This window comes from Cupressus sempervirens, chromosome 10, assembly GCF_028749045.1.
Source record: "Cupressus sempervirens isolate cs-2001-9-10 chromosome 10, ASM2874904v1, whole genome shotgun sequence".
Classification (NCBI taxonomy): Eukaryota; Viridiplantae; Streptophyta; class Pinopsida; order Cupressales; family Cupressaceae; genus Cupressus; species Cupressus sempervirens.
Genome location: NC_143127.1, coordinates 514,190,547 through 514,262,635, shown reverse-complemented (window position 1 = coordinate 514,262,635; position 72,089 = coordinate 514,190,547). Strand labels below are relative to the sequence as shown.

Below are 72,089 nucleotides of genomic sequence, written 5' to 3'. Positions count from 1 at the left end.
TTAAAAAATATATAAATAATAAATAAAGAATGATAAATTTATATTAGGAATCTTAGAAGATGGCTCTACGCGGCATTCTGGTCTTTCGCGAGGCTAGGGCCTGCGTGCCCTAAGCCTACTACGCCCAAGCATCTTTTGCCGGAGCTGAAGCTGCTTTTTTAGTTTTCGCCTGCATGTTGGAGGAGAGTTCTGCTTTGGAGGTGTGGAGAACTACAAGGTAAACGTTGAAGGTTTTTGCGCAGACGAGGCCGACCTAAGTTTGGCACTCTACGGGTGCCTTTTTTCCTGAGTGGCGTGGGAAGCTCTATTGACTTCTGGTTGGTCTATTTTTAGAGGTTCAGCCTGGAGATTTTGCATTTAAGTTTGAGCATGGGGCAATCGGATGCCCCTGGGGCTTAGATTTCGACTGAGGATCTTGAAATGGCTGATACATATTTTCAAATGCGAGGAGGAGCTAATGGCCAGATGGACAACATCTCGTCTAGAGAGAACGGGGCTTCATCAAATGGTTCTATCCGGATTAAGAAGATGAACGGGTGTTTGGAGAGATCTGGTGATCGACTAGTGTTGGTTATTCAACCAGAGCAAGTTTCAGAAGATGTGGAATATTGGGGCAAGCATGCACTCGTATGCAAGTTTTTGGGTCTCCGACTCCCTATACCTGTGCTAGAATCATGGGCGCATCGCACTTGGAATCCAGAAGGGGATATGGAAATTCTACTGGCAGCTAACAATTATTTTATAGTTATTTTCTCATGCATGTCAGATAGGAACAAAGTATTCGAAGGCGGCCCATACTTCTTTAACCAAGTTGGGCTATTCATCAAACCCTAGCACACTGGATTCAATTTCGCTGAGGAGATCTTGTCTCGAGTTCCTGTGTGGATTTAGCTTCCACGTTTGCCACTGGAATTTTGGAGAGAGGATATTCTTCATTCGATATCTCTTTGGCTTGGAAAACCTATTGGGGCAGCCACCCAAATACAGGATCGAAAGGTAATTTCATATGCACAACTATGTGTGGAGATTGATCTTACTAATCTACTTCCTAATTCTATAGAAATTTGCTTAGGTCATTATTCATGGATTCAGTAGTTGGACTATGAGACTCTACCCTTCAGATGTAGAATTTGTCATGAGTATGGGCACCTACAATGCAAATGCCCCCAAAATAAATTTTCTCAATCATCAACAACCATGATGCTGAACCCTAAGGAGGACAAGGGTAAAACCCCTATGCCAGCTGGTCCCTCTGGGGATAAGGAGGGTTTTATCCCAGTGAAGCCATGTAATAAAGGAAAGGGGTAGAAGAGAACTTGGACAAATAGACAAGGTGATAACACCTTCAATAGGTTTAATGTGCTAGAGACCTTGATACAGGAGGAAGGTTTACCTATTGTGACACCTCTTGGTGATGGCTCTCTTTTGGAACCCCTGCCAGAGGAAGTTGAGAATATAGTCCAGATTCTTGAGGAAATACAAGGCCAGCCAGTTGGTGCAGATGAATTGGTCTAGGAGTTATGCTATGATAATCCTGGTGCCTCACATCCCCGTGACGGTCCAAATACCGTAGCCTCTACCCATCCTGGCAAGAAAGGAGTGACCAACAACACAAAAGGCTCTAAAGCTACATCCATTTTGGGATTACAACAAAAGCCCTTTAAAAAAGGGACCTCAGAGAAATCTGCCAAGAGTGGAAGGAAAACGGATCAAGAGAAAGTTAAGATGATGGGTGAGATGTTGGTTGAAGTAGGGTTTGTGAAGCCCATTGACTCCCACTTCGCACAATCTTCTAAATGATTGTTATTTAATGGAATGTTAGGGGGTTGAACAGTATCCCTAGAAAAAAGGTTGTTCGTAGATTGATTGATTCTCACTCTCCAGATGTTCTTTTCATTCAGGAAACTAAACTTTCAATTGACGAATTGAATAGTTGTGGGCCAAAGTTATGGCCCCATGGTAGCTAGCAGGCAGTAGGTGCTCAAGGGAGCTCAGGCGGTCTTGCTTGTCTCTAGAATCCTAAAAAGGTGACTCCCCTGTGGTGGATTGCGAGTAGATGCTCCATCTCTTTTATGGCTTCTCACTTTGAGACTGGTGAAAGGTGCTTGTTTTCCAACATTTATGCTCCTATTGATTTAGTTGGAAAATCTCTTATGTGGTCACATATTATATTTTTTCATTCCTTAGACCCTTTGCTTCCTTGGATTCTTGCTGGAGATTTTAATGCAGTTATTAATCTTGAGGAAAAGAGGGGCGGGATTTCTTGATTGGGTCCTTCGTCTAGTATGCTTAGAGACAATATTAGTTCTTTGAACCTTATTGATGTTAAACCTGCTTCTAGTATGTTCACCTAGAATAATAGAAGAAGTGGGATGGAGGCTATCTTTGAAAGGCTTGATAGGTTCCTGGTATCTTGTTTTTGGATAAATTTTAGATGGAACACCAGTTTAGAAATTCTTGATTGGAGAGGCTCTGACCACTGGCCTATCAGGCTCTCTGTCTCTCCTTTCAATACTTCTAAGAATCCCTCTTTCAAATTTCAGTTGATGTGGTTGAGGGATCCTTCTCTTCAGAACCTCATGATAGCCTGGTGGTATGAAGGTAGGGCCCCTCATGGTAATTTCATGTAGACCTTTGAGAAGAGACTTCAGCATGTGAAATTCAGGCTGAAATAGTGGAATAAATAGTGTTTTGGGAACCTTCAAGAGCAGCTAAGGGAAGCCCAGGCCAAGTTAGACAATGTAACTCGCTAGATCAGGGACCATGGAATGACTCCTGATTTAATGTTTGAAGAATCCTTAGCTCTGAAGGAAGTTGAAGAATGGGAGCTTCATGAGGAAATATTCTGGAAACAAAAATCTCAGGTGGATTGGTTGCAGGAGGGAGATAGAAACACTACCTTCTTCCACAACACTGTCAAAGCTCGTAGGTTTGGAAATTCCATTACTTCTCTTATTTCTTCTTCTGGAGATCATCTCTCTTCTAGGGAGGCAATTTCTTTAGAGGCCACTAATTATTTCTCTCAGCTCTTTTCTAAGGAGGAACCTGTTTCTTTGGGGGAGACAAGGGCTATTTTAGATTGCATTCCTCATCTTGTGTCTGGCAGTATGAACATAGATTTGTTAAAACTTGTTATGCTTGAAGAACTGGAGAAGGTGGTATTTGGTATGAAGAAAGGTAAAGCCCTGGGCCCAGATGGATTTCCCATTGAATTTTTCCAGGAGTTTTGGGAGATTATTAAATTTGATCTTCTAGATGTTGTTCGGGAATCATATCAAAATAAAGAAATGCTGAAATCCTTGAATGCTACTTTCTTGACTCTCATCCCCAAGATTGATGGAGCTAACAGGTTGGATCAATTCAGACCTATTGCTTTATGTAATGTCACGTACAAAATTATCACAAAATTAATTGCTAAAAGGCTTAAGCCTTTTCTTGCCTCTTTGATTTTCAAGGAACAAGGAGGTTATGTTGGTGGTAGACAGATTCTCGATGGAGTGGTTGTTGCTTCGGAAGCTATTCATTCTATGGCCGCATCCAAGGAAAAAGCTATGTTTATTAAACTAGATTTGGCTAAAGCTTACGACTGAGTTAGCTGGGAGTTCCTTGGTCTAGTGCTTCTTGCATTTGGATTTGATATGGAGTGGGTGGATTAGGTTCTCAGCTGTGTGAGTTCTAGATCCCTTTCAGTCCTTATTAATGGAAAACCTACTGATCTATTCTTTGCTTCTCGAGGGCTTCGGCAAGGGGATCCCATCTCTCCATATCTTTTTATCATTAGGGTTGAGGCTCTAGGCATATTTATAAAATCTCAAGTAGAAAAGGGACTTGTTCATGGTTGGAAGTGGCACAATGATATGCCAGCATACACGCACCTCTAGTTCGTGGATGATACTGGATTGATGGGCTTGGCTATCATGAATGAAGCAAGGAACTTCAAAGCAATTTTGGATACTTATTTGAGAGCTTTTGGATAGAAGATTAATGAAGGTAAATCATCTATTTATTTCTTTAATACTCCTTAGTCGATTCAGGTCAAGATTGTTGGAATTCTCAAGTTTCAAGTTGCCTCCCTTCCTTTGATTTATCTTGGAATTCCACTTGCTCTGGGGACTCAACTGAAAGATTATTGGCAAGGTCTATTGGACAAATTTCGTAGCAAAGTGAGTCACTGGACTCATAGATGGCTCTCCTCGGCTAGAAGAGTCACCCTCCTCAAGACTGTGATTCAGGCTCTTCCCATTTATAGGTGTCTGGTGCAAACTCCTCCCATTAGAGTTATGAAAGATTTTGATGCTTTGTCGCGACAATTCTTTTGGTCAGGCAATCTCCTCTCTCCTAGATGGAGCTTGGTCAAGTGGGACACTATTTGCCTACCTAAGTTTGCAGGGGGATTAGGCCTTAAATGTATGGCTCTTGTTGTCAAGGCTCTTGCAGCTAAGTTATATTGGAGATGGTGCAAGAATCAAGATCGTGGTTGGGCTAAAAATCTAGCCCACAAGTATTTCCTAGGAGGTGATCTTTAGGATATTCCTAGACTGGAGCTGGCTGGTAAGGGATCCTTTATTTGGGACACTCTTAAAAGAGGTGCTCCTCTCATCAAGGATGGCCTCTTCTGGATATGTAATGAGGGATCGAGTATGTTATTCTGGTAGGACTCTTGGGATGGCTATCCTCCAATTCTCTCCAGCCATCCACATCTTCAGCCTCTATATATGATTTTTTCAGCTGCAGGATGGACCAAAGTTGTTCACTTCAAAGCTAGGAAGAGATGTGGTTCGATGATTGTTACTGGTTGGAAGGATCCTCAGGACTGGCCCCCAGGGGACTCTTCGAAGATTCGGGCTGAGCTAGCCAATCTTCTCTCTCTTAGGTTGTGCAGTTCTTCTAAGGACAAAGATATCCTAGCTTGGGGTTCCAGTCCTAAAGGTATTTACAGTGTGGCCCAGGGGTATGCTCGACTGGATAGTCAGTATAATGAAGTCCAGGAAATTCCCTGGTGGCAGAAGGTTTGGAATAGATTCTCATGTCCTAAATGTAATTTTTTTCTTTGGCTAGTTGCTCAAAAAAAGTGTCTTACTTGGGATAACCTCAAGAGAAGAGGTTTTCAGGGTCCTTTGCTCTGTCCCCTCTGTAAGTTGCATGGAGAAGATGTTTCTCACTTATTTTTCTCATGGCCTCTCTCTAGAGAAATCTAGCATAAGTGGTGGGAGGCATGGTGTCATGGATGCATTCATGCTAAATCTCTTATTGAGTTTTGGGATAGCCTGGGTAGGCCCCCTACGAAAACTTCATTTGTCCAGGTGGCCTGGGCTGTTGGACCTTCTTTCATCCTTTGGAATCTTTGGCTGGAGCGTAATCATCGGATCTTCTGTAACTCCAGCCTGGGGGTCACTAAATTATGGCAGGTGATCTTGAGTAGGCTTCAAGAAACTATCTTTGCTAAATGTGATGCGACAGAGCCAGTAGATCCTAATGACCTCAAGACTATTAGGAATTTGGGACTGGTGAGCATAGGGTTGGGTAGCAGAAATGATGGGGACACAACCCAACAACAGAATAGACGCAATAGAAAGGGGGAATTATATTAACTGGGAAAATATGCTAGTACAAACAGTGCAGAGAAAATAAACTTCAAAACAGGCCCTACAGGCTTACAATAGCATAAATCTGGAGAATATTTCTCCTTTTTGCACCTCCTCTCAAGCTCCAATTCGAACTGCCTTTTACAATGCCAAAATCTCCTTAAATAGACCCCGGAGGGTTAAGGACTAGAAGTACATTCTAGAAAGTGCTAGTAGGCATCCACCGACAAAATAGAAGGTTCCAGAAGCCGCGTTAGAAGTCGGTGCAAATCTAGAAGAATCCAGAAACGGTAGCCGAACTTTCGGGAGGCATAACTTTTAAACCATGGGGCCTTTTGACCTGATTATTTTTTTGGAATGCTCTAAATCTCAATTACATTCATCTGGCCAAGTCACACCTTCTAGGTCCCCAAAATGATGGTCAAATTGCATGCTCCTATTTTTTCGGGATTTTCAAATGTACTGATAGTTGAACTATGAGAGTTGGAACCTTTATTTGAGCCAAATGGGTATCCAAAAATGTAAAGACATAAAACAGAAACTAAGTCTAAGTACATTTTTTTTGGGTGACACAGGATTGCCCTTATACCTTTGGATGCTCCTGCATCAAGAAATAGTAAGAGATCTCAACCTCTAAAAAGGAAAGAGTGTATAATAGGGAAATGGAGACCCCCACCAGATGGTTTCCTAAAGATTAACACTGATGGCTCCTCCCGTGGGAATCCTGGACAAGCTGGTGTTGGAGGGATTGGGAGAGACGCGGATGGAAAGGTTTGTTTCATTTTCTCTATTCACAAAGGAGTTCATTCCAATAACATGATGGAGGCCTTAGCCATTAAGGTTGCTATAGAGCGCGCTTGCTCTCTTGGGTGGAGCATAATAGTATGTGAATCAGACTCTCAGATTATTGTGGACATGATAAGGAACCAGAGAATAGAGGACTGTAACTGGCATATTGCCTCTCTTGTTAGAGAGATTATTCACTTGAGTAGCTTTGTGGATGAGATCTCATTTTGTCATATTCCCAGGGAATGGAATGGGGTGGCTGATGTCTTGGCTAAATGGGCTTCGGAGAAAGGAGTTGGTTCGGATATTTCTGATAGGGATGGCCTTCCTGCTGATTATGTGGGGATTTTCGAGCATTTAGTGGAAAGAGATAGAACTTAAAGGCTTTTGGGAAATGGTTTGATGAATTGGGCCTGAGGCCTTTGTAATTTGGCTTTTTCTGAATAAATTTTTACCCCTTTTTTCCAAGATAAATTTATATTAGTGCATTAAATTTATATATATTTAATTAAGTTTAAGATAATATATGATTTGTTAAATTTGATTAATTTAGTTTTAAATAAAGTATTATTATATTATTTTTATTTTAATAGTGTTTAATTTAATTTTAATTACTATTTAATTTTTGGGAAATTAAGTATAATTTTTTTATAATATAATTAAATTTAAAAAGTAAATAGTATTCAAATAGGTGCTTTGCATTTTTTAAAGTTCTCTTGGTTTAAGGGGTGTGTTTTTTAACTGAAAATTTGGAATCCTCATTCAACTGGGATACATTCAAAAATAGAAACTTGAAAATTTTACTCCAAAATGATTTGATTAGGAGATTATATTGAAAAAATTTAATGGTTAAATAATTACACTATTTTTAGTTACTAGAATGAGATGTTTTGTGGTATTTCATGTTGGAGTTTGGGTAAACGTAGTTATGACTAGTTAGAAATGTATACCAAAGGCTTGGGAGGTGATTGGTTTATGATGTTGTTATGTATGTTATTTGGTCATGATCTTTTATTCCCAATCATGGTGATCTATTCATGTATTTCTGAGATGAGTTTTTTTTTATCAATTTTTTTCTAGTGCTTTCTAGTTGCTTGTATAGGACTAAGGTGAATAGTGTGACTTTTGTTGGTGTAACCTATGAGGTTTCAATCAATTATCTTTGGTATTTTCTAGTTGCTTGTGTAGGACTCGGGTGAATATTTTGATTTTATGAGTTATTATTTTTATGACCTTAGGGTAGGTTATCTATGTGTATGTTGGGAAGTGGCTTGCAATGGAGGTTGGAGCCCTAAAGAGGTTTCCTGGGTAACCCATTAAGTTTTATCAATAAGTTATAATATTTCATTAAATGGGTTAAAAAATGAATTAATAAGAGTTAGTGTTTTACCTCACCCATGCCTCAAGTGCTACTACTGGCTAGGATGGGAGTAAAGAGGATGCTTGGTTACAACCTTGCCTCGTTGGTATGCCTTGTATGTGCAAAAGGATACTGATGTTGCATAGAACCACTAGGGGGGCAAAGTCTAGAGAGGTTGCCAGGGTAACCTTAGAGTTGACTCATGCCATGACACCTTTCCACTTACATAGTAGATTTCCTACATGTCTTTGTTTCCTCTAGGTTTAGATGTTACTTGTGTCTTGGTACCTTTTAGAGAGATTGCTATTAGGTTTTCCTTAACCTAGATGTTGGTTATGACTTTTGGATTGATATATGTATGAGACTTGAGATTATCTCCTTAGCATGGTGGGAGTGGTCCATTTAGGTTCCATGAGGTCGAGTGGTAGTGTTTCTTATACCATTGAGATTTGACAGCTAGATGTACTTATGCAATTGTTCCTTTCATTGTGATCTTGTGTTTATGTTCGATGGTTATATTCTGTTGTATTGTACTTGTTTATCAGAGATCTTATGAGATGATGTATTTATTCATGACGTATAATCTTTGAGCTTTTCATACCCTGTGACTTGTACAAGGATGATTATGCATTCTAGTTATGCCACGAGGAATCTTTTGTAATTGTATATTATTTCATTGGATTCATATTTATAATTATTCTATTATGTGGATTTAATTATGTATCAGATTTAATCTTAATCAAACTTATTTATGTGATTCAATGTAATGGAACCCTTAAGAGATGTAATCTATTTATGGATTGTTTGTATGTATGTGAGTTATTGCTTCCGCTATGTTATCTCTTGTTGTTTTAATCTTTCAAAAAAAATGTTTGGAAAAATTAGTGACACTTTAGATTAATTTCTTTTGGGTTCCCTAGTGAGGCATTACATCTGGTATCAGAGCCCAAGTTTCTACATTGGGAGCTCTGGGTATATTGGAACGACACTAGATGATAACTAGTTAACTATAATGAAACTTAAATAGCTTATGTATGTATTTCACCTTGAACACTTTGAACTTTAGACTTGATTACTTGAACATAGGAAAAAGGAAAAACTTGAATAACTCTTGAGTTGGATTTCAAACACATTTTATTATGATTGTGTTTTAAGGTGGTATGCCTTTGTTGACTTTGTGAGTGTTTTTTGTTCTTTCATGGGTGTTGTAAAAGGGTGGTATCTAAGACTAGATCTATTGTTAGAGGTCATAGTGTAGGCTGAGGTAGAGTTCATGGGAGAGGTGGACATGATAGTCCTCCTCTAACTCATAGAGAGAGTCCTGTTCAGGAGGAAAATAGAGAGGAGAGCCATAGATAAGAGAATGTTGACTCAAAGGAGGCTAAATTGAGATAGATAATGAGGACAATCTTAGAGCGCCTACCTCCTCCAAGGGGTGATGATAAGGAGGAATCACATCGTGTTGGGAATGAGGAGAGGTGAAGATCCAAGAGTCCTCAAAGAGAACTCCACAGTGATAGACAGAGGCTGGCTAAGGTCACTCAAATGAGGGACATACAGAGGACCAAGATCAAACCTTTCAATGAGGTTGGTATAGGATGTGGCAGAGCAATGGTTAATTGCCTTAGACAAATGTTTTATGATGCAAGAATTTGACTCTAATGCCAAAGTAAGTTATGTCATCACATGCCTAGAACTCTTTGGGGATACATGGTGGAACACTGAAGAAAAGAAACTAGGTGTGAATATGAACATTATTACTTGGGATTTATTCCTTGAAAACTTATGTGATCACTTCCTACCAAAGAAGTGGCACCAGTAGAGGCCAGATGAATTTCATAAGTTGAGGTAGTATACCATGACCATGATAGAGTCCAAGCGAAAAATCTATGAGCCCATGCCTTATGCAAGGAACAATGATAGTTCACAACTGATAGTTCAACACTTCATTTAGGGTCTGAATAACTATTTCATTAGGTGTGTAAAGGTATTCCAACCTAAAACCCTCAAGGATGTGGTACATCAAGTTATTCTTGTGGATAAAAATGTCATTTCAGGACATGGTGGTTTTGTAGGTGCACCTTCTAGTGGACATGCACCATCTGGTTCCAAGGGTGCACAAACCAAGGGAACAAGTAGTAATAGGAAGCCTCCTTCTTTAGGAGGAATTTAGCAGTAGCAGCAATGAGGAGGATCTTATCCTCTAGCACGGAGTGGTGGCAGTGGTTTTCACTCTAGGGATTCTTAATACTCTCAACACAATAGGCGCAATCAGTATGACTAGCTAGTGCAGAGTACTCATTCTTTTGCTAGTGAGGGTAGTTTTCAATAGTCTAGTGCACCTAGAGTGCAAGGGAGTTTTAATGGAGAACGTTTTTCATGCAGACAATGCAGGCATAAGTCATCCCATTGTCCTCAACAAAAACCACAGTTTTTGGATTAGAGACCTATAGTTTTAGAACCTATGGTTGGAGATATGGGTAGATCTAAGAGACTATTTTCAATGGAGTCGTATCCTCCTATTGGGGGAAAGGGTACAATGGGACCCACACATTGAGCACTTGAGTTTTATCTTTCTTGTAGGCTTCCAAGAGTAAGCCTAATTCTAGTATGGTGGATGTAATGCCTACCCCTAGTTTATTTTTCATGTCATATTGCCAAAATCTTTTAGGCCATCTTTATGGTTATAATTTATGATTTAGTGGTACTCAGTTTATATATTTGATGAGTTAATGGATACTTGGTTATTTCAGATGTTTATGTTTATTCTTTCGATGATGATGCTTCGTATGTTCATAGAGTAATTTCAGTAATTTCATTATTATAGTTAGATGGATGATTTATATGTAGTATTCTATGGTTAATTGCCCCATACTTTCATGTCTATGGTGTACGTGTATGTTTTACTTTATGTTTGACATTTTTGATATGGTTGAGGGAGGGAGTCGTAGTCACCTGCTACTCGAGATCTATACAATGCACCACTCCCCACCATTGCTTGTTTAGTTTGGATATATATATATATATATATGTACATGCTCGACTTTTATGCAAATTGCAGGTATCGAGTATGGACTTCCCTAAATTGTCAAGATGAGTGTGCCATGTCGCAGTATCTCAATGTTAAAGAGAAGAGATAGTTCTTGAGTCCAAGTCCTAACCCTAAGCCAATTGTCCTAGACAACAGGACAAGTATATGAGTTATTTACCCTTTTGAATTCATCAAGTGACAAGAATTCAAGATTTTGACCATTGAGTTTGATTTAGTACTTTGTCTTTTAAATGGGTTTTCATATTCAATTTTTTGGGTCTGTTGTGATTTTCATCAAGTTAAGAGAATATTAAATGATTTAATTTAACAAAATAGTTTATAAAGGAAAATCAACTTTTAATTATATAATTAAGAAATTAATTAATTAGAAGAATTAAATTTAAAATATTTATTTAAAGTTCTAATTTTGGGGTAATTATATTTATTTTATTTAATAATAATTAATTTAGGAGTTTCATTTTAATTAATGAACTCTAAATATTATTATTATTTAAATTAATAAATATATTATTAAATATGTCTTGAGATTTAATAAAAGAGAAAGTGAATAAATTAAATAAAGATTATTTTAATCAAAACACAAAAAGTTTGTACCTGAAATTAAAATAATAAAGAAAAAAAAAATTGTGTTTGTCAAACCAAAACCCTAAATGGAGAAACCTCTTTATTAAGAAATCAGAGCTCATTTCTCCACACATAGGTATGGATGAGAAAATTTTGAGAAAAAAGATTTTCGAGAAGACATGAATTATTGAAACTTCTGAGCATTTATCTAGTTAGCATCAGATCGAGGTAGGATCTTTATTGAGATTATCACAGTAATTTCTTTTTGAATTCCTTTGTCTTCTCTGTGTTTATTTATGGATCTATATTCAGAAATTGTTCTAGTTGAAACCCTTGTTGATAAATTTATTGTTCTTCGTTATTGAAACATCTAGGAATGAAACCAAATTTGAAACCCTTGTTTGAGAAATTGTTATTGGAAAATTGGATTGATTTAAAAAATTATGAATCAGGGTAGGGTTTGGAAAAGAAAACCAAATTTTACTTATTAATTTTGATTATTTCATTTATGTTGTCCTATCATATCTATATTGAAATAAATATATATACCACAATAAAATATTATTACTATGGTAATAATATTGAATAAAAAAATGTTTAATGCACATTTTTTTGGAAAAAGAATCTATTTTATATAATAAAAAAATAAAAAATATATATATATAGGGTGGGCATGGGTCACCACCCCCCTTCTCCTTTCCTTCCATCGTACTTAGTTGTGATGGTAGCCAAGGTTGTCATGTAGTCTGTAGTGCCTGCCCCTAGTTTACATTCAGTTATTATTGTTGAACTCTTTTAGGCTAGTTTATGCTTGATGATTAGTAACATTATTTTTTAGATTATTGGATATTGATTTCATAATCAGTTGATTTTATGATGAGACTACTTTGTGTAATAGTTACTTCATGTATGCATGAGTATATCTTAATGATGATTATTTACAATGATTTTGGTTATTTGATGATGTTATTTAGATGGATTATTTATACATGTTTTCTTATAGATACTTACCTCGTACTGCATGTGTATGGTGTGTGTGTATGTTTTCTTTATGTATGACATTTTTGATGTGGTTAAGAAAGGGAGTCATAGTCACCTTGTAGTTGGGATCTACATTATGCACCACTTCTTGCCATTGTCTGTTTAGTTTAGAATATATGTGTTTGTATATGTGTGGATTTTATGCAAATTGTAGGTACCTGGTATTAGCTTCTCTAAATTCTCAGGATTAGCGTACCCTATCACAATATCTCAATGGTAAAAGAGGGAAGATAAATTCTTGAGTCCAAATCCTAACCTTTAAACCAATTGTCCTAGAAAATTAAGACATGTATCTATAATGATTACCCTTCCAAATTTGTCGTATGATGTAAATTTGTGATTATAACCCTTGACTTTGATCTTGTATATGGTATTTTATGATGGGTTTTCATATTTCTTCTTATAGGTCTTTGGTGATTTTTCTATTAATTAAGTCAAATTAAAAGATTAATTAATTATTTAATTTAATGGGAAATTATTATGATATTTTCAATATTTAATTATATTTAATTAATTGAGAAATTAATTAAATAAAAATAACTAAATTTAAAGAAAAATTTATGGTATAATTTTAGAGCATAATAATATTTATTTAATTTAATAATAATATATTTAGGACATCATTTTTAAATAAATGATAAATATTATTATTACTTAAGTTAATAAATATTTTATCAAAAAATGCTTCGAAAATAAATTAAAGAGTAAAAGAGAAATTAATTTAATAGAAACATTTTAATTTGCATAAAGTGTGCATGAATTTTTGAAAAAGTAAATAAGGAGTTCAAAGATTTTGATCAACAAGTTCCCTTGCGTAATCACATAATCAGTGCCCTAATTTTAGGGGAGAACTCCATATCAGAGATTGGGAGTTCATTTTGCAGGGACAAGGATTTTTGGAGAAGGGATTTTTCAGAGAAAAGGTTTTGAGAGAAGAGAATTCTCTCACATTCTTTGAGTGATTGCATATTAGCATCAGAATCAGTTAGAGCCTTGTGTTTTGTTTACCTAGCGAATCATGTAATTTAATATTCATGTCTTCATCATGATTATTGAATTGTTTTCCGAATTCTGTTGTGATGAACCTTTCAATCTTTCATTTGAATGTATTGGTATTCATATCAATTTATTCTATATATGTGAGGATTAAAAATTGGTAAAACCCTCGTTCTATAGATTTAAAAGTTGTTAATTAAATCGAGAAGGGTTTTCAAAGAAATGAAAATTTTAGAATATAAATTTGGCTAGTTTGTCGTATTTTTCCTATTAAAGTATTGATAGAACATATATATATATATATAAAAGATGATTTGAGAGAGGCTTGTTAATGGGAAAACATTTTATATTAAAATATATATATATATATATATATATAAAATTTAAAAACATAATAATTTGGAGGAGGCGGGGCCACCAAATCCCTTCTTTAGGGTGTTGGTCAGAATGGAGCACACCACGCAGGATATGAGCATAGAGCTAGGTCTAGGAGCCCTCGGCGGGACTGACAAAGATCAATTGTAGCTACTCAAATGAAGGACTTTAGAGGTCCAAGGTCAAACCCTATAATGGGATGGGTTCAGGTTATGTAGCCGAGCAGTGGCTTATTGCTCTTGATAGTGTTTTTACTATTCAAGACTTTGATTCTAATGTCAAAGAAAGGTTTTCTATTACCAACCTGGAACTCTTTGGAGCCACTTGGTGGACTATCGAAGAGAAGAAACTAGGTATAAACATGAACAATGTCACATGGGAGTTATTCCTGGAAAACTTATGTGAGTAATTCTTATCAAAGGAATGGAACTAGCAGAGAGCAGATGAATTCCACAACCTAAGATAGTTTACTATGACCGTTGCAAAGTACGAGTGCAAATTCTATGAGCTCATACCCTATGCAGGAATTAGTGGTAATGCAGCATAGTTAGCACAATATTTTGTCAGAGGCTTAAACAACAATCTAGTTAGGGGTGTTAAGGTATTTGAACCTAAAATCCTCAAAGATGTAGTACATCGAACCATACTTGTAGAAAAGAGTGTTAACCTAGGACATGGGGGTTTTGTGAAAGCACCTACAGTATTAGGATCTAAGGGTAACCACAACTCAGGTGGGAATAGTTAACATCCTTTTCCTAAGGGGAATCAAAACCAACAACAACAACAACAACTAAAGGGATCATACCCTCAGGTACAAAGTGGTGGCGGTGGTTCTAACTCTAAGAACTATGGCAATGCACAATGCAATAGGCAAAATTAGAACACTTAGCCTACGTAGAGAAACCAGTCTTTTGCTAGTAGGGATAGCCACCAGTAGTTGAATGCACCTCCAGTAGGGAGGGGATCTCGCAAAGGCACAAGATGTTATTCTTGTGGGTAGTTTGGACACATTGGAGCCCATTACCCACATCATGCATCTCAGTATTCAGGTTCTAGGCCAACAGCATTTGAGCCCACAGTCGGAGATGCAGGTAGAGCTCATAGGGTATTTGCGGCAATGGATCACCGTCAAACAGACCTTCAGGGGACCATGGTTGAGACTATAGGAGCTATCCAAGCTACACCTCTCTCTGTATTGTTTGATTCAGGTGTCACAAACTCTTTTATTTCACCATCATTAGTTGCTAAATGTAAGCTAGAAGAAGTTAAGTAAGATTTGGGTTGGCAAGTGGAATGAGCCTCAAGTGTTAGGGTTTCCACAGATTCTGTAGTAAAGAAGTGTGAACTAAGCTTACAAGAGTTTGTGATGTCAACTGACCTTCGAGCAATCCTTCTTGACTCTTATGATGTGGTCTTAGATATGGATTGGCTTGGCTCTCATAGAGCTAGTATAGACTGCATAAAGAAGACCATTGTGTATTAGGATGATCAAGGGAAGGATGCAGAGAATGTGGGTATTTGGAGGCCTATACCTCTATAGATGATATTCGCTATACAATTAAAGTTGAGCTTTCATAAGGGATATTAGGTATTTGCTATTATGGTAAGCGAGCTGGAAGAAGAAGACCCTATAGGAAAGACTATAGACCACCCTATTTTTTGGGAATATGCAGATGTCTTTCCTAGTAAGATTCTAAGTATGCCCTCAAAGAGAGATATTGATTTGAACATTGATCTCATTCTAGGAGCAGAGCCTATTTCTAGAGCTCCTTACCATATGACCACTCAGGAATGGAGTGAGTTGCGCTTATAGCTTGAGGACCTTCTAACCAAGGGTAGTATTTGACCAAGTGTATCACCATGGGGAGCTCTAGTGCTCTTTTTCGTGAAGAAGAAGGATGGTTCATTTCTCCTATGTATTGATTATGGATAGCTGAACAAGGTGAGAATAAAGAACATTTATCCTTTACCAAGGATTGACAATTTATTTGATCAAATTAAGGGAGCTACAGTGTTCTCCAAAATCGATCTTAAGTCTGGATATCATTAGCTTTGCATTTGGGATGCTAATATTCATAAGACCACCTTTCAAACTTGCTATGGGCACTATAAGTTCATAGTAGTCCCCTTTTGGCTGACAAACGATCCATTAGTTTTCATGTGTTTGATGAATGGAGTGTTCATTCCTAGCTTGACATATTTGCACTTATGTTCCTAGATGATATATTGATATATTCTAGATCCCAGAAGGAGCATGAAGTACATTTGTGTTTGGTTTTGCAATCTTGAGAGATAATCAACTTTATGCCAACTTGACCAAGTGTTATTTCTTTCAATTAGAGATACAGTATTTAGGGCATATCATATCAGGTGAAGGTATCTCTGTAGACACTGCTAAGATTCAGGCAATGGTAGATTGGGCCACACCTAGTATTGTGTTAGAAATTTGTAGCTTCATGGGTCTAGCTGGTTATTATTGTAGGTTCATCCAAAACTTCTCCAAAATAGCACATCCTATCACTTTCCTTCAGAGGAAAGGAAAGAAGTTTTTATGGATGGAGAAATGTGAAGAAGCATATCAAAAGCTCAAGGAGCTTTTGACCAATGCACCTATTTTATTAGTACCTGATCCAATAGGTGACTTCATGGTGTGTACAGATGCTTCCCTTGAGGGTATTGGAGTAGTATTGATGTAGGATGGATAGGTGATTGCATATGAATCATGCAAACTCAAGGATCATGATTTGAATTATTCCTATGCATGATCTTGAGTTAGCTGTAGTAGTTCATGCCCTAGTGAGATGGAGACACTTCTTACTAGGACATAGATTTGAACTTCATAATGATCATAGCAATCTACAGTACATATTCACATAGCCTAATCTGAATGCTAGGCAAAGGCATTGGATGGAGTTTTTTTGTGAGTATGACTTGAAGGTGAAGTATATTCAGGGAAAGGAGAACGTGGCAGCTGACGCTTTGAGTTATAGGAGATATGTGACACTATCTTTGACTCTTAGTGTGAATTTGAGGAGCTATATACTTTAGGCACTTCTTACTCATATCTAGTATCAAGAAGTGAGTAGAGAGATAGATTTAGGGAGACCATTGGAGGGCAGGTTCTTAGGTTATGTTTTTGAGTCAAATGGCCTTTTGTGACATTCAGGAAGGATCTATGTACCACTACTGGATGAGCTTCATACATTGATCCTATCAGAGGCTCATCGTGCACCTTACTCGGCACATCCAAGTGTCGAGAAGATGCATGCAGACTTGCAACGTCTATACTATTGGACAGGGATGAAGTGTGATATTGCTGATTTTGTGGCTAGGTGTCTTGAGTGTTAGAGAGTCAAAGCAAAGCACTAGCATCTAGCAAGGCTTCTACAGCCAAATCTCATTCCTTCATGGAAGTGGGATATCATCTCTATGGATTTCATCATAGGATTTCCTATGACTACTCATCAACATGACACTATCATGGTCACCGTTGATTGGTTGACTAAGGTGGCACATTTTTCACCGATGAGGTCATCCTACACTGCAGCTTCTGTAGCTAATGTCTTCATGCGTGATGTCATGAGATTACATGGTATTCCCCAAAAGATCATTTTAGATAGGGATCATGTATTCACTTCCACATTTTGAACATCACCAAGCATGATCTTGGAGCGCAGTTGAACTTCAACTCATCTTATCATCCAGAGACAGAAGGTCAAATCGAGAGAGTGAATCAGGTTTTGGAGGACATGTTGAGGATGTATGTGATGGACAGACAGATTCTTTGGGAGGATTACCTTTACCTTGTGGAGTTTTCTTATAACAACAGATATCATAGTTCTATTGGGATGACACCTTTTTAGGCTTTGTATGGTCATCCTTGTTGTACACCTTTGAGTTGGGACAGTCTTGAGGATCGTATCATGTTGGGTCCTAAGATGCTTTGAGATATGGAGCAATAGGTAATGCACATCCATGAGCACATGTCTACGGCACATGATAGACAGAAGAAGTATGGCAATGCTCATAGGATGGATAAGAAGTTTGTAGTGGGAGAGAAAGTTTTCTTGACAGTGCATCTGCAAAAGAGTCTAATTTGTTATGGAAAGGGTTCAAAGCTAGCACCTCGCTTTGTGGGACCATTCAAGATTCTTGAGAGGATAGGACTAGTTGCCTACTATCTTGCATTTCTGCCCAACCTAGCTCGTGTTCATGATTTTTTCCATGTTTCTCTACTTAGATAGTATATTCCTAATGTGATACATGTTCTTGATTGGAATGCATTATAGGTAGAGGATAGACGATTGGCTTTGGAACCGATCTGCATTCTATAGCAACAGGAGTTGACCCTCAAGGGTCAAACCATAGAGCTAGTAAGGGTCCAATGGACCCTACTGATGAGTCATCAGCTACATGGGAGGATGCATCTAGTTTATGGTATTTATATCCCTACTTATTAATAGTCTTCTAGGAGTAAACCTAAGTCTGGGGGGTGGATGTAGTGCTTGCCCCTAGTTTACATTCAATTATTATTGCCGAACTCTTTTAGGCCAGTTTATGCTTGATGATTAGTAGCATTATTTTCTAAATTATTGGATATTGGTTTCACACTCAGTTGATTTTATGATGAGACTACTTTGGTGCTAGTTACTTCATGTATGCATGAGTATACATTAATGATTATTATTTCCAGTGATTTCAGTTATTTGATGATGTTAGTTAGATTGATTATTTATACGTGTTTTCTTATAGATACTTACCCCATACTACATGTGTATGGTGTGCTGTATGTTTTCTTTATGTATGACATTTTTGGTGTGGTTAAGAAAGGGAGTCATAGTCACCTACTAGTCAGCATCTACATAATGCACCACTTCCTACCATTGCTTGTTTAGTTTAGAATATATTTGTTTGTACATGCATGAATTTTATGCAAATTGCAGGTACTAGGTATCAACTTCCTTGAATTGCCAGGATGAGCGTACCCTATCGCAATATCTCAATGGTAAGAGAGGGGAGATAAATTCTGGAGTCCAAATCCTAACCTTTAAACCAATTGTCCTAAAAAATTAGGACAAGTATTTGTAATGATTACCCTTCCAAATTCGTCGTATGACATAAATTTGTGATTATAACCCTTGAGTTTGATCTTATTTGTGGTATTTTATGATGGGTTTTCATATTTCATCTTTAGGTCTTTGGTGATTTTTTTGTTAATTAAGTCAAATTAAAAGATTAATTAATGATTTAATGTAATGAAAAATTATTATGATATTTTCAATATTTAATTATAGTTAATTAATTGGAAATTTAATTAAATAAAAATAATTATATTTAAAGAGAAATATATGGTATAATTTTAGAGCATAATAATATTTATTTAATTCAATAATAATATATTTAAGAGATCATTTTTAAATAAATGCTATATTTTTTATTTTTTTTGAATTGATAAATGACCGAAGCCTAGCTTAATTATTTTTATTTGTTGTAATTAATTATATTTATGCGTTAAGTGAATTCAAACCCAAAACCTCCCACATGAGAGGTTCACAAGTTGCCGTTGTGTTGTAGGCTCTTTGCCTAATAAATGCTAAATATTATTATTACTTAATAAATATTTTATCAAAAAACACTTCAAAAATAAATTAAAGAGTGAAAGAGAAATTAATTTATTAAAGATATTTTAATTTGCATAAAGTGTGCATGAATATTTGAAAAAGTAAATAAGGAATTAAAAGATTGTGATCAATGGGTTCCTTTGCGTGATCGCACAATCAACACCCCGATTTTAGGGGAGAACTCCATATCAGAGATTGGGAGTTCATTTCGTAGGGATAGGGATTTTTGGAGAAGGGATTTTTCAAAGAGAAGGTTTTGAAAGAAGAGAATTCTCTCACAATCTTTAAGTGATTGTGTATTAGCATCAGAACTAGGTAGAGCCTTGTGTTTTGTTCACCCAGTGAATTATGTAATTTGATATTCCTATCTTCGTCGTGATTGTTGAATTGTTTTCCAAATTTTGTTGTGATGAACCTTTCGATCTTTCATTTGAATTTACTAGTATTCATATCAATTTCTTCTGTATATGTGAGAATTAAAAATTGGTAAAACCCTTGTTCTGTAGATTTAAAAGTTGTTAATTAAACTGGGAAGGGATTTGAAAGAAATAAAATTTTTACAATATAAATTTGGCTAGTTTATCATACTTTTCCTATCAAAGTATTGATAGAATGTGTGTGTGTGTGTGTGTGTGTGTGTGTGTGTGATGATGATGATGATGATGATTTGGGAGGGGCTTATTTTTGGGAAAACATTTTATATTAAAAAATATATAATAATTTGGAGGAGGCGGGGCCACCAAATCCCCGCCTCCCTTTTTACTTTCTTAGCAACAAATTCTGCCACGGCTGCTCACAGTTGGTACTACGGCAGCAGCAGTAGTACTAACAGCTAGTTGTGCAAACCTTAAATGCTTTCACATATGCATTTTTTTTTTTTTAATTAAAATTTGTTATTAAATTTAATTTCAAATTTTGTTGTGATGAACCTTTCAATCTTTCATTTGAATTTATTGGTATTCATATCAATTTCTTTTGTATATATGAAGATTGAAAATTGTTAAAACAATTGTTCTGTAGATTTAAAACTTATTAATTAAATCGTGAAGGGTTTTGAAAGAAATGAAAATTTTAGAATATAAATTTGGCTAGTTTGTCATATTTTTCCAATCAAAAGATTGATAAAATGTTTATATATATATATATATACATATATATATACATATGTATATATATATGTATACATATGTATACATATGTATATACATATGTATACATATATATATATACATATGTATATACATATGTGTATATATATATATACATATGTATATATATATGTATATATATATATATATGTATACATATGTATATACATATATATATATATATATATGTATACATATGTATATACATATGTATATATATATATATGTATACATATATATATATACATATGTATATACATATGTATACATATATATATATATATGTATATACATATGTATACATATATATATATATACATATATACATATGTATACATATATATATAAATATATATATATATATATATATGTATACATATGTATATATATATATATATATATATGTATACATATGTATATACATATGTATATATGTATACATATGTATATACATATGTATACATATGTATATACATATGTATACATATGTATATATATGTATACATATATATATACATATGTATACATATGTATACATATGTGTATATATATATATATACATATATATGTATACATATATATACATATATATATATATGTATGTATGTATATGTATACATATGTATATACATATATATACATATATGTATATACATATATATGTATACATATGTATACATATATATATATATATATATTTTTAAAAAAATTAAATATAATAATTTGGAGGAGGCGGGGCCACCAAATCCCCACCTCCCTTTTTACTTTCTCGGTAGCAAATTCTGCCATGGTTGCTCGTAGTGGTACGACAGTAGCAACAATACTAATGGTCGGTCATGCAGCCCTTAAACGCTTTCACATATGCATTATTTTTTTAAAATTTGTTTTTATGATTATTAAAATTTGTTATTGAATTTAATTATTAATTATTAATAATTTTATTACTAAACTTTGTTAATTATTAATTAATTAATTTTTAATATATTATTAATATAGTTTGGGGTTTTAATAATTATTAATTAATTAAATTAAATTTAGTTTAATTAAGTTTAATTAATAATAAATTTTATCTAATAAGGTTTTAAATTCATCTATTTTATTATTATTATTATTATTATTTTATAATAAAATTGTAATTATTTTATTTGAAAATCAATAATTATTATTTTATAATTTGATAAATAATTACCTTTAAATTATTTTAGAATATTTAACTTATAATCAAATAAGGGTAATTGTGCAATTTGTTCAAATATAAGAAATGGGTTAAATAATAAGGGTTAAAATGTAAATCTTATGTACCTGAAAACTTAAACCTTACTGTTATCTTAGACTGTGTGTCTTCAAAATCAAATCAGACTATGAAACTGCACTGTTGTCTTATGTTTTGGGTTTGGGTTGACTAGAGTGTTGACCAGTCTTAGGACGTTTACCAGAGGCTTGGGAGTTTTGTGTTTGTGATATTATGATGATGATTTGATCTTTGATCTTTTGAACTCAACCATGGTAATGTGTTTGATAGGCTCTATGATGAGTTTGGATCTATTGGTTGTAATTACTTTTCAGTGTTCTTGTGTGAAACTAAAATGAATGGTATGACATATTTGACTTAACCTTTGAGTCTTTGATTAGTTAATTTTTTTCAGGATGCTTTCTAGTTACTTGTAAAGAACTGAGGTGTTATTATGAATTGTCTTTTGATGCTTTCCAGTCACTTGTGTAGGACTGAGGTGAAAACTATAATTCTTTGATTTGTACTTTTATGAGCTTGGGGTAGGTTATCTATATGTATTGTTGAGAAGTGGCTTGCAAAGGAGGCCGGAGTCCAAAGTGGCTGCCAAAGTAACCCATTGTAGTTATTTAATAAGTGAAAACACTACACTAAATGAGAGTAAAATGAACCTAATAAGAGTCTTTGTCTTTCCTTGTCCATGCCTCGAGTGCTAGTACAAACTAGGATAGGAGTAGAGAGGATGCTTGGTTGCGACCATGCATTGTTAGTATGCCTTGCCAACACAAAAGGATACTAGTGCCGCATAGAATCACTAGGGGGCTGAGGTCAAGTTATACTACAAGGATAACTCTAGGGTTGATTCATGTGATGACACTTGCCCGCTTGCATAGTAGATTCCCTACGTGTCTTTATTTTCCTTTGGGTCTAGATGTTATTTTATCTTGGAATCCTTTAAGTTAGATTACTTTTAGGGTTTCTCTTGACATAAATATTACTTTTGATTTTTGGGATCGGTATCCTATTTGGGACTTGAGAATATCTCCTCAGCGCGGTGGGAGCGGACCTTTTTGGGTTACCACGAGGTTGGGTGGTAGTGCCTTTTACTTTTACCATTGAGATTTGTCTATTGATGTTGTGGTTGGAGTTCCTTGTCTGCTTTTCCTTTCATTCTATCTTTGTGTATTATGATGGATGGTTGTATCTATTTGATGGATGATTTTACTCATTGTATTGTACCTTGTTTCATGGATCTAAAAGAGATGATGTACAACCTATTGTATAAATGTATATTCTTTTAGCCTTTCATACCCTCCGACATGTACAGTGGATGATTGTGCATTCTAAATTTATTGCCAAGTGGCATTCAGAACAAATCTATATTATTTAAATGGACTTGAACTTGTAGTTATCCTTTCATATGGATGTTTTATTTATTGGACTTAGTATTATTTAATTTTAAATGTGACTCAACATCTTGGGATCCTTAAGGAATGCAATTTGTTATGTTTGCTTATGTATGATTGTATGTTATTGCTTCCACTACTTTATGATTGTTGTTATATGTTATCTTTATAAAAAAAAATCTTTGGCAAACTTAGTAAAACTTTTGGTTAGTTCTTTTGAATCCCTTGGTGGGTCGTTATATAGTCCTTGATTGTCGCGGCTGCCAAAGTAGCCAGGCCACATACAGGCCTTGGGCCACAAGGCGACCACCTCTTAGTTAGGGGATTTTTATTTTCTGAAGTTATTTATTTATTGATTTATTTTTCTTTAAAAATATATATAATAAATAAATAAATAATGATAAATTTATGTGTATTAAATATATATATTTAATTATGTTTTAGATAATATATGATTTGTTAAACTCAATTAATTTAGTGTTAAATAAAGTATTATTATATTATTTTTATTTTTATTATATTTAATTTAAGTTTAATTATGATTAGATTTTGATTACTATTTCATTTTTGGGTAATTAAATATAGTTTAAAAAAATTAATATAATTAAATTTGAAAAGTAAATAGTATTTAAATAGTGCTTTGCATTTTTAGTTCTCTTGGTTTAAGGGATATTTTTTTTAAATGAAAATTTGGAATCCTCATTCAACTAGGATACATTCGAAAACGAAAACTTGAAAACATTATTCCAAAAAGATTTGATTACAATATTGTATTGAAAAAATTAATGGTTAAATAATTACACTTTTTTTAGTTACTAGAATGAAATATTTTGTGGTATTTCATGTTGGGGTTTGGGTATACCTAGTTATGACTAGTTAGAAATGTATACGAGAGGCTTGGAAGGTGATTGGTTTATGATGTTGGTATGTATGTTATTTGATCATGATCTTTTATTCCCAACCATGGTGATGTATTCACATATTTCTAAGAAGAATTTTTTTGATTAGTTATTTTTTAGTGCATTCCAATTGCTTGTACAGGACTAAGGTGAATAGTGTGATTTTTGTTGGTGTAACCTATGAGGTATCGACCGATTATCTTTTGGTGTTTTATAGTTGCTTGTATAGGAATGAGGTGAATATTGTGATTTTATGAGTATTTATTTTTATGACTTTATGGTAGGTTATCTATGTGTATGTTGGGAAGTGGCTTGCAATGGAGGTCAGAGCCCTAAAGAGGTTGCTTGAGTAACCCATTATAAGTTGTATTAAAAAGTGATAACATTTCATTAAATGGATTTTAAAATGAATTAATATGATTCAGTGTTTTACCTTGCCCATGCCTCGAATACTAGTACAAGTTTGGATGAGAGTAGAGAAGATGCTCCATTGCAACCTTGCCTCATTAGTATGCCTTGCCTATATGAAATGATATCAATGCCGCATAGAGTCACTAGGGGTTCGAGTCTAAAGAGGTTGTCAAGGTAACCTTAGAGTTGACTCATGCGATGGCACTTGCCCATTTACATAGTATATTTCTTATATGTCTTTTTTGCCTCTAAGTTTAGATGTTACTTGTGTCTTAGTACCTTTGAGAGAGATTGCAATCAGGTTTTCCTTAACCTAGATGTTGGTTATGACTTTTGGATTGCTATATGTGTAGAACTTGAGATTATCTCCTTAGCATGGTGGGAGTGGGCCATTTAGGTTCCATGAGGTTGGGTGGTAGTGTTTCCTATACCATTGAGATCCAACACTTGGATGTCATTGTTGGATGTACTTGTATAGTTGTTCCATTCATTCTGATTGTGTGTTGATGTTCGATGGTTATATTCTATTGTACTATACTTGATTATCGAAGATTTTATGAGATGATGTATTTATTCATGATGTATATTCTTTGAGCTTTTCATACCTTGTGACTTGTACAATGGATGATTATGCATTATGGTTATGCCATGAGGTGTCTTATGTAATTGTATATAATTTCATTGGATTCGTATTTATAGGTATTTTATGATGTAAATTTTCTTATGTATCAGATTTAATCTTAATTTAACTTATATATGTGATTCAACGTCATGGAACCCTTAAGAGATGTAATATGTTTATGGATTGTTTGTATGTATGTGAGTTATTGCTTCCGCTATGTTATCTCTTATTGTTTTAATCTTTCAAAAAAAAATGTTTAGCAAACTTAGTAACACTTTAGGTTAATTTATTTTGGTTTCTGTGGTAGGGCGTTACATATGATTAGTTTCCTAACATGCAAGTTTACGTTTCATTGAAAAGTTCTATTGAAATCAATTATTGAAATACAAAGTGCAAAGTCAATTTAGTCCATGTGGGAAACCATGTGTGTCTACAAGAAACACTACATCTATTTTTTTTTTTTAAATCTTTAAATGCTCACTTAAATATTGTACAAATTTACTTGGCTTTCTCATGTTCATCATGATCCAATGATAAATTGGGTAAGAAAAAATTATTTATAGATTTAATTTCATAGTGTGCAAAGACATTTTAAAATTTGTTAACTCTACAAACCCACAAAAACTTTTATTTGAAAAAAAAAATTGTTGAACATCCAAATGTAACTTAAGATTTTTTAAGAAATATTAATAAAAATAATCTAACATAAGATTTTGTTTTAATAAAGATTTGAGCAACCCAAAAATAAATTGAATTAGAGAGGATAACTTTTTAAAATGCATATGTTATAATCAAATGAAAAACTTACACTTACTGATTTAAAAAAAAAAAATCTACACTTGCTATTGTTAATCTAATATTTAAATTATATTAAACTAATATTTAGATATATGAGGCAAGAGCCTACAACGCATTGGTATATTGATTAAACTAATAATTAATCTAACAATATTAATAAAAATGAATGATAAATAATTTAGGCTTCAGTCGATTACCTATCAAAAAATATTTAAATATATGTATATTTAATGCAAATTATATATATACACAAAAGTATAATTTAAAATATTTAAAATATTATTTTATTATTTGTTCAATTATAAATTTTCATAACTTATAATGTTCATTTAATTATAATAGTTATCTAACAGAAATAAATTTATAAACTTATTTTACAATAATTTTATAATTATTAATTATATTTTTAAAATAAATAGAAAACTAATATCTAGATATATGGACAATGTAAACAATGTTTCTATTTTATTTGTCTTTTTAACTTCAAAATATTTCATGTTAGAAAGATATCTAAATTAAATTGTTTCTAAGATGTGAATATAAACCTCATGCGAATCATTTATATTCTAAAATTAAATTAATATTTTTTTTGGCAAATGTGGTCGGGGCCACAAACTATACATTAAAATAGCTAGTTTGATAACTCCATGGGGAAAGAACTAAAAAGAAAACCCCATTTTCTCGTTGAAATACAAAAGAAATAAGTAGAAGAAAAGCAGCCCACAAAAGATTTTCCCTACTACAACACAAACTACAAAGAGTTGCAATTGGAGACATTAATTTGAATCTTTGATAAAAACTTCTGCTAGAACAAGAAAGGCAGATAGAATAATTGGATGAAAATTAAGATTGGGATGTGAAGCCAAGGTAACAAACTCTACATGTTGATCATCACATCCCATATTTGCTAAATAGTCAACCACAGAATTACCTTCCCTGTATATATGAGATATCTGATACTCTTGAAACGAATCCAATAACCCTCAAATCTGTTTTAGGATATAAGTAATTTTCCAAATGAAAGAATTTTTTGAGAGACATGCTTTAATTATAATCATTACCCTCAATATGAACTGAATGAAAACCATTTCTTCTTGCTAGTATTAAGCCAACTAGCAAAGCGTGTGCCTCTGCCATATTATTTGTCCCCAAACGTAAAGGTTGAGATTTAATTGCTAAAACCCTTCCATACTCATCCCTAACGCAAGCTCCAATTCTTGATTTGCCTGGGTTTCCATGTGATGCACCATCAAAATTAATCTTAACAAAACCAGATAACGGAGGAGTCCATATGACATTTGATCTATCAACTTTGCTGGATAATTTTGGATTTGGATGAGTACCCATAGGAATGCGAATAGCTTTCCAATTCTGAATGATACCACTATCCCAAGCTGATAAATAGTGATTAAAACTGACAGAAGCAATTGAAGAATTAATGCTTTCAGATATTTATTTCAAGAAATTTTAAAATAAAACTTAGATGCACAAATTCTTTGTATTTTTTCAATTTTGATCCAAATCATTCTTTATTAAAAAAATTGTATGTTTTTTTAATTGTCTATATTTATCATCTTATTTTTCAACTTTTGTCTCTTGTTAAGATGCATAAAAAACTTTTTCTATTCAAGGTCTTCAATATCAAATCTAGGTAATTTTTTTCTTTCATAAAAGCTCTTATTGTTATATCTTATTGGTGCATATATAAGTAACGCACTCCAATTTTAGTTATTGTTGTTATATATGTAATCATAAATAATTAATAAAAGTAGATTCTACACAATTCAATAAAATGATAGTATCTAAATAGAATAGAGTTTGGAAACATAATTGTCTTGATTTAAACAATTAACGTAAAAACTTTTCTTGCCTAATTAAAAATGAATAATCTGTACAAAAATAATATACAACCCTCAAACTTTCTTTTACCTTTTTTCTAATCATTCAATGATTCACTAATTTGTCAATCCTCTAAATTTTTTTAGTACTTGCCATAGGCATAGTACTATTGTAGTCACTTTCTCTTAATTAGTGATTAAAATTTATAGTATCTACCAATCAAAATCATTTAATTTTAAATAATATTCTACATTTAATATTTTATATAGTAGACATGCATGTTTGTTAGATTTATAAATCAATAAAATTGATTAAAAACTATCTAACTGGCTCAAAATATTGGGGTCTTATACACAAATTTGTCGGAAGCATTATATCCCTCCAAATATTCAGCCGACATTTATGCATAGTGCTAACTTACAACACCATCATAATAATTAATATTTATTTAAATAATTATCATTATAATTAACTTATTGAAATAAATTTACATTTTAATTTTTTAAATTATAAAATATTATTATACTATAACCAAAACATTACAACAATTTAAAATTAATATATTTAAAACTTATTGAAAATATTATAACAAATTAAAATTGATATTTTTTTTTTTTTTTTTTGATCGGTAAACGGCCAAAGCCTTGATCTATATTATAAAATAAAAGACATTACACCAACATATCTCCGTTCAAACGGGCACTGGTAGGAAAGAACGGAGAAGAAAACCTCCAGTCTTGCCCGGGACAATTTGTCCTATATTATTACAATTTTAAAGGGGCATACACCAGTGAAATAGATTACCTACTGTTACATTTAAACCTAGGGTATATCCCTGGTAATTACACTATTACAAAATTCCTTCGTCTCTGTCCAATGGTGCTAGGATGGCGAATCATAAAAAGTTTACAATCTCCCATATTTCCTTCCTGCATTCAACCAAAATTGATATATTTTAAGAAAAGGCTAGTACTAAGCCATTTCATGGCACTTGTTTAAAATGGTGTAAAAATAATAAATCCACAAAATTTGTCAAACCAAAAAAAAAAAAAAAAAATCTATTAAGAAACCAAGAAAAGTCTACATTGTGAAACTAATAACTAAGGCCATGAGGATTTGTGAACATTATTGCAACTATAAATCCAAATGTTTGAGAATACGTAGGAAAAATGTGCGCAAGGAAGATTATGAAAACCTCTTTGGAGCATACAAAATTCTTCAATCCTTCATAAACAAAATATCACTATTCCACTTTGATTGAAAAGTTAAACATCCATTAAATGAGGAAGTGAATAGAAAGTAGAAATTAGAGGCTAAATTAGAAATAAAAATGATAGTTTTTAGGAATAGTAAATAGAAATTACTAAAGGAACAATCTATTGTCCAAAAATATGAAATTCGAGAAAGACTGTTGTAAATTTTGGGTCCCACCTATAAGCCTATCGGCTTACATATAAAAAAATTATATTCATATTCACATCAATATTTATAATTTATTATAAAAAGTAATAATTAATAATTAAACAAGTCATGATAAAAAAAAATTATGATATATTTGAATTTTAATTCTATGTTAATAATTTTATTATTGACATTTTAAATCTATTATTGATTTCTACATTTCATATTACATCAAAATTTCTAATTATCATTAAAAATTAACCAAACAATTTATAATAGAAAATAGTCATATTTGTAAATTATGATTTTAACCTTTCCTACCATGCTTCATCATAATCAATTTAAAAACAAATGTTCAAAAATTGATGACATTTTTTATTAAGTAAAACAGGTTTTGTAGGGCCCTAAGACCCAAATACAAAATAGGGGTAAAGCTAAACAACTTGTGATCCAAACTGATAGATAATCATTATGCTCTACGGAGAAACACGAGATAGAGACACGACATAACTTAGATAGAGAAGGGGGTGTCAAACATCTCACAACTCCAACCAAAACAAACTGATGGTGAAGGCAGAAGAAGCTAACATAAAAGGATAAACACTTAATGATCACACCTCCATACGAAAAGAAAAGGACATCAAATTTTAAGATTTCCCTTAACCCCCCTTCTTGTGTGAATTAGAAGAATGAGAAGGAAATTTCTTTGAATATTTGTCTTTCACCATAATCCATCCCTCTTCAATTTTGGTTGTCATGGAGTGCCAAGCCAACCAATCAACGGAACTATCAGAATCAACATAACTAGCACCATAAATGATAGAGTCAGCAATAGCTAATCCAATAGCACAAGATCCACCCTTCATAGAGCCATTTTGAATAGGGTTAGCTTCATTAATCTTATCCACAGAAACCACAATGCTATTACATCCACTTCCAACCTCTACAGACTCAACAACACCATGTTGGACTAAGCCAACAACATCAATTAGTATATGATTAGCAACAGTATTAAAGGTAACATCAAAGGCTCTATTGATAGAACCAACCAAAGGAGGGACTACATCAACACTGTGCTTTAGACTAGACTCGATTTACAGAAGAAGGGATAGCATCATCCTCTTGACTCTGAAAAATAGCAATAGCAACTCAAGAGATTTCAACTTCAAATGCAGGCATTTTGACCACCGTATAATGTTGCCACAAAGCCCCCATCCACCATGACAAAGATTTCTTAAATTTGATCTTTTCAGCCTCACACTTTGCCGCAACATGCCTAGTATTAAAGAATTTCCTACATGTAAATGGGAGACCCTCTAATCTAAAGACTAGATGAAAGAGCCAATAGGACTACCAAGTTTAACCTCCATGGAAAGGCCTTTATAAGTATCTATTTCAACAAGTATCCTTGCATAGGTAGAATGTAATATATCAAAAGATTTTGAATCCACCATTAAGAAATCACCTAAAGCCTCACCAACTTCCTCAAGAACAAAATCATGTCAAAGATGAAGAGTAGATTAAGAAGTTGAATCCAAATAGGCATGTTGCAAAAAGATTCAGTGGTATGGTTATAATTGTTATGTCAAGGTTTACCATCAAAGGGACACAATTTTCCCAAGTAAAGAAATGATCACATGGAATCGCTCTCCTATCATTCTCATTATCGAATCTAACAATTAAAGAACTCTTTACCAAAGGAAAGATCTTGACAAAATTAGTAAAATATAGATCCCAATGCTTTGATATCCAAGTGTGGAGCTCCTTGACACGGGGCCAAAACCAAAAAAGCCCCTAAATCGATAAATGAGCAAATTCACCCAAATAGAACTACAAATAGGAAAAGATTTAGAGACTATCAACTTAGTTACAGCACCCAAACTCCCACTACAAACTCCCACTATTTCGCAGTGATTGAACATAAGAGGGCCCTTTCGTACCCCAAGACCTGCTTCCACGCAGTAATAAGACGCAATCAAAATCAGACCTCCGCTCCACCCACCCCTGAGAAGAGGGCACCCCAGAGCCAGACCCGAAAACTCACAGGGAACCAGCCACAGAAAGATGAAGGGACCAAGGGAACGTAAGCAACCTTCCTGCTGAGCCATCCCACCGTCAGCAGGCCGCGCAGAAGGAAAAGCCACCAATTTGGGGGCCATAGACCATGTTTACCCACAGTGGGGGCAGAGCCATCCGCACAAACACCTCCTTCAGAAAATGAGACAGGATCCACAGCCAAAGAACCTCCAACACCTGCAAGCTGCAATTCCTTCTCGAGCACGCGCGGCAGCGGCAACGGCATTGCGAGACAGCATTTCAAAAATTCCCAAAAAAATTGATGACGCTCTAAACAGCTTAGTTATCAACTTCATGAAAAGTAGAGAGAATATCTTTATATTCTTGGTTACCATCAATGTGCTACACCATAGTCTGCAAATTTGGGGACAAATGTTTTATGGAATTTTCATACTTAAGGAAAAAAGAAAAAACCCATAACTGGGGGAGAAAATTTTAATTCAATGCACATCAGAAACTACAGATTCTTGGTGAAAAGCATTTAAAAAAACCAAAGTAAACTAGGATCGTGGCACCAAAATCAAATGAATATATTTTAAAACTTTAGAATCCAGATTTCATATAACATTATTAAAATAAAATCCATCATCAAAATAAGTAGGAACCAAAAGACAGGAATAATACTTAACATGGATGAATTTTTTTCTCAAAATCATCACATTTCTGAATAGCTAATTTATCAAGAAAAGAAAATAAACAGAGTGCTCTTGACAGTTGCAGTAATTTGATACACCATATCTAGATATGCTACTCACCAGTCTGCAAATTTTGTAGACAAATGACTCATAAAATTCTTTTACTTGGAGAAAATCACCGTAGCTGGAGTTACTAGTTCACATTCGATTTTATGCATATCAGAAAACTACACTTTCTTGGCGAAAATTCAAATGCTTTCCAATCGAGATCAAAAGAACCAAACTGAATCAAGACCATGATATGAAATCAAATGAATATATATTAAGACTCTAGAAACCAGATGTCATCCAACATTAATAAACTAACACCCATCCAAAGATGGATGAACGAAAGATTGAAAAAGAAAATTCTACCATCGATATCTAATCACTGGTAATAGTGAGCACAAAGGGGACTGTAATGTACAATGTCCGAGTTGGGATTGGTGTTGTGCTTACAAAAGAAGAGCAAGGAATGTGAGTCCGTGATCTTGGCCATGCGTTCATAGCAGCTGATGGACAAGAGAGAGAGAGAAAGCTGCAGCTGCTCCTTACTCCATATATTCCCCTGCCTCCCCTGTTTCCCCCTGCCATGGAAGGAGGAAGAAGAAGAAGAGGAGAGCACGGGCCTGATAAAGAGCAGATACAGGCGGCGGTATCCTCCTAGCGCCACCACAACGGGGTGATAACAGGGGTGAGTGTTATCCTCCTTTGGCCAGTGTTTGGTGCACATTCCCTCCCACACACTCTCCATCTCTGCAATGTGCCTCCATTGCTTATTCACACACCCTGATACTGCTAGGGATTTCGGATCCAGCCGCTTTAGCACCTCCATCAATATATCCTCGTCCTGATGCCACCAATCCATTTGAGACCCACAAATGGAAAGGGGTTTGTTGGATATTTTCTTCAATTCCCAAATGAAAATGTGAAAAGGGGAAGATTCTCCTCTCTAAATGAAAAATAATTTGTAGGGTTTTTGATTGAACAGCGAAGATCTCCTCCCAAATGAATAGCGGTTTGTTGGCTATATGCTTGACTAGGGGAAGCGAATAACAATTTGTCGGCTATTTTTTTGTCAGGGGAAGATCTTCTAAATGAAAAACAATTTGTTGGCTGTTTGCTTGAGTAAGAGATGATCTCCCAAATGAAAAGCTATTTATTGGCTATTGCTTGATCAGAGGAAGATCTCCTCCCAAATTGCTTAATCAAGAGAAGATCTTCCAAATGAAGAACAATTTGTTGACTGTTTGCTTGGTCAAGGGAAGATCTCCCCAAATGAAAAGCGATTTGTGGGATAATTACTCGAACGGAGAATGGGATTTGTTGGGTATTTGATTGAACAAGGTAGGATCTCCCCAAATGAAAAGGGATTTGATGAGTATTTGCTCGAACAGGAGAAGGGATCCCCAAATGAAAGAGGGTTTCGTTGAGGAAAGAGGGTTTGGTTGGTAATCGGTTGAAGAGGGGAGGGAATCCCCGTTAGCATATAACAGAGGGCAGAAAACGGTCAGGTAGCAGATCTCGATGGAATGTCTTCCTATCAAATCACATCGAATCGCCATTAATGTGGGTTGTGAAGAGGAATTTGTCTGGACGTTTGTCGAGGGAATAGGTACTCACCCGTGAATGGAGTTTTATGAGCATCTGGGGGTAGAAAAGAGTCCGTTGACAAGGGTCCAAAGCAGCGATGAGGAAATTACAATTTTGCAGGGGAAGCAGATCGATCAGGTCAAATTGCACGCATTGCAATGTGCTCCGTTTGACGATTGAAAAGGATTAAGAATGGGGTTTGCAGTGGAAGTCAAAAGATGCGAGGGTTGTCAGAATTACGAGAAAAGAGTGGGTGAAGTTATTCACGGCAGCGCGGCTGAGTAGAGACAAGAGGAAGCGCCCAAACCCAGTCCTTTTGCAGTTCTTTCCATATATCTGTTTAGCTCCTTGGAAGGGAATAAAATACCTTTTACGGAAATCCAGCCTGGTTGAGATTTGCATATGATCAGGGTACAAAGTAATTTGGTTTTTTATACTTGGAAAAGAAAAAGGAATTGTAATATAGTTTAGTTTAAATTTTTTAAATTTTGAATAGTGCATTTTCTATTAATTAAAATATTAAAATTACATATTTATATAAAAGTGATTTCGCAATAGTTCACATGGTAAAAGCTGGAAAGCTAAAAACTATTCATCAAAAACAACATATTAATTGTGCTCATCAAGGGAGGTGGATCATGGGGGTTATTGAAACCTCATACATCAGCGGGGTTAGTGGTGGATTATGGCAGTATGATAGAAACTAGGATCAGCAAATGGGCAGAAGAAAATCATAAACGTGCTAAAGGGCAAGCTGGTTTTAGGCCAAAGCACTCGACAGTGGATCACTGTGTCACTCTGAGACACATTATTGAAAAAGAGTGGGAGAAAAAAGAAGAGGTTTTTTGTTGCTTTGTTGACTTCAAAAAGGCTTTTGATACCGTTCCGAGAGACAAACTTTGGTTGAGGATGGAAGAATTGGGGATTCCTAGGCATCTCAGAGCTGCTGCTCATAGAATGTACGAAGAGGTGAAAGTCAAAATCAGAACTTCAGATGGCATTTCAGAATGTTTTAGGAGCGATATCGGGGTCAAACAGGGCTGCCCTTTATCCCCTACTTTATTTGGTTTATATATTGACAAACTGGAAGAGTGGTTAAACACGCAAGAGCGTGAAGGCATTCAGCTAGGGGAATTTGTTATAAAGCTACTCCTATATGCGGACGACCTCATTTTAATTGCCAAATCTACTTGTGGTTTGCAAGACCATCTATCTTCTCTTGAGCGCTTTTGTAGAATGGTGGGGATGCAAGTCAATATCAGCAAAACCAAGGTTATGATTTTCTCTAATAATAAAAAACAGCATCAACATGAATTTTATTACAATGGAAGTGTTCTCGAAGAAGTTGCGAAATATAAATACCTTGGCATCGATTTCAACAAAAAACTAAGCTGGTCTAGCTGCAGGTATAAAAGGACATTAGGTGGATGGAAGGCTTTCTACGCTCTTCAGAATAGGTGTCGTGAAGCGGAGTTGTGGGATTGGAAAACTATTCAAACCTTGTTTGGTCTTCTTGTGCTGCCAGTTGTTCTTTATGGGTGTGAATTATGGGCCAGCAGCACTACTATAGCACAATGGAAACAAATCGAAGGAATCCAAAAGCGCTTGATTACAAGCAAGTTTAAAATTAAAAGCACTGTTCCATATGACATCATGCTAAGTGAAATGGGGGCTGCGCCTATTGAGGCACTTGCTATGGTTCGCCTTTTAAGCTATCTAAAAAGAATCGAAAAAATGGAAGAGGATAGATGGCCGAAAGTTGTCTTTAGTGACACACTATGTAAGCGAAAAAGGACATGGATGCAACAAAACATCAAGTGGATGAGTAAATGGAATATTCATTTCAATATGTGCCCCACAAGTAATAAAGAAATAAAGGTCTTTGTTATGGAGAAATTCTACAAGAGAAATTGGGGAAGCGAGATTGGGAGGAAGAAACTATATTATATAAATGAGTTCAACCCCACTTGTGATCAACTCGAAAAAGTGTACATAGGAGCCAACATTTCTTGGAGAGCTAAAATTCTTATTGCTCAGCTGAGAACCAACTCTCACCAACTTCGTTGTGAGACCGGGCGTTGGAAGAGGCCAAAGGAGGCTTGGGAAGAGAGAATTTGCAAATTTTGCAATTCTGGGAAAGTGGAAACTGAACAGCACTTTATTCTAGAATGTGAGGCCTACAAGGATAGCAGGGATAAGTTTGCGGATACTATATGTGACAGTTCTTGGCATAACCTATTCAACGAAGAGTACATTGAGCAATTGGGGGGGCTCATCATTAGTCTACACAAGAGGCGAACAGCGCTACTTAAGTCTGCTTGAGTTGTCTTGCTGTCCCATAGGCTATTTTTGGCCTCGTGGACGTTAAAATTTTATCTATCTATCTATCATAACCCCATACATCAACAGGGCTAGTGGGTGGCTCGAGAAGAGCCCACCCATCTTTACTAACATCTTTCTCTTTTGGTTCTCCCTCTGCCCTGGGAGGTGAAATTGCCAATCCAAGCGGGGCAATGACCATTTCGAGTCACAATTAGAGGAAGGCCAACCAGAGGCAACATGAGTAGCAGGAGGAACAATCGGTGACTAGCCAAAGCCTTACCACGGAGAGGCGGAATGGCGACGACGGTCCTTAAATACACCACTAGGTGAGTGGTGGGGAGCTTGAGAGTGTGGCATTCGTGAGTGGCGAGCAAAGGAACTACGACCCTGACGGTGGCCATAGGGCAGAGTCTAGTTCATAGAAGCAAAATTCGATGGAACCTGGGCAATCGTACACGACATGTTGTCCCAATGATTGAGCAACTCCTACAGGTGGGCCACCTCAAAGGCCACCTTGTTGGTTTGTCCTTGAATTTGTAACATTACATTGTTACATATGCAAGCTTTAGTGAACATAGAAACATTTATATCTATAAAGTTGCGAGTAAAAAGAAGCATTTTTATCTTTTCAAAGAGTGAACCAAATTTCCTTCCAAAGAGTAACAAGTGCCACATAATGACATGTATTTGTCATTGTAGTTTCTATAGTAATTAGAAATTAGAATTTAAATCATAAATTTAATAAAGCTTTTCATGTTATCGTTGAATTTGCATGCAAATTAGGTATCATTAAAGGAAGAAAACCGGTGTTGTCGTCAATTGTAGTAGAGCAATTGTTGTAGTGCTTATGAATTGACCACCTCGAGCTTGGTTGTTGTATGTCTGGATGGCCATGTAGTAGAGTCATGGGGGTTTTGAAGTGGTTAGAAGCACATCCATAGTTTGACCTGACTGTATTAGCACTTGGTCAGTTGTATATGAGATTGTATATAAGGCATCCACTGCCACAACTTTGAGTTTGTAATCTACAATTTTGAAGAAAAATGCATTATTCATGACAGCATTCACCATCCTCATCAGATAAAATCTCCTCTCTTATTAATCAAAACCCTTGACGTAGTTGCACTCAAATTTCTTTCAATCAATTTCAAGGAATTAGAACTAATAAAATACCAAAAACCTACATTATGTTTTACTTCACTTTGAATAAATAAAAGAACAAAAATTTCAAATTCCATTATAAGAATGAAGAGAATAGTTATGAAAAAAGATTAAAATGTTGAAGAGATACTTTAGTCAATGTTTGAGAGCACACTCTACAGTGCATGATTATGGTAAAAATGTGTCATATTAGTGAAAACTTGTGATCTACCTATGATCATATTCAATGGTCCATTGTAGATATACCGGTGCCATCAACATTTCTTTGCATATGCTATTGTAGATAATCTTTTACAATTTATTAGTTCTTGTTGTAGGCAAAAAACTATAGTATTTAATGCACTTTAACTTTTTAATTTGTTTATCCAATTAGAACAATTTATTATTCAAATACTTTTTGACATATAAAATTTTCATATTTATTGCATTGATAATAATTCAATACAAAATATTTATTGACACTTTGATTGATTGTTTTCACTATAGTAGGGAGTGCAACTTTTTCATCCAATCGCAATAGTTTATTATTCAATTACTTTTTACAACTATAAAGTTTTACTATATATTATATTTAAACTAAATCACAAAAATATATATTGACATTTCATATGTTTATCCAATTAGAATAGTTTATTATTTAATTATTTTTGAAGCTATAAAGTTTAAATATGTATTATATTTAAACTAATTCACAAAAATATATTTATTGACAATTTGATTGGTTGTTTTGTACTACAATAGGGCTTGCAATTTTTTGTACACAAAATACAACAAATTATTTTAGAGGCTTTTGAAAACATGGTTTTTTTTTTTTTTTTTTCTCACAAAATCTCTTACATTTATTTCAATTATTAAACAACACTTTACATTAATATTATTTCTTTCTATTGAACTCAACAAACATCAAAACTACTATCCACAACACAAATCAAAACTACTAAACTACTATTGGTGGGAACTAGATGCATTCTGTCCTTGCTATAAGAAAGAAAAATATGAGTAGTATCTTCAATTTTATATTTGACAAATTATGTTTGCAATATGAAATTTTATTTTAAATATTAAACAAAATATTTAATATTTTGTAATGGTAAAATATTTTAGCAATTTTTATTAATGTTTATTAAGATATATCATTAAAGAAAAATAAAATAAATATCTTAAATCAAACTATATTATATTTAATAATTAGATTTCTTGTTACCACTTAACTCTATCAAAATTCTTTAAAAAAATAGTTTTGGGTATAATTATTATTACTTATTTTGTTTAAATTAATAAACAATTCAATGTTGAAGATAGTAGGAGATTAATTTTAATTATTTTCATTTTCATATATATATATATATATATATATATATATATATATATATATATATATATATATATATATATATTGCATTCATCAACTACATACAAATCATCAAATTAGAAAAGAAAAATCTAAATTAATATTTACTTCGTAAAGAAAAGTGAGATGGAGGAAGCCTTGAGAAAAGGAGTCTATAACACCAAATTATAACAATCAATTAAATTTTAGAAATATTAATTTCTTCAACATAAAATTAATAACAAAACTTTACAAATATATCAATGACCTCAAAAATAGTTATTTCACTTGATTAGGCAATGTACTATTGTAATATTGAATTATTTCACTTGAAATGCTTGAGATAGAAAACAGTACTTTTGAATGCATTCATATTATTATTTTAAATTTTATAACAAGCTATTTGATAGTTATGTTATACAAATGAAATATATTTATTAAATATTGTATAAAGCTTTCTTATTTTTATTTATTTGTAAACATTATAGAAGATTTGTTCTACATCCTAAAAACAAGAAAAATTGTACCATTTTTGAAATATATGAGAAAAGATAAAGATAATTTACATTTTAAAAATCTAAGTGGTTTAAACATATTTTTATCTATTTTATTTTTTCTAAGCTTTTTCATTTTGTATGAATTGATTAAATTTAAATTTTGTTGTGTTAAAGTTAAGTTTAAAAAATTTATTTAAAACCTTTGTTTTGTTGTGAAATTTTGAAATTTATAGAATAGACACAACATCGATAAAATTAATAAAATTTAATTGAGTTGGAACTCTTTAAATGAGTGAAATAACTAACATTAATTTATTAATATAAAATGTTTGTCAAACATGATCCAAATGTAAACATTGTTTTAGTTGATATAGTAACATTATATCATTGTACAAAGTATGTGTTGGAGTATTTGTATCATTGGTTAGAACCAATGTATTTTTTTTTTTTTTTTGTTGTACAAATTAGAAGGAAACATGATTATGTAATAAGGATGAGATTTTCTTTTACAATTCGCAATTTTGAAAAAACAAGTATCATTTGTATATATGTCAAATTAGTAATCATTAATTTAATGATATATCAATGCATTTGTCATAGTCAACGAATAAAAATTTGAAATTATATTATTTTGACATGACATTGTTTGTTATTGTCCAATATAAAGCCAATTATATTTATTTCTAGGTACAAGATTATGCAATAATCCTAAATTTGAGAGTAATAGTTTATATATTTTTTAATTGAATACACATAATATTTGTCATTATGCATAAGAACTTTGTGAAGAACTGTATTACAATGGGTATTATAACCAATGTTTAAAGAATGCAGTTGTGAAGAGTAGCTTTTTTAAGATATACAAAATCTCTTTTTTTCTACATATTTGTGGAGCCCCAAGGCTTTGATGGAGAAATATGAGGTGTGAATGGATGGAAATGATGGTAGAAAGAAGTACTTGCATCCATGAAAAACAAGGAAGGTTGAGAATCTATGGTGGAGAATGAAAAGGTAAATGGTTCTGTGAATCAAGTAAAGAGTGTGGTGATAACTACAATACATAGTAAGTGACAAACTCGGTTTGTAAGATTACTAGTGACATTGTCAAGCTACAAATTCATGGATCAAGAGATAGAGTGCATATGTCATTCCATAATAGGAATTGAATTGAGCATTTAGTATGGTCTGCGTATGTGAATTAATCATTCCTCTTTCGAGAGGCCATGGATTGAAAAGTATTTTCATAGTAAGCTAAATAGTTTGGTCATTCCTACTATCAAATTGGATAGTGCCTTTTTGCCAAATTGGCATCAATAAGCTCGAGTATAGTCTCAAATTATGCATGACATTGCTCTTCTACTAGTCAAATATTCATAGCCCCATTAGAGTTACTTGCATTACCTTTATTTTCTCAACCTTCTATTTTTTAGTTAGTTGTCTAGTAGAAATGTAGACATTGAAGTCATTTCCAAGTTGAAAACCATTCTTTTCTCAAGGAATGACCTTTTGATTTTTCACTTAATATGATTCTGTAGATCAGTGACACAATAACCATATAAGTATTTACTATGTAGTTCTTTGAAGATGTAATGAATGATGTTACTTCCATTTAATGAGATGCATTGCCAATGTAATCAACTAATGTAAGAGTTAGTAGGAAAACAATGTCATACAATATCCTATGTCGTAAATAATCTAAGAAAGGGCACTTCTTTGGTGTGCATAACTTGGAGAAAGGTCTAATCATGTACATTGTAAAAATAATAAAATTCCCAAATTGAAAAAGAAGAAAGAGAGTCGTGTCCTTGGGTAACTTCTCCTAATGCATGTGGATTAGTTCCATCAATTGATTTGCAAAAAAACCAAGAATTTGTGAATGTGGTATGAACTATAATTCTAGGAATATTGTTGTAGTCAATCTTTCATTTTGCACCCTTATTTGTGACTAACTTTGATAGTTTTTTGTGATAGAGTCAATGTTCACAACTCATTTTCATTTATTCTTGCATTGACAAGCAAGCCTTTTTATACTGTGGATTGTTATCTTCCTTCTGTAGTCTCCTCCAAATTGTCATGTTATGAAAACCAATATAACAAATCAAAAATAATGTCATTGTAAATATTGAGGAGACATTAATGTGGTGTGGGAACATACCTGATTTTGTTCAAGAAGCAAACTAAACCTTATTTTACTCTTTTTCTTGCAGAGTGTAGTGATGAAAGGAGAATGTTAATTATATGAGAATGTCTTCTATATTTTTCATAGTTGAAGATTGCTATGATTGTGTGCCCATGTCAATTGATTTTGAATTGTGGGAGAGCTAAGTTCTTTTAGTCTGTGTTGTTGCTTTTATTTTGTAAGTTTTCTCCAAAATTTCCTACATTGAAAATGAATAATTGTAATTAGAAATCTACCTTTTGCAAATTTGTAGTAGACATTTAAGTATAGAGGATGTAGACCTCTTTTTCGAAGGACACTAAGTTGATCTTCATTGTTTCCCTTTCTTGTTAATTATTTGATCTATTAAAGATAAAATCTAATAGTTGATTAGAAGTAGTAACTATTAGGTAATAAAGAAGCAAAAAATATACAAGCTTTTTAGTATGTATACTACAAAATTAGTTTTGTATATCTAGGCTACCTTATTTTAGAGAAACTTTATCTCCCTAGATGTGTTTTATTGCGAGTGATGAGATTGTTGTAAAGGTGGGGCCCTTTCATTTGGTATTTAATCATTGTCAAGAAAGCCGTTTTACAATATGGGTTATTTCTTTACTTTTGTCGATCATCTCAAAATTGTCCTATTGTAAAAATCTATCTATCAAATTAGATATAATGTATTTGTAAATATTAAGGAGACATTAATGTAGGGGATAAATATACCTAGTTTTTTTAGAAGCCAACTAAACCTTGTATTTCTCCCTTTCTTGCTCAGTGTAGTGATGTAGTGAAAGATTTGGCTTTTTATGAGAGTGTCTTGTGTCTTGATCTAGCAAAACTTGTATTTAGTAGTTCATTAGAAGTAGTAACTATTACGTAATAAAGAATAAAATAATACAATCTTGTCAATATGAATATTGCATACACGAGTTACCTTTTTAGGTTAATTATAGGTGAGATTTTATCTCTATAGATGTGTTATATCAAGCATTTACTAGTTTGAAATCTCGTTGAGAAGAGTATGATGGTTCTATTTGAAGTTGTTATATAAATTTTACCAAATAGATGATAAGGTGGTGCCTTATCATTTGACTTTACCCATATTGGTTATGAACCAATCACCTTCAGAATGTGTTAGAGATATTTAAAGTGGTCATTATAGAAGATGTCTAATGTTGAGCAATCAAAGTTATTTAAGTTTGTCATATTCCCTTTTTAACGTAGGATCTTTCCATTTTTTTCCTGAATTGAAATTCAATGTAACAAGTCATTTGCTATTTATTTCTAAACCCTTAGTAGATAGTAATGTGTAAAGGAAATACACTTAATTTTTGGGAGATGCAAAGTAAACCTTCATTGCCTTCCTTTTTGTAGATTTGACCTATAGAAGCTAAAATATATAGTAGTTGACTTTTGTTAGTAACCATTAGTTTTTAAAGAAGGCAATAATATAATTTTATTATAGTAAACATTGTAGAAACATTATAGAAGTACTTGAGCATACCTGAGGTTTCTATTTTGAGAGCTAATGCAAGTGAGGTTTTTTTTGTTTTCCTTATATAGTTGAATGGGTTATTTCTCTTTTTGAATTGTGTGTTAGTATTTTTTTTTGTAAGTATTGTAAAGTATATCTTGCAATGTATTTTAAATGGAAAAAATAGGAATTCATTTTTTATAAGAATTTAAGAGAGAATAATGTATAAAAGAAGCCGACTATTTTATGGTGAAGGAGGAATGTAAATGTTTGTGTCTTTTGTCCATTTATGTATGGTTTATTCCATTGTGACATTGGTTATATTTGCATGAAACTAGTACTCATCTCTCTAATCCTAACCATAGACACCTAAATCTGATCACAAAAATATGTAATCATATTTAGTCATCTTCTAAGGCATATTTAATTAATTTATATTATCCCCTAATTAATTTATTATAGTCTGATCAATAAATTAAACAACCAATAGTCTAATTTATTAATTGAATCCCCCTTCCTCTATTAAATTAAATAAATGCTCAACCCATATAATTTAATCCCAAATTCTCTCATCCATTTAATTAATTCAATTAATTAAATTCCTCAAAATGCAAACTAACCCTTAATCTAACAGTTAGCCTAACCCAACTCATGCACTAGTAATTACCCTTTTTAAATAAATTATGTATTTATTTAATTAAACTCTCCCACCTTTGTTTTTTCTAACAAATGCATCTACTAGCCACATTTCCCCTCTTAATGGAGCCACCTCACCCTCTTAACTGAGCCACATCACTTTTTCTATCCATTTCTAAATTACCTCTCGAGATCACTTGCACAAATCAAGGAACGATTAAGTCTCCTTGACTTGGAGCCTATGTCCACTCTCCTATCACATCTCCCTCTTCTACCTCTAAACACAAAAGTCTATTTCACACCTCATTCACTTATCCACAAAGCCCATCTCCTCATACACACTCTCTCCTTATGACACTTGTTGTGATGCTATAGATTTGAGAAAGCACAATCCATGTGATCATCTCTCCTTGCATCCTAACCCTCCCTCACAATCTTCTTTACATCCTTCTCATGTGTTTCTCCTACCCTTGGCCTATAAATTGAACCTATGTATCCTTCACAAATAATCCACCATTTGAGTAAATTTATTATACTATTTTGAGAGCTAAATATTATCGAAGCACTATTATTATACTCAAATTTTCATGCATTCATCCATCATTTACATCCATTGTTGAAGCTTGAGCATACATATCCAATCACTAGACCACATCCAAGCATCAAGAAGGCTACACAAATTTACAAGTTTGCATTTCTATTATTTTGGTTTCCTTTACAGTATATCATATTTGTTGCTATTGGATCTTTCCGCAACCCTTCATGATTGGAAACATATATCTTGTTCTAGTACTTAAGCACACCATCCTCTAAAGCTAAACGTAGATGCATTATTTAGAATATGGTCCCCTTTTTAATAAATTATGCTTGATTTATCTTCATATTCTTTACACACTAGTTTCTATTGCATACATTTTGGCATGCCTAGTGGGACCCCACAATAGAGTCATTCCTCTATCCTACATTGGTTTCATTGCTTTGAACAAACTATCGAATTGGCTAACATTTGTGCTTTGAATGTCATTGCAAGCTTATTTTTGGATTTTGTAGGTAAAACATGTAAGAAAAGACTCAAGGAACACCATAACTCAAATTGTATTTTACATAACAAGAAAATTCTCCCAAATTTGCAATCCTCTGACTATGAGAATGCGCCAATCTACCTGTTGGAACATAATCTCATTCCTACACGAATGAGGATTCAACCTTCAAAAAATAAAACACATATTTTTTTCTATTCTTCTGACATCTAAGATTCCTCTCATTCCCATCCTTGTGGGAAACAAGTTGACTCCACAAAATACTAGTTGACCATGCAGGATCATGAAATTCTACCTATGGGAATGCAATATTCCAAGAACACTCTATGCAAAATTCACACATGGACACTACTTTCTATTTTGTTGTTTCATTTACCAAATTTTGGCACAATTTCCTAGGTTGTGGGAATGAGATTGCAAGAACACACTTCTGATTTGCAAGAATGTGCATGCTTGTAATATCTAATGTGTTTGTTGACTATGTAGGGCATTTTTATGGAGTTTACAAATTTTTAATCTTAAAATTGAATTCACATTTCATTTTGGTAGCTTACAAATGAACAATGAATGCTTTCATATTGCACAATATTGATTGATAAGAGAATGAACAAAACAATAATTTTTTAAAATTTGGGTATAAAAAGAAGCCATCCAATCTTGAATATATAATGGTTAATGAACATTGTGAATTGAATACTTTTTTTTTGGGGCTAAAAATGAGCAAACACATTCTTGAATGCTAAAGGCTAAAACATTCTTATTCCCTCCTCTTTTAATCTTTCACGCTCGATTCCTTAAGTTGAGGATCGACTTATTAAGTGCATGCACATTTACTTCCAAAGAATGCACCTTACATCTTAATCATGTGTATTTTTTGTTACGGATAAAACTATAATCTCAATTTGGAAAGAATAAGTGATAGGTGTATTTCTAGGAGTTTTTCTCAAAGACACTTTAGTGGGCTTATTTACTTTTTAGTATTTTAGATTCAAGTACTTGAGTGACATGTGTATTAAAAAGTCGTTATCAAGATCATTTGCAAAAACTCTAGGAACACTTCTAGAGAGGCATGCCCTTTAGAAAGCACATCCTCATAGAAGAACAAACTCAAACTAGTAAACTCCCATGTCAGTATGTATATAAAGTGCTGAAACAAATTCTTGCTTCATCCCCTCAAGCTTAGGTGATGCATGTTAATGGTAATCTAAGGTAAGAAAATGTTCCTACAAGTTTTCAATGGTTGGCTAGGCTCTTTAGTGAGTCACGTGCATACAAATTGATTGGAAGGACTCCACAAATATTATTATGAACTAGTCTAATAGTTACCCCTTTTATCATTGGTATTTTATTCATAGTTCAAGGGAATATAAGGCTTCACTAAAGTTACATGACATATGTTTTTTCCCTAGTAGAGGAATAAGGCTACTTGGGTTTCATCTCCATGAGTTGTCAACCCCACAGAAAGGGGGCTTCTATTTTCATGTCTTGAAGGTTCTACGACATGTAAGTTTGTCAATTGCTTCTTATATTGACTCACCTCTTAGATTGAGAGGAAAATATCTCACAAGAGCCAAAAAACATCATGAGGGCTCTTCTTAGAAAGCCTATGAATATTATATCGTAACCAATTTGACCTTAGGGATAGCATGTGTTTAAAGTGTTTGTATTGTGACTGACCTCGTGAAGAACATCTCTTGAACATACACAATATTGGTTCTATTTTTGTAAATCCTTTTCCCTAATGAGATCACTAGCTTGTCTCCCATGAAGTTGCTTTTTACTTCAAGAGATTGTTTGTTCACTTATCCTATCTATTATCAAGAAAGTTATCATTATGTATTGGAAGGTTGTTATCAAGTTCATTCACAATAACCCTAAGAGAATTTATGAGGAAGCCTATCATCCAAACTAAATTAGGGTATACTTACCATAGTGGCTAACTAAATCTAAGAGTTGTTTTCAGCAAATCGTAGTCAAATTAAGTACCCATGTTAGATCCACCCAAACCCAAGTTCACAAAAACTAAACTCAAATAATCATTAGCATATAGAGAACAAGAAAAAAATGAAAGAGAATAGCACCCAATCCAAGAATCACAAAAGAACTCCAAATCAAGAAAGGTGGTATTGACGTAGCTTTGCAGGTAGAGTTGGACTAAAAAATCAATAACATGACCCTTAATAGTAGAGTCAATCATGGATTTATGAACTGAATGACCTATAACCACTATGATTAGATTCCTTTTCCTAGAGTTCTTATTAGGTATTATCATACAAGAAATCATCCTTTAGGCATTTTTATAGCCATCATCCTTAGAACATATCCATAAAACCCATCTAGTGAGCATCATGAATCAAATCTCCCACCATATCATATCTTTGGTATCGTTATGTTGGAAATCATCTATTTTACATTAGACATCCATCATATCATTGCAACTATACCTGGTACTAAAATACATGCCTAGGATAGTTTATCTTATTATTTGTGCCCCTTGTCACCTTGGTCCATAGGTTGGGGTCCACATTTGATTATCCTAGATCTCCCAAATGGTCATCAATCTACCTTAGGTTGACATATCCCCCATCCTCTTGAAGCTTCCACATAGATCAAATCTTATCCAACTTTAATATCAAAGTAATCCTTATGGTCCTACAAGTATCATGTGCTTAGAACTAATCATCCACCATCATCTTTTTGCATCATCTATACGCCCTACCTAGTATTGCATTATTCACCATATTCATTTCTTAGAAAACCCTTGCATCATAGATTTTACATCATCCTATTTCTAATAGAATGCCTCAAAGATCATCCTACAATTTACATCCACCTCCATATCATTCTTGAATCTCAAATCTAGGTATAGTGTTATTTCATGCCACCAACCATGCATCTAATAGAAATAAAATGAAGAAAAAGGACATGGATCCAAATTCCAATAGAGAATTATTTAGCTCACAACATGACCCCAAGATTACCATAGGCATACAAGACCCAACATCTCAAAACCCAAGAACAAACACTAAAAACATCATGAGTTCATAACTCACAACATCTGACATAGATGCGTTCATGGATCAACCTAGGAATGAAAGACTTTTTAATTTCATCATTGATAGGAAGAAATATACTATCATGGCCAATTTGTAAAGAGATAATGTTGGAGCATTTGACTTTGGGAGAATACCATCACCCATCACTATCTCAGATCTCACTCATCCACTTTTTAGAATACCTAGATCATGGGGATCCATAGATCCTAATTATCCTCTTCCTACTTCTAGAGAATAAATCTAACCAGTGGTATAATAGGTGGTAGACCCTACTACAAGATCTACCCAACTAAGCTCCCTCATCCCCCAAAACAACCCATCTTCCATCATACAATCAATAACCCATAACGCTTTGCAATAAAATATCACACCACAAGTTGCATCTACCAATATCCTTGTTACCACTATTGTTGTTACAAAACCCATATCCACACCACTGAACATTGTAGGACCTCCTATCACCACAACACCCATCTAGAATGTCACCACCCAAAAACCTACATCTACATCCAAAGTCCTACCTACTAATGATTCCCCCATCTCATCTTAGCAAGGCCCACAATTATCTTTCAATTGTACCACGTGGATGTCACCTATAAGGCCCACTATGCAACCCATTCCACCATCTATTACTATCCCTAATCTATTCTCAACCACCAAAAGCATACTCACATTACTTCCACCTACACCTTGGGGATTTAGTCAACCAAAAATGTATGTTGCATGTGTCCCTACTTTCACTCCCACTGCACCAACCTCATCGCAAATAACCTTCTATGCATAACATCAACCACCACCACCACCTACAAGTTCACTTCCACCTATCACTAACTATTTTTTCATTATACCACTTAGAAGTAACCACAAAATTCACCTACCACACCAATAGTTGATGGGGATGACCTCTAGTATCAACTACTTTGTGCCACCCAATACCAATATGCCTCCTCATGCAGGCACACAAACATTATACGGTAGGAAACCTGATATGGCTTCTCAACCTAATGTGTATCCTCGTCCACCTCAGCAATAGCGATAAAATAATATATACAATATGTACAACCACAAGCTCATCCATCTATGCAACACTTTCCCAATCACCTTGCACCTCAGTATGTGTAAAATCCACCCCCACAATAACATGTACATCTAGTCACATTTATAGCAAACACAAAATCTCACCCAAGAAGTAGGACAATCATCATCTCAACCACCTCACTTCATGCAATAGAACCCACCATATTTACCTACTCCATCAGATGCATATCATAAACTAGGAAAAATTGGAATGGGAAAACTTCCTACAACACCTCTAAACCTAGAGTGGGAAGAAATAAGGAATTACATCAAGTAACTAAAATGATGTAGGAGCATCCTATGGTAGTGACAATCCTGTATGTAGGAGCACTGAGATCAATTTTGTGGATCTATGTTTTGCATAGTTAGGGTTATTTTCTAGGAATATTGGTGGACCTTGTCCTATGTGTGCATAATGATTGGAGTAATTATATTGGACATAGAACTATTTTGGTGGTTGTTGGTAATGTGTTCCTATTTCTTGGGCTAGCTTTGGAGATTGTTTCCATTAGCTTTGATCTGTGGGATTTGACTTACGTGCTCTTAGATGTGGATCATTGGATGAGATGTGGGCCTATGTCTAAGGTTGCATAAAGATATTTTATCTTATGAGTTAGTTATGGTTGTAAACTTAGGAGCTTTTTTTAAGTTCTTATTTAATTTAGTTTGTCAAGTTGACTTGTGCCTTAAGTTTTTATTTAATCTAAGTGTTTATTTAATGTAATCTTTCTAGGTTGACTTGTGACTTGGTTTAGTATAAGTAGAGGATCTTGTGATGCCTAGATTCATTCATTTATGATGGAGTAGCTAAGAGGAGTGAAGCTCAATGGAGCTAGTAGCTAATTGTGGGCTTGGGGAACAAGAATGTTGCTTGGTGGCTTGAGAGCACACATTTAGATTTTTCTTTGGTTTTTCTACCAGATTATGGGTCTAGCTAGGTCTTGGATCTTGTGAGGTCTTGTAGAACTATTTTTGTATTTGCTAATGTATTTAGTCATAACCTGGAAGACCTTACAATTGGGCATGTTTGATGTAAATCTTATGATTCTACTATGCGCGATCTTGTAATTGATCTAAATATCTATGTTACTATTTATCTTCCATTGTGTGGTTACTTGTTGGGGTCTAGGTCATGTCCTTTGGAGATACACCTACCTTGCACTACATCAAGTGGTATTAGAGTTGGTTGATTTAGTGGATTTGTTGCTTTGTATTTTTGAAGGTATTGGAAGATGCCTCCATAGAAAATTGGACCATAGGAAATTGTAGATCTCTTGATGTTGTGGAGACTAAGGTTTCAAAGAAGATTAAAGAAGATTTCATATTTGAGATGGAGTTGATGAAGAATGATATGGTTGCTAAGATTATGCGAGCTATAGCTAGTGTACTGAGGAATGTAGGTACAAAGGATGATTATGAAAAAGTTGTTGGAGACCTTGAAGTTGTTGGATCTAGTGGTGAAGTCAAAGTTGATTGGGTGGAGAGACTAGTGGAAGACAAAAATGGTCAGTTAGATAGATCTAAAGCTCAGTTAAAGTTGAAGCATAAGGTGGATGTTACTAATTTCTCAAATACTTTGAATCCTAAACATTTTATTGATTGGATTGGTGATTTGGAAAACTACTTTGAGTTAGAGGATATTGGAGATTCACTTAGAGTGATGTTGGCACAGACTAAGCTAAGAGGACATGTGACTTTATGGTGGAAAGAATTGTAGAGAGATAGAGAAGAGGAAGGTGAAATGAAGATCACTAGGTGGATATTGATGGTGACAAAATTAAAGGCTAAGTTCATTCTTGTTGATTATGAACTCGAGTTGTTTAAGAGGTTGTAGAATATAAAACAAAAGGACTTTTTTGTGAAGGATTATGCCGAGGAGTTTTACAAGTTAACAATTTAGGTTGGACACAGAGAACTTTCTAAGGAAAAGGTGCCATGTATATTAATTATTTGAGATTCAATATCCAGGATGAGATTGGTATCTTAAAAATTGATTCAGTTGAGGATGTTTATTAGTATGCTATGAGGACAAAAGATTCACTAAAATAAAGACATCAAGGTAGTTCCTGAGAGAATGAGAAGTAGGATCACTCAGTGAAGAGAAAACAAATTACTAAGGATTAACCAAAACCTATTGAGAAGAGGAGGAGAACAAGTAGAGGTGTATTTAAGGGTACTTGTTTTAGATGTGGTGAAGAAGGACATAGATCTTTTGAATGTCTCAATGCTGACAGGAAGCTTGGTGATAGAAGAGTTGTTGTGGTAAATGAGAATGTGGACTTGGTGAATGAGCTCAAGGTGGAGGATAACTTGTTGATTCAATGAGTATTGTTTTGTAAAAAGGTGTTGGGATCTTTTCAAAGTAGAGTTTTGTTTAGGAATTATTGTACATTTGGAGGTAACTGTTAGAATATGATTGTGGATGGTGGTAGTAGTGATAATTACCTAGTTATTAACGAGATGGTTGAGAAACTTGGTTTGAAGAGAGTGAGGCATCATTGTCTGTATAAGATCAATTGGTTACAAGATTAACATGATATGGAAGTAGGAAAGAAGTGTCTTATTAATTTTTAGATTGGACAATACGTAGATCAAGTATTGTCTAATATTGTGGACATGATTAGTTGTCACATATTACTTGGTAGACATTGGTAATATGATTTTAGGGCAGTGCATAATTATGTCAACAATGTGTTTACAATTGAGAAGGGTGGTAGGAAGTTTTCACTGATTCATTTGCAGAATATAAATCTCGATAAGATGAGCCTAAGTTTTGGTAGGTGATTTGAGTTGAAGGATTCTTAAACAATTAGAGATCAACATGGGAAATAGACCTGTGTCACACCAAAGATGGATGTGAAAATGATAGTTTTAGGAAAGGAGTTCTAGAAGTGGAACAAAGGCAAGAGTGTACAAGTTAATAATGTGCAAGACATAAATGTGAAGAACTAGTTCAAGGTTTATGTATTGAATCCTGGAAGATTCTCTTCCAACTATTAAGAACATCTTTTATTTGCACCTTGGCTGTCTGATGCAGGAGCATCCTAGGATAGTGGCAATCATGTATGTAGGATCATTGATCTCAAATTTTGTGGATCTATGTTTTATTCAATTAGGGTTATGGTCAAGGCATATTGGTGGACTTTGTCCTATGTGCACATAATGATTGGAGTAATTGTATTGGAGATGGAGCTATTTTGGTGACTATTGGTAACGTGTTCAAATTTCCCAAGCAGGCTTTGGAGATTGCTTCTACGAGTTGTGATCCATGGGAGTTTACTTGCACACTCTTAGATGTGGGTCATTGGATAGCATGTGGTCCTATGTCTAAGGCTACATAAATATTCTATCTTATGAGTTATTTATGGTTGTAAATGTATGGGCTTTTCCTAAGTGCTTATTTAATTTAGTATATTGGGCCAACTTGTGGCTTGAGTGTTTATTTAATGTAATCTTGCTACGATGACTCATGGATTGGTTTAGTATAAGCAGAGGGTCTTGTGATGTATAGATTTATTCAATCGTGATGGAGTAACTGAGAGAAGTGAAGTTTAGTAAAGCTAGTAGCTAAGTGTGGGCTTGGGAAATAAGAAGGTTTCTCGGTGGCTTGTGAACACAAGTTTAGATTTATGTTTAGGTTTTCTACCAGATTGTGGGTCTAGAATTGCTAGGTGTTGGATCTTGTGAGATCTTGTAGAACTATTGTTGTATTTGGTTGTAACTAGAAGGCCTTATAGTCAGGCATGTTGGATGTAAATCTTATGATTCTATTATGAGAATATATATGTTGTTTCTACGAGTTGTGATCCATGGGAGTTTACTTGCACACTCTTAGATGTGGGTCATTGGATAGCATGTGGTCCTATGTCTAAGGCTGCATAAATATTCTATCTTATGAGTTATTGATGGTTGTAAATGTAGGGGCTTGTCCTAAGTGCTTATTTAATTTAGTATATCGGGCCAACTTGTGGCTTGAGTGTTTATTTAATGTAATCTTGCTACGATGACTCGTGGATTGGTTTAGTATAAGTAGAGGGTCTTGTGATGTATAAATTTATTCAATCGTGATGGAGTAACTAAGAGAAGTGAAGTTTAGTAAAGCTAGTAGCTAAGTGTGAGCTTGGGAAATAAGAAGGTTTCTGGATGGCTTGTGAACACAAGTTTAGATTTATGTTTAGGTTTTCTACCAGATTGTGGGTCTAGAATTGCTAGGTGTTGGATCTTGTGAGATCTTGTAGAACTATTATTGTATTTGGTTGTAACTAGAAGGCCTTACAGTCGGGCATGTTGGATGTAGATCTTATGATTCTATTATGAGAATATATATGTTGTAATTGATCTGAATATTTGTATTGTTTTTTATCTTCCATTTTGTGGTTACTTGTTGGGGGATAGGTCATCTCCTTTAGGGATACACCTACCTTGCACTACATCATAAAAGTGGACAATGAACCTAAAACTTTCAAATATTAGAATCTATGCCCCTGTCCTTTTGATAGGTCTATCATGGTGACACACTTCTTCAAAAATTTTGAGATACTAAAATTTGACAAATTTAGGGGAAGTGAGACCATATAACACATGTGAAATAATTCTACATGTGTTGTCAACAAGTGTCCTATAATGACGTATTTCTCATGTGTCTATTCCCAAGAATTCTTGGAGGCCCTACTCTAGGATGGTTAGAATGGATACCTTATGGATCTATAAATACATGTGAAAAAAATTCTAAGATATTTGTTGCAGAGTACACTCACTTAGTTGAGACAAAACTACCAATGGCATACCTAGTCTAGACAAAATAGAAGGGAGGCAAAAGCCTCGCTGACTTCTTACAGAGGTGGAAAACCCTCACAACCTAAGTATTGTGCAACTTGTCCAAGAAATAACTTGTTAAAAATTTTATCACCAACACACACCTAAAACTTATGCATTGCATGCACTTGAAATGTCTATAAATATACAAGGACATTGGAGAGAAAGGTACTGTAATCACCTAAAAATGGTCATCTAGACTATTAGCCCCCTTTTCAACATTTTGGCTAAATTAATTTAATCACTTACCTAAGCCAAATTGCTAATAATCAATTTATTTGATTATAACCTATAGTTTGACTATGCTATCCTAAGTTCATTATTTGATTAAAAGAACATGTCCCCTTTTAATTAAATAAAAGACCCCATTCTTCTAACCCACTTAAAGTGCACACATAAAGTCCTTTTTCTATTTTATAATTAAAAGAAAAGGCTTGTGAGACTTTTTGTCTTATGTGACAAGTCAACTTATATTCTATTGGTTGACTTGTGTGTGCACATGGATCACTCCTATTTTCGAATTCAACCGTTGATCATCCACCATCTTCATCTTGATATCCACCGTCCGTGCATCTTTAAAAGGGAGAGAGCTTTCCCCCTCAATCAATCCATCTTTTGAACATTGTTATGCTGCAGGTTTTCTAACAGGTTTTCTTTGGAGCTTTGTGGAGAACTTCTCTTCCTTGTCTACATTCTCTCATCCATGGCATTTTAGCTTAGATTCATGTTGCATGTTAGTTTAGCTTCTATTTTGCAATAATCTCTCACATAGCTTAATATTTGGATTGTAACACTCTCATTCATATTCTAGCATAGCTGCATTTGACATTCTCATTCTAGCTTAATCTTCATTTGCATTGCATCCTTGAGGAACTCCTTGGGACATTTGCATTCTTGCATCTTGTCTTTGGAACCTCCCATTGCATGGTTTACTAGCAAGAAGAGTATCTCTAAGGCTCATTTGAGAGCTTTCTTATTCTTGAAATATACTCTCTTGCACTCCATGGATAGGGAGCTCTAAGCCGGCATCCAAGCATTCCAACTCATGGAATCGTTTGGATAGAAGGGTTTAGAGTGGGACACTTTCGAGTGTACAGGTACAAACCTAGAGTAGGGACTCATTGAAGATGAGGTCATAAAATTATACAAAGAGAATATCCCAATGAAAAATCTAGATACTGGTACAAAAACATGAGCACAATGATTGAAAACACTACCAATACAAAGCATATTCATGTGGTAGGTGTTTCTCAGAATCAACCAAACACTATCTACCAATAATAACAATCTTATCCATGATAACCATATCATCAATAACAACCATAGGTCAACAAGTTTGACTAAAAACTACACAGTTAAATCCTGATAGCAATATCACAATCAAGAGTCCTATCAACAACAACAACCATGTCAACAACAAGTGTATCAACAAAACACATGGGTATACCATCAACAAGAGCCCTTAAATCAAATGAATGATATATCTATCATAGAAGGACAAAAATCATGCATTCATAATGAACCTAAATGAGTTTTTACTCCCCTTGGCAAACATTTGGATATTCTATTTGACCAAATGGTGCAAAACTATATTTTGGTCTTCCAACCTACACAACAACAAGATAACAATGTACCTAAAACCACTTACAGTAAAGAGAAAAAAAATTGTGTGCCTATCACTAAGTAAAAGGACATGCCATAGTCAAATGTATAAAACTCAAAGACTATGTTAAGGAGCTTATCAAACACAAAGAAATAAGGGTGGTAGGGAATGCACAAACCTCTCCAAATGTAAACTTATAAATCTACCAAAATGCCTTCCCACCCCATAAAAACAACATAGGAAAGACACTTGGAAACAAAAGCAACACAACCAATAACTATAACAATGGTAAACATAAACAAGGTAACTTTTGAGACAACAAGGATTACATTGTAGCCACATCAATTATGGAAATCTAATTGGTTGTCTATCCCAAAGTAAACCTTTGGTCAATACCATACATGTCAAAGGTATTTAACACTTATGTGTTATCACAACTTATTACAACCAAATAAATGTTGCAGGTTCACCTATGGGTGCTCCCTTAGGAGCTTAATACAACATTTTGAAACACCTTGGGACTCACCAGCCCAAATCTCCATCCTAGATCTTCTCTATACTAGTCCACTCTATCAAGAGATATTAAATAACACCCTTCATGAATTTTATGTCCCAATAGACATCAATGCCACTAAATTCAAGAACCTTATGGTACATCTATTTGCATCATGTGCCCTCTCATTTAAAATATCTAAGATCCCAGAAGTGGAACCATATCCCATTCTTCCACTACACATAGTCATCATGGTTACTAAATTTTCCTTCAAAAGACTCATGATAGATAATGGGCCAACCCTATGCACTATGAAATTATTCAAACATATATGGTACACTAAGGAAGACATCATGGAGGAAGTTATTGCTATTAAGGAATCTAATTACTTAGAAAGGACATTAGAAGGCATTATACTGCTGCCCATCAAAGTTGGCCCAATTATTCAAGAAATAATCTGCCACATCGTTGATTTGAACCTACCATACAACATCCTCCTCAAAAAACCTTAGATTTATCTAATGAAGGTTGTTGTCCCATCCACATATCATCAATGCATAAAATTTCTACATCAAGGCAATAAGATAACCATCCATGTTGATCCTAAACCTTTTGCATCCTACAATGTGTTAGAAGTATCCTATGATAATCATTTCCCTAGAATCGATATTGACACTTCTATCTCCATCTGCTTGAACAATTGTCATGATCCATATGCCATCCTTTCCTTCACCCTATCTATAGTTAAGATAAACCACTAAGGATGTGGTGAATATAGCCTAATGTATGCCTTTGTAGTCAATGCCTTTCCCCTTGATCCATATACACAAGCACACCCATCACATCAAGGACCAAAAAGAGCACTACATCAAAGCTCAAGCATATTGGACCTTGCACATTTGTCTCTAATATCATATTAAATAGGAAAGAAATGGCCCCCAAGATCAAGACCTAGTTATACAAGGAACTACCCTCAAAAGAAGAAGGCCTACTTGAGTAGCTAAAAGATAAATATCCTTATTCACATCAACTTGCAACAAAATATAGTGACTATCAAGGAGGAGGCTAAGGCCAAAAAGAAACAAATAATTAAGCAACTTGTGGAGGTATATAATATCAAAAAAGCACAAAGTCCTTGGTTTTGGAATACCCACACCTAGGGGCATTAATAAGAACAACCACACCTACCTTAATATCTAGAATGAACTCGTCGAAATCAAAGAAGTGGAAAAGAGAACCTACAATGATATCCCCAATGCATCTTCCTAGGAGAATTCATAGTCTAAGAATTCACCATTAACCTCATTGACCTCCCACTTATACATCCCAAAATCATAGATTGGTGCCAACCAAGCATATTAAGCATTGACAAGTTTTATAGTGAGGATGCACTCCTAATATTCATGACAGAAGAAGTACCACACAAAAAAGTAAAGTCACCATATTTCTATGTTCATATGCCTATGTTTGCAAACTAGACCAAAATAGATACTTTAGGGAGGAGGAAATATCTAGTTGAAAAATTAAAAACAAAAGTAAAAATCAGAAAAAGAAAATACAAAGATCTCTTGATGAAAACTCCTCTAGAGCACCATCAAATCCAATCAGAAAATAAAATAAAATAAAGGGTGTATCTAAGGGTGAAAACCTCATTGAGGCACTTGAAGATGAAAATTTTGTCCTTCCCTTTTAGGATAAAAAATTAGATGTATCATTTATATTGACTTAAGAATCAAATCCAATCAACATTGGTACACTAAAGATTCCTAAGATGATTTAGATCTCTACATCCTTGCCTGAACCACAAGAGGATGTCCTCATTGAGGTAATCTGAGAGAAAATTGGTTGACTCACATGGTCATATCAAGTTATGCCAAGATTAGACCTAGAATTGGTTGTACATCATTTGGCAATAGATCCAAACACCAAGTCAATCAAATAGAAACAACAAAAGATGCATCCTAAGGTAGCCTTACTAATTGGATTTCAAACATGGTACTAGTCACCAAACCATCTAGAGATATTAATACCATCATTGAATTAAGAGATCTAAACAAATATTGTCCTAAGGATGATTTTCCATTTCCAAATATAGACATGATTATGGACCTAATAGATGGGCATGATATGTTGTTTCTCATGGATGGGTTTTTAGGGTATAACCATATCTGTATTGCAGAAGAAGATCAACACAAGACAGAATTCACAATATTTTTGGGAACCATCTACTACAACATGATGCCTTTTAGTGTCAAGAATTCCAATACAACATATCAAAGATCCATGATAGTTATCTTCCATGACCTAATCCACAAAATTCTTGAGGATTATGTAGATAATTTTCTAGTCAAATTACTTGATAGTTTTGAGCATCTACATGACTTAGAGGAGGCCTTTGACTATCTTGAAAAGTATCATCTCATGTTGAATCCAACAAGTGTATCTTTGGTGTCACATCAAGAAAGCTTCTTATATTCATCATCTCACAAAGAGGCATATAGATTGACCCTATACTTCAAAGAAATCATAGACATGTCCCCACCCAAAATACTAAGATAACTTCAAAACCTCAGGGGAAGTTATAATCAGTAAGAAGATTCATCTCCCAACTTGCAGATAAATTCCAACAATCCACACATCCATTGAAGAAGGGTCATAACTTTAAATGGGATCCCATATGTTAATGAAGCTTCAAAAATATCAAGTCATATCTAGAAAATCCACCTATTCTTGTGTTGTCAATCACATGGAGACCCTTAACATTGTACATCTCCACTAGTTTGATGACACTAGGGAACTCTTAGCCCAATTGGATGCTAATGAGAAAGAGAGGGTGATATACTACATCATCCATACCTTAGCTAGCTATTGTATTCTTGGCAGTAGTATGCCACTCAAAAACTTTACCATTACATGTTGAACCACATAGTAAACCTCATATCCCAAATTGACCCACTCAAGTGCATGCTCTCCAAGACAACTCTCACAAGATGTCTAACAAAATGGGTCATGCTTGTCAGTAAATTTGACATCTAGTATGTAGATTGAAAGGCAATAAAAGGGAAAGACATTGTCGACCAGTTGGTCGATGCACCAATAGAGGACAACCATCCATTGGTCATGGAATTCCTTGATGAATATCTTTGTAGGATAGAGGAATAACCTCCATAGAAAATTTACTTTAATTTATCCTACACATCAAACACATCTAGAGAATGGTTGCTATTGGTTACTCCTAAAGGTTACTACATCCCCAAATATTTCAAGCTATGATTTTCATGCACCAACAATATATTTGATTACAAGGTAATCACCATATGACTCTAAACAACCATAGAATAGAACATAATAGAATTGAAAGTTTTTGGTGATTCACAATTGATCATCAAATAGGTCCTCAATGAGTATCAAACAAAATATGATAAACTAATACTGTATAAAGAGATGGTGGATAAGATGAAAGAACACTTTACAAAGATCCAGTTCACACAAAAACCATGACTTTAGAACAAGGTCTTTAATGCAATGGATACTATTGGCTCACTCCTAGATATTTCATAGGAAGATTTAGAATATCAATTCATAGTTGAGAAATTACATGATCTTGCATACACAAATGATGAATCAATGATGTTGTGCATTCTGGTTGGCCCTAATCCCCTCAGTACCATGAGATCCACACTTACCCAAAATACCATATCATATCCCATAATCTTACATGACACTAGATCCTTAACCTTATCCACAAATCTTTTAGCTACACTCTTGTAGCCAACACCCTATATCATCATAGTTACCATGATACCCTTTCTAGATGTTTAATTTTGAATGGGGTCATTATGACTCTAAAGGAGGTACACACCAGAGTTTATTGTGCCCACACAAGTAATATAGTCCTAGCTAGGTAGATATTGAGAGTTGGATATCATTGGCCCATGTTAGAGCATGAAGCTTGCGAGTTTTTCAAGAAACTATTACCATGTCAACAATATGCCAATTTGAAACATATACCAGCACAAGATTTACAACCCATCGCACCACCATGGCCATTTGCATGCTAGGGATTTGACCTTTTTGGGGTAATCAGATCCTCATCCTCTAATGGACTCAAATAGATCATTACAAAAACTAATTATTCCACTAACTGGGTTGAAGCAGTCCTTCTTTTCAATGCCATAGGAGTTCAAGTTTCTAAATTCATCCTTTACCACATTGTTTTCTGCTTTGGTATCCATACCACCATCTTTACAGACCATGGAGGTAACTTTGAAAATATTAATATGGAAGAGTTATGATCTTATGTCTACATTCTCCACTGCTTCTCTAGCCCATACTTCCCACAAGATAAAAATTAGGCAGTAGAAACCAACAAAACACTCCTTAAAATCCTAAAGTAGGTTGTTAATTATTTTGGTTGTGATTGGCATTTGTAAATCAACCGCACCCTTTGGGCTTATCACACCTTATTCTGAACATCTATAGGCACAACCCCATATTTCTTGGTCTATGATGCCAAATTTTTCCTACCCCATGGAATTTGAACTCCCTTCCTTACTTATCTCATTACAAGGTGAAATATCAGATGATGACTACAGAGTTGTTAGGCTCACCTAGCTTGATCTACTTGATGAAATAAGGAAGAAGACCTACAACCACCTAGTGGTCTATTAGAATAGAATCAAGAGAAATTTTAACAAGAAGGTTCGTCCCCATCAATTCTAAGTAGGAGACATAGTCCCCAAAGAAAACTTGAAAGTGCAACTAGATCAAGAAAATAAAGGTAAATTTGGGTACAACTGGCTTGGTCCCTATGTTGTCACAATGACCTTTGGCTCAAGAGAATATATGTTATCTAATTTAGAAGGCAAACTTGTAAATGATCCCACCAATACATTCACCTCTAGAAGTTCTAAGCTTGAGCTATTCAATGTACCTTGTCTAAAAATCCTTAGAAACAAAAGAAATATCATAAAATGTCCAAAAAAATGATCATCTTGGTAAAAACCTAGAAATTCAATCACCTAATGATAATAATAAAAATTAAAATATCAAAAAAGAAAAGAGAAAAATAAGAAAGGGAAAAGAACCAAAACAAATGTCCAACAACGAAAACTTGACAATTCAAGCACCCTCGATAGGTCACTTGGTGAAAACATAGCAATTGGTGCTATGTGTACTTAGACCTACCCATTATCTATTGAAATCTCATCCCCAATCCTCAAAAAATTATGTCATCAATTTACCCATGTCCTTAAGGTGTTCCAACATCACATGACATAAGCACTTGTATCTATAGAACCATATTTGAACTATGTATGATACTGTAACAACCTTCAACTATGTTATATCTCGTGCATCATATCATATGGTTACCATCCCACAATCCTAAACATTGTACTATAATGTTTAGAAAACCAAAAATCTTTTCAACCTCCTATAAATAGCTCTTATACAATGTTATCCTTAGTTAGTTCCATTGTATCTACCACCCCCCACATCAATCTTCCAAATCCATCTCTCTGTACATATCCCACTATTTTATCCATTTGTGTCAAATCAAAATCCTTAGTTCTCCCAACTTTGCATCTCATAAAGTCCTTATGCAAGATCCTCTATTATCAAAGTATTGTCCTAAATGCTTTTTTTTTTTTTTTTGTATCTAATCATGGCCTTAGGCGCTACCAAAAAGTCCTTGTAGGATGTATCCTTCCTCATGTCTAACTTTGGTATGTTAGTATCCAGTCCTACCAATCTCTTTGGAAAAAGGTTAACATTTATGGGTTTACTCTTTCTTTTCATATTGAATTTCAATTTTGGTTCTTGATTATTTTTTCTGAGCAATTTGGTTGTTCTCTAGTCAAGGTTGTTGTGATCATTCATATCATGGTGTGTTGCAAATTTGAGATAGTCTAAGAGCAAGACCTTAGTCTTTTTTTTTAATGTCTATGATTCAATTAGATGTTACCTTTGTGTATCCAAACATGTCATCATTTATGGTTGCATTGTGCACTTGGAAAATATCACTTTTTTGTTGAAGAAGGAAAGGAGGAGGTGGAAAAAAGTATTAACTTGGAGGATAATTCTATTGAAAATGCTCATACTCAAGTGTTAGCTGGCAATGTTGCTACCATGGAGATCACCCATGTGTCCGCTAGCTTCACCCTCTAGCCCATAACCTTCTATGAAGAGAGCAGCAAAGAGGACACCTCCCCCATAACTATCTCATCCCCAGCTAAGGAAAAATATAAGATTTCTACTAATCCAAGGGTTTTGTAGGATGATATCCAGGTATAGAAAGCTAAGGAGGAAGAAAAAAAGGTGGAAACAAATATCAAGTAAGAGACTAAGGAGTAGGTGGAGGTGTATGCCAATTTGGATAAGACGGTTAAAATTTTAGAGGAAGGGTTCTTTACCTTCTCTAAATTTGACCTCATAGGAAAAGGAAGATACTGGGATGGATATGGAGGACCATAAGCTCCTCTTCAAATTCTTTGTTGATGACCGGTCCCAGATTCTACTGGCTACGAAGGGGAAGGAGAAAAAAGAAAATTGAGTATTTTAGTTTAATGGGATCCTCGAATCCAAGACTTTTATGTTATTCTATTGCTTCTAGTTTTGCTGGTATCCATCAGTAACTAAGACTTGGGTTGGCTTGATATGCCAATAGTTATTTTGATGAACTTCTATAGTTGTTAGTGTACACTTGATTTGTGTCACACTCTAAACCATTCTATCCAAATGATTCCATGAGTTTGAAATGCTTGGATGCCGGCTTAGAGCTCCCTATCCACGGAGTGCAAGAAGTTAGTATTCAAGCATGAAGGCTCTCAGCCAAGCCTTAGAAATGTACTTCTTGCTAGTAAACCATGCAATGGGAGGTTCTTTGAGACAAGAGCAAGAGTGCCAATATCTTCAAGGAATACCTCAAGAATGCAATGCAAGTATGGAAACTAAGCTAAGATGATAATGCAAAATGCAGTTATGCTAAGCATGAATGAGAGTATTACAAAACCAAATATTTAAACTATGTGAGATTATTGCAAGAAATCAAAGCTAAACTAAAATGCAACTATGCTAAGAATGCCATATGATCTTATGCTAATATGATGGAATGAGAGAATGAGACAAGAAATGAGAAGTTCTCCACAAAGCTCCAAAGAAACCTATTAGAAAACCTGCAGCATGACAATATTCAAAAGATGGATTGATCCTTTGAGGGGGAAAGCTCTCTCCCTTTTAAAGATGTACGGACGGTGGAGATTAAGATGAAGATGGTGGATGATCAACGGTTGAATTCGAAAAGAGGAGTGATCCATGTGCACACACAAGTCAACCAATAGAATATAAGTTGACTTGTCACATAAGACAAAAGTCTCACAAGCCTTTTCTTTTAATTGTAAAATAGAAAAAGGACTTTATGTGTGCACTTTAAGTGGGTTAGAAGAATGGGGTGTTTTATTTAATTAAAAGGGGACATGTTCTTTTAATCAAATAATGAACTTAGTATAGTGTAGTCAAACTATAGGTTATAATCAAATAAATTGATTATTAGCAATTTGGTCTAGATAAATGATTTGATTAATTTAGCCAAAATGCTAAGAAGGGGGCTAATAGTCTAGATGACCATTTTTAGGTGATTACAGTTAGATCTTCTAGACTTTTATTTTAGTTTAGTTTTTCTTAATATTATGTTGGTTAGTTACATGCATAAGGATCTGTGGTTTTGTGAAGCTTTAGTTAGTTTTATGTTTGTTGTTGGTCACTTTTGGTAATGCTTTGGTTACCGGCTTTTTGTTTGTAAGGGGCGACCCCCTTCTATTTGGTCACTTTTTATATCAAAAACATTATTTCCACTTTGATGCCTTTCAGGATTTATGTGTGATGTTGTGGTAATCCTTGTGTGTCTATTTCACATCATTCTTATACAACGATGACAAGGCCTTGATGTTCATAGTAACCTTGGCATGTCCCTAACATTTCCATATCAAATTAAATGCTCAACTACAAGGTGGTTCTCTTTATAGAGAACCCCACACTCAAGCTTCAAATGGATTCCATCTCATTTCCCATCTAACAAGAAACATAAAAAGACCCAATAGAAAATCCAAATCAAACCATCCTATCAGCATCAATCCTATAGCCCTAATCCTATTACATCCTACCAAAAATCCCAAAAAACACTACAAGTTTACAAATCCATCAATCTTCTCATATACTATGGGCTCATTTTCAATATCCAATATCCCCACATATATCCTTCATTCCTCCCTCATTACTAGAAATATGTATAAATTGTGCAAGTGATCTATCCACACCTAGGAGGCACAATCGTTCAATGATATGTTGCATTACCCTCAATGGTATGGCATTCCATATCACTTCATGCAAATCATATTCATTTTAACACATCTTTCTTGCATGTTCATGTCATCCATTATTTCTAGTTGCATATTAGTTACCTTGTTATTATATTCATCACACACACCTCAATTCATTTTTTTAGTTGCATCCTCATTACATGTGCATTCATTACATAATCATTTGCATTTTGTTTCCATTTGATTACATCTATTCTTTATATTTTTTTGATGTAATTAATATTAATTTTATATTCATTTAAATTACATTCACACATATTCTCATATTAGGTCCATTGATTATCTCATTACATTTGTTTCATTAACATTTAATTACATGTATCATTTTGTTGCATTGCCATTTATCACTTAGGCACATTAAATTTCTTCATTACATTATCATTTCATTGTATTATTTTCATTTATCATTTAAGTGCATTACTTTTTACATTATCCTTATTGCATTCATCTCATCTCATTAAGTTCATTATCATTTTCATTAAATTTCTTATTATCATTCCATTAACATATCATTTTATGTTTGTTCATTCCATCAACATTCTTTATGTGCATTTCATTTTGATTCATTTGATCCATTTAGTTACATTAGACCTCCACTTGATTTTCCTTACCATTTAGATGCATTAGTTCTATTATTATCAAAACCATTTCATTTCACTAAATTATTTAGGTGCAATTTTCGTTTCATTATCTTTAACTCACATTCATTCATTTTATACATTTATTTTCAAATTATTTCATTCATCTCATACCATTTATATCATAATCTTGTCATTCAATTTAGTTCCATTTTAAAAAATTATCTCATTTACATTTTTTCAATTTAGTTACATATAAATCATGTAAAAACATCAACATTATAAAACAAATCTCATATAAACAAATAGACATAAAGTCATAGGCATCTCATATAACATATAGAAATGAACATGTGCATCTCATACATATCATAAGTAAACCATCCATACATAAACATCTACATCTTACACATATTCATAATCACATAGACATAAGCCATCTACATCTCATTAAATCACATTTTTAATCATAAAAACATTTCACACATATACATCACATCTTGTATAAACACACCAGTCTTGTAAAAGTGTAATAAAACAACATCCCATCCTACACTCACACAGGTCAATAATCATATAGAAATCATATCAAATAAACATCATAGAATCTCATATAAAGAAAATGGCACAAATCTACAAGACACACATCCATCCCACCCAATCAAAGATCATCATGTATATATATCACAATCTTGCAAAGAATAAATAATACATCCCACCCATGAAAGAATATAGAGTCTATTCAGATGTCCATAATGTCCATCACAGTACATCAATGTATATTCCCTCAAAAATATATATATACATGTGTCAAAATTACATCAAAATACATATCATCCATAATCCCAAAAAGTAGAATCTCACTATCCATCTATAGGAGGTGTCTCACCTGCATCTGGATCTAGCCTTGGAAGGCCTGTATTGGTCACGGCGGCGGTGGTATCATCCCTGCTCTCCTATCCTCCTCCCCAACACAAGCTCCCTCTTATTCTTTGCCCTAAACCCTAGAACTTTGTGTCTCATCCATAATCATAACCACATGCTCTATCGATGGCTCCATCTTATCCGTTGTGATCCACCAACCCTAAATTTATTGCTTCTTACACCACACACCCCTACTAATACCCTAGTTGTCCCAGACTTTGTTGACCACTGATAGTTCTCTATTCCATTGGTTAGAATAGTTGCATGGTATCTACCTCTATAGAATCCTTCCATCTCCCTCAAATCCTTTATATTAGCCCGCACCCTCTATATCTCATCAATGTTGACTTGTGCTCTACCTCTTCCCATCATTATATCCATTCTCACAATCTCTACATCCATTAATAGCATATCTCTCTCCCTTTGTAACACATCCACCCTCACCTCTAATCTATTCCTCTCCCTTGAATTTCCTCCTACCTCCCCTGTAACGCATCATGCTCCATCTAGAGTCAATCCTGCTTTAATTGTAATATGTCAAAATAGCCCTAAAAAATGTCTCATTCTATGTGAAACTAATCCCTCTTAGCTTGTAGCCCATCCCTCTCCCTCTAAGTGTCCCTCAAAATATGACTCATTGTAGCATGTGTCTTCTCTAAGGATTCATAGTATGTTTCAAACCCACTATCCCCTCTTACAAAAGAACCTCCTCCTAAACCCCTCACAAGAACCTATATAGTAGGTGTTACCTATAGACCCTCCCCACCATCAATTCCCATCTATTGCACACTGAAATCCTCCTCTCTCCTCCTCTCTCTCCTCTCATCCTCTTGTCACCCTCTATCTCTGATGCTCCAAAATTGGGTCCTTTGCCTACCTAGCTCCACGAGTCTCATATCTCCTTTGCCTCACGGTCTATGTCTCCTCTCTACCCCTCACCACCACTCATGGTGCTTGCAATCTCCCATTAGGCCTAGGCCTCTGCCACTATGCTAGATAATATGGTGTGGCCCTTGTATACACCAACCCTTTGAACCAATCCTATACTTGTGGTTGTAGGTCTCACCATTATCCCAAAAAACTATCTCTATGCAACCTCAACCCAAAATTAGTGGTGGGCTCACCTATTACACATTGATACCACACCAGATCTGTAGGTACACCATGTTGCTAGATGAACTGGCACAATACTCTATCTAGATGATATTTCTCTACAATGTAATCCCAACAAAAAAATAAAAAATTACATATGACAGTATAAGGGAGCTAAAGTTTCTCCTTGTGCCATGGTCCTAACCCCATATAGGGCCTCCATGTAAAAACTCTAATGTCATCAAATCTAACATGCCAATAATCTAGGTCATCGTTGTGGTTATGAATAAGGGGTGTCACCCAGGTGTATACCATTGACTCATCAACTTGTCGATAGTGTCGACCCATTGGTTTGATCAATGCAATATTTCCTAGGCCTACACCTACAAGAGCATAGAAAAATCAATACTTCTCCCCATGCTAGGACCATCTCTTTGATGTACAATCTAAACTAGATCTTTGTATAACTCAACCAACATCATAGAACCCTGAGTCATCAAAACACATGCATCTACAATCCACATTAAAGTCAAATCAAGCCTAATGTCACACTTGTCCTACATGTGTCTGGGGCAAGGCACCCCAACACCAATCCACACATATAGAAATAAGTACACCTATCTAGTGTGGCATCCAAATATTGGTCCAAGGTGAACTATCCCTATCAGATCCTGAAAGGGATTCCAAAACCAACTAAAGTCACACTTCCTACTCCCCATTATGTCTCGACCAGTAAGAACCTTAGTCTCTTGTATAGGCAATTGAAAGATCATATATACATCCTCTAGAATGACTTTCATCTCACATGTAGGGAGATAAAAACTAGCCGTCTCATAGTTCCATATCTTACATAGAGCAGTCACCATCATCATGTAAGTATGTTGATGGGACACCTACACCAGGTATCCCAATACAATTGCATCAACTTTTTCCCATAAGCTTTTCTAGAGCACTCTACAACTCACAAGACTATCACATGCCTCTCTCACAACACCGATGTATCTATCAATCATTGCATCCACACCCATAAACCTATCAGTCTATTCCTAACAAGATTTAAACACCTAACTATTGCCCTATGCTATGATTTTCCACGCCCATCTAACCTATTTTCTACCCTAGCCAACCCCCACCAAAATCCAACAAGCTCCCATGTTCCCAAAAGCTATATTCATGATCCCACAAGACCTATATCTCATTGCATTCCTATAGACAAGTAATCTAAAAGGAATTCTTTCCATGTTTTTTTCCTCCCCAGTCAAAAACCTTAATCCAGTCTTGTGTTGACTTTTCCCTTTACCCTATAGGAGTGCACCCAATAGCAAAAATGCAATCTGCCAATAATTTATCTTAGTAATGTGTTCCCATAATAAATTCTTGCAAGATCGTAGTCCCACAAACCCTTCCAAAAATCCCCAAACACATGCCTTCCCACTCAACCTTTTTAAGAAATTGTGATCCTACCAATCTCAAACGCATTCCTATCAGACTCGTGTTTGCAGGAATGCAGATTTAATTTACCAAGAACATATATATTTTTAATGCGTAAATGATAGGAATTAATTATAGGCTTACTCATCTATCACTTGACTTCTCAACTTGAACTTTTTGCACAATCTCTGCCCGATGCACTAGTCATCCCCTTGCAGCCATCTCGCAAATGAATATCAAAGCTCTAGAAAATTATATCTCTATAAGAAAACTAGACACAAATGACCTATTTTAGCCCTTAATGGCCCTTACATTAGACCCCTCCTAACACCATTTTCTCCATTTTTCCTAATGATGACCCAATTTTCACCCCATTCCAACTATTTGGCATCCTGATTGCAAAATTAACTTTTTATTAGCCATTCTTTATCATCATCCTCACTACACCTTTTGTACTATTTGAGACACCATTGAGTCTCATTTTCTCTCCCTGTCAGCTTCTTGAGGGGGCATCACATAGTTTAGTCTTTCTCAAGATTCGGGAAACCTTGTTGCTTTAAAAACTTCTTCAGATCATCTATTATTTAAAAATGTCTTCAAAAAAGTGTTATCTTAACACTATGTCAAAGATTGGCAAAATTTAGACACCTAGATCTAATCACACAAATATGTAATCATAACCATCTTCTAAGGAATTATTGATTAAATATTAAATATTAGATAAATTTATGGTATCTCCTAATCAATCAATATATTTAATTAATTATAGTTTTATTAATCAATTAAATGACAACCAATAGTCTAAGTTATTAATTAAATCCCTCTTCCTCTATTAAATTAAATAAATTCCCAACTCGTTTAATTTAATCCCAAAGTCCCCAAGTTCCATTTAATTAATTTGATTAATTAAATGTCTCAAAATATAAACTAATTCTCAACCCAACAGTTAGCCTAACCCAACGCATGCACAAGTAATTACCCTTTTAAATTAAATAATTCATTTATTTAATTAAACTCCTCCACCTACTTTTTTTTCTAACAAATTCATCCACTAGCCACATAACCCACTTAATTGAACCATCTCACCCTCTTAACTAAGCCACATCACCTTCTCTATCCATGTCAATATTACCTCTCTAGATCAGTTGCACAAATCAAGGCATGATTAAGTCTCCTTGACTTAGAGTTAAGTCCATTGTCCTACCACATCTCCATCTTCCACCTCTAAAGATAGAAGTCTATTTTACACTCCATAAATCATCTCTCTCTCTCTCTCTCTCTCTCTCTCTCTCTCTCTCTCTCAATACTATGTATTTGAGGAAGCATAATCCATGTGCTCATCTTTCCTCACATCCTATCCCTTCCTCAAAATATTCCTACTTTACATCTTGGTCATTTGTTTCTCTTACCCTTGGCCTATTAATTGATTCCTTATATCTTTCACAAATCCTCCATAGTTTGAGTAAACTCATTATACTATTTTGAGAGATAAATACTATCAAAGCACTATTATTATACTCAAATTCCCATGCATCCATCCATAATTTACATCCATTTTTGAAGTTTGACCACACAATTAAGATCACATGTCTGATTAGTAAACCACATCCAAGCATCAAGGAGGGTAAGAAAATTCACATGTTTGTAGTTATATTCTTTTGCTTTCCTTTACGGTCTATCATATTTTTTGCTATTGGATCTTGGGTTGTAAATGCTTGATTTATCTTCCTATTCTTTACACACTAGTTCCTATTGCGTACACTAATATGTTGATCATATTTTTCCTTTCTATTTTCAAAGCAATTGCAGATGAGTCTCTTCTTTCTTCCTTATAATGTTGTATGGATTTTTTTTGTTTTGGAATAGCAATCAAAAGAGAATTGTGGTTGTATTTGAAAGCCTTATATATTTTTGACTTGGGAGACTACAATAAAGGTGAAGCCTTGTCATTCCACTTTACCAATATCAATATTTTTCTTCTTGAGTATTAAGCCTTCTGTTTGTGTATAGTTATAGCCCATGCCATTGATAGAGGAATTTACCTACAAATCCTTTGGGTTATGGGTTGTAATGGTATAGTTTTGGGGTTTATTTCACCCCATGTTAAACCATTATAGTTGTCAAAAGTTTTAGATTATGGTAAAAGCAGGTTTTGAAGGGACCCTGAAACCCTTTAACAAAAAATAGAAAGATAAAGCAAGACAGCCCAACCAGGAAAAAACCTGCAACAAACTAAAGAACAGTATCAAAATCAAGTTTTACAAGGACCTGAAACCACTAGAAAAGTCCAGAAACAAACTAACCCAGGTTTTACAGGGACCTGGAACCACAAACAGTCTAAACTATAAAAAACCAGAAACCAAGACCAGAGTCCCCAACCAACGACCAATACTAGATAGGCGCCAAACTAGAGAACCCACCCCAGTGCCACTATTGCAGCTCCAGGATCAATTTAGCTGCTTCCTTACCAATTGCAGTAGTCTCTTGAATGGAAACAACATCCATAGTAGCAGAAGCTTTCATAACACTCTTCCTCGAGCTCTGCCTTGTTCTTTTGCTCAAACCCTCAGCCGAAATGATATCTTCATTCGCCCTTTTGCCCAGGCTAGCAGCAGCTGCCCAAATACTCGAGGTGACCTATTCCATCTTAGTGCTACTCTCCTTGATTAACGTTGTGAGGTTCTACTCATAGTTGTTAAGTTTTTTAGGGATGTCTCCCATCTGTCCTTCCATATGACTAAGTTTAGCATTGATAGTATCCAGGTTATGTTGCAGAATTTCAACATTTTTCTTCAAACCCATTATTTCATTATAGATCCAAGAATCAACCTTGAGACTGGTGTCAGCTTTCTCCTTAGCAGAATGCAAGAAGGTAAGCATGGTATCCCTCTGCATAGTGTCACAATCATCTTCAACAGTCTCGTGTGGGGGGGAGTAGACATTGTCATTGATATCCTCCATTTCTGTTTGATCCTCCTTTCGACCCTCGGCATAGTCCTCAGGATGAGCAGAGTCCTTCCTTTTTTCTTCCTCTATCCCCTTAATAGGAGAAGCAATAATAGTCGTATGGTCCTCCTTATTCTTCTCAACAGGATTCCCGATAGTGTTATCTTCCACTTTATTACCCCCACTAGGGATAACTTGGTTACCCTCATTATTAGATTTACTCTGTTCAAAATTACCTTCACTATTGTTTTCCTCTTTTCCTTTTTCATTATTATCTTCAGTCTCGGGATACCCGTCCAAATTAGAACTTAACTCTCCAATTTTGGTATCATCCTCATCCTCAAGTTTCCAATTCTCATAGCTTTCTGAATTATCAGTCTCAGACTCCTCATCCTCAAGAACTTGAGAGGCAGAGGGTTTCAAATTCAGGGAATTTTCTTTACCTTTGACAGAGTCACGCTTCTTACTCTTAATGGGCTCTTTCTTCTTGTCCTTAGAGGGAGTAGAGGCAATGTGCTTATTTTTACAATATCCCTCAATAAGAAGGATCAGACCTTCATGAAGAATGGGTCTGGATTCCTTTTTCTTATGGGCTTCTAAATTATTAAGTAAAGAAAACCGCAAAAAGAAGGGGAAAGATATTCTATCTTTATATCTAAAATGATTTAAAAAAACAAAATGACATTTATGAACTCTTTTATTTCTTCCATCAAGTATGAAATACTCATGGATGCAGCAGAGAACATCCCTCCAGATCTCCTTTATCTAGTTCGCATCAAAGAAATCACCATTCTTTTCCAGAAGCTTGTCCTCTTCTTCTGTTTTCGAAAACTTTTTGTAGGCTGCATTTGAAATACTAGTTTTCTTAGTGAATTTTATGCCCACCGTAGGAAGCCCCGTGATCTCAGCAGTAAACTCCTCCGTAAGTTTCACAGTCACACCATGGAGAGTGACTTTGTCATTGGACCAGTTCTTAAAGAAAGCCGTAGTGATGTGTGGCTTAAAACCATTGAGTCGCTCCATGTAACGAGTCACTTTTCCTTTTTGCAAAATTTTCCAAACATCCTTGTGAGCCTTCCATGCCTCACAGTTTTTTGGTTCTTGTTTGCGCGGTTTGCCCCCCATCAGTAGAGAATAGTAAACACATTCAAACCAGAAAAACCAGACGCATAGAAAGAGAGGGTTAGAAAGAAATTTGTTTTTCTTCCCACCAAAAGAGACACCTTTGTTCAAAGATACGTGTGAATACCACGTCGCATTCATTTGAGTGTACTTCATAGGGGATGAAGATCTGGCAATAATTTGATCACTCCACGAAATCATTAACTTTCCAATCTTTTCAAATCTTACCCACCTGCGCATGAATAGCTTCATAATGAATAATTGCTTTGAGATCAACTTGATTAGTTAATTCATTGGTCCACCTCACCATTTGCCCCGTTAGGACAACATAGTTGGCAACCCAATCAGCAGCACCGTTGGCCTCCTAAAAGGTATGAGATATGACAACTTTTTCAAATTTTTGAATAAGGTATTTAATCTCCTTGATAGTGGTCTCTATCAACCACGAGATAGCACTTTTATTATTAAGGATATT

At 34.5% G+C, this 72,089-nt stretch overlaps 2 protein-coding genes across 2 annotated transcripts; both read right to left on the bottom strand.

The window, feature by feature from the left end:
• Window positions 1–30,757: 30,757 nt before the first annotated feature.
• LOC149534914 (uncharacterized) lies at window positions 30,758–32,096 on the bottom strand. The gene is made up of 2 exons (XM_089805677.1): window positions 31,967–32,096; window positions 30,758–31,565 (listed from the first exon to the last, which is right to left on the bottom strand). Exon 2 carries the CDS (start codon window positions 31,435–31,437, stop codon window positions 31,117–31,119), a length of 321 nt encoding a protein of 106 aa, XP_089661803.1. The 5' UTR covers window positions 31,438–31,565; window positions 31,967–32,096; the 3' UTR covers window positions 30,758–31,116.
• A 52-nt stretch (window positions 32,097–32,148) lies between these two features.
• Window positions 32,149–33,902, bottom strand: LOC149534913 (F-box protein GID2-like). The gene has a single exon (XM_089805676.1). It carries the CDS (start codon window positions 32,751–32,753, stop codon window positions 32,274–32,276), a length of 480 nt encoding a protein of 159 aa, XP_089661802.1. The 5' UTR covers window positions 32,754–33,902; the 3' UTR covers window positions 32,149–32,273.
• Between the last annotated feature and the right edge of the window lie 38,187 nt (window positions 33,903–72,089).

Excerpts from the sequence above, each read along its gene's own strand:
- LOC149534914 (XM_089805677.1), bottom strand. The coding sequence starts at position 31,437 with ATGCCGTTGCCGCTGCCGCGCGTGCTCGAGAAGGAATTGCAGCTTGCA.
- LOC149534913 (XM_089805676.1), bottom strand. The coding sequence starts at position 32,753 with ATGGATTGGTGGCATCAGGACGAGGATATATTGATGGAGGTGCTAAAG.